General features: G+C 38.9%; 3 protein-coding genes and 1 long non-coding RNA gene across 8 annotated transcripts; 1 reads left to right on the forward strand and 3 right to left on the reverse strand.

Annotated features, from left to right (window-relative positions):
* Positions 1–220: 220 nt before the first annotated feature.
* On the reverse strand, positions 221–21552 carry LOC306999664 (complement C3-like). Its single transcript, XM_079614539.1, has 41 exons — positions 21389–21552; positions 21110–21308; positions 20808–20976; positions 20206–20279; positions 19995–20083; positions 18776–18858; positions 18590–18677; positions 17852–17954; positions 17597–17717; positions 17399–17514; positions 17136–17282; positions 16843–17046; positions 16543–16734; positions 16316–16468; positions 16104–16233; positions 15800–15871; positions 15423–15620; positions 14212–14314; positions 13626–13714; positions 13385–13524; positions 12924–13136; positions 12743–12803; positions 11845–11928; positions 9964–10167; positions 9778–9853; positions 9490–9649; positions 8383–8478; positions 8115–8271; positions 7528–7691; positions 7292–7450; positions 6826–6885; positions 6652–6742; positions 6515–6563; positions 5270–5360; positions 4978–5067; positions 4028–4133; positions 3642–3731; positions 3254–3334; positions 2450–2533; positions 2168–2303; positions 221–504 (listed from the first exon to the last, which is right to left on the reverse strand). The coding sequence occupies exons 1-41, from the start codon at positions 21460–21462 to the stop codon at positions 363–365; spliced, it is 4938 nt and encodes a 1645-aa protein (XP_079470665.1). The 5' UTR covers positions 21463–21552; the 3' UTR covers positions 221–362.
* A 2568-nt stretch (positions 21553–24120) lies between these two features.
* On the forward strand, positions 24121–26444 carry LOC307000650. The gene is made up of 3 exons (XR_013798056.1): positions 24121–24406; positions 25426–25473; positions 25596–26444. It is a non-coding gene; the product is annotated as an uncharacterized lncRNA (long non-coding RNA).
* On the reverse strand, positions 26168–44652 carry dennd1c (DENN domain containing 1C). Of its 4 annotated transcripts, none has more exons than XM_079616402.1 (23): positions 44444–44652; positions 43426–43490; positions 42622–42665; positions 41506–41555; positions 41299–41418; positions 40970–41039; positions 40256–40336; positions 40099–40173; positions 39734–39787; positions 39507–39617; positions 36661–36761; positions 36222–36267; positions 36027–36128; positions 35824–35949; positions 35642–35743; positions 32424–32514; positions 32302–32342; positions 32026–32076; positions 31288–31335; positions 31060–31179; positions 30736–30821; positions 28363–28570; positions 26168–27835 (listed from the first exon to the last, which is right to left on the reverse strand). In XM_079616402.1, exons 1-23 carry the CDS (start codon positions 44458–44460, stop codon positions 27044–27046), a joined length of 2601 nt encoding a protein of 866 aa, XP_079472528.1. In that variant the 5' UTR covers positions 44461–44652; the 3' UTR covers positions 26168–27043. The 4 variants fall into 4 exon arrangements, with proteins under 4 accessions (XP_079472528.1, XP_079472529.1, XP_079472531.1 ...); XM_079616403.1 differs by having other exon boundaries at positions 26168–27832; positions 44444–44639; XM_079616405.1 differs by lacking the exon at positions 40099–40173 and having other exon boundaries at positions 26168–27832; positions 44444–44639.
* A 2234-nt stretch (positions 44653–46886) lies between these two features.
* On the reverse strand, positions 46887–54038 carry LOC307000827 (tubulin beta-4B chain). 2 transcript variants are annotated; one of them, XR_013798094.1, is made up of 5 exons: positions 53823–54038; positions 52610–52718; positions 52271–52381; positions 48494–49695; positions 46887–47557 (listed from the first exon to the last, which is right to left on the reverse strand). XR_013798094.1 is itself a non-coding variant. In XM_079616725.1 (4 exons), the coding sequence occupies exons 1-4, from the start codon at positions 53877–53879 to the stop codon at positions 48638–48640; spliced, it is 1335 nt and encodes a 444-aa protein (XP_079472851.1). In that variant the 5' UTR covers positions 53880–54027; the 3' UTR covers positions 48151–48637. The 2 variants fall into 2 exon arrangements, 1 of the variants encoding a protein (XP_079472851.1); XM_079616725.1 differs by lacking the exon at positions 46887–47557 and having other exon boundaries at positions 48151–49695; positions 53823–54027.
* Positions 54039–61882: the final 7844 nt, after the last annotated feature.

Consider the following 61882-nt stretch of genomic DNA (forward strand, 5'->3'; position numbering starts at 1 on the left):
ACATCACAAGAAAATACATGTGGAAACTTATTTGAGTGTTAGTCCACCTTTATAAAAGTTACCAACAAATTCATACTGTGGGGGGACTGTGTTCATGCTGTTGAAAGAGTTTCGCCTGGTTATTTAGATTCCTGGGGATAGTTCATACTGGAATGAAGCCACACCACTTTCCTGGCAGTATATCAGTAAATATAATGAATAACTGGAGTCCAATACAAACTTCTTTTTTTTCCAGTTTTTATTCAGTCAGTGTTTTCTATATAAAATTATAACAAGTATTTTGGACGAAACAATATTATGAAGATTTATTGAAAGTTTGCAAGATATTTTACATTTTCTGTAATCAACAAATGTTTATATAATTATGTAGCACATCCTTCTTTGAGGAGGCTATTCTCGACTTCAGAGATGCCGATGTACTGATCCTTGTATTTTTTAGTTTGACTTTCCTCTCTTGTCGGCCAGTATTCAATCCAGGTGTGCTCTCCCAAGATGTACTGCAGACTAAAACAACAGAAAAGTTAGGACATGAACTACTAAGTGACACATTTCCAGTAAGGGTCAGTGACAAAGAAGGATGTACAAGGTGATAAAAACCATTGTATTAAACTGTGTTATGTAGCTTGATGCTAATTGTAGCTCTAATGCACCTGTTGCGCCAGAAGCTATATCCAGGGCTGCCAACTTTTGAGTTTAGCTTGGAGGGAGATTGTGAGATGTGGAAAAAAAAACTTGTATCACAATAAGTTGTGATTGTCAAAACATTTGGTAACTTATTTTTATTAAGTTTACTGACAACATGTAAAAAAATAAATCACTAATGCTGTAAACATAGAGAGCCCTAGGCTATTTTTATTAAAGGTTAAAAATATAATAACTTAAATTAAATATAATGCATTCTTTATTATAATAACAACTTTATAATATTTTAATGATATAAGTAAAAATATAATATGTAGCCTAATATAGTGGACATATTTAACAAAACTCTATAGCTAATTTATCCAGCCTATAAATGGTCATTAAATTGCTTTAATGATGTAAAAGTAGCTTATGTGACATTGTTCTAGCCTGTTTTATTGACTTCTTACTGCGGTCGAGGAACAGTGATTGATCCGAGGCATATACATTTCGGTAAGTTCGGGTTTAATTACTAACAGTAAAGAAGAGCAGAGCCGAGAAGAGTTAGAGATGATTGGTTCACGTGCCGCTTGAACTGAGGCGCCACAGAGATCTGTCACGTCACATTTACAAGCGCCAAAACGGTATTGGCAGCCCTGCATATCTATTTCACAATCTATTTTGTTAAAAGAATTCACATAAAGTCCCAAGAATGCTTTTTTTGTTTCTTTTCTATAAAGACTTCAGCTAATATGTGGATTAATGTATAGTGGGATGAAAGTGGTATTGATGGGCAAGCATTGCAATGCACAATATAGGCTAATAATGGCTGAATGCAAACAAAAGAATAATGAAGATCAAGTCTCATTCACGGCACAAGTGTGAAAGGTTCGTTGTGTGAAAACAATAGAACATGAATTGCGCAGGTTCTCCTCATCAGACATTACTTAATAGACTGCATGGGTGATTAAAGGTCAAAGTAGCAACTTATCAGCTTTCTCCGAAAACTCAGGACATGGTCTTACAAAATGCTTCATAAAACGCTGAATTTTAGAGATACCATCCTCAGATTTAAACTGAAGCATGACCACACTTGTGGCTTCACTTTAATTGTGGTTATAAGTTGTTATACTACATTCAAATCATATTTTTATACATTTAAACATTATATTCTTAAAAAAAAAATTATGTTTGAGCTTATATATCTCCATATTAATAACTAATTAGAGTCTTTAATTCTAAATCTTGAACTGTAAATTCCCAAGTGTTGGATTTCTAAATATATGTCGATGACTTATGAGCAGCAACCTTTTTATTTTGGGTATGGGGGGCACTTAAGGGGTTAATTCAGAAAATGTGTTTATTATAGATGTATATACATTTTTTTCTAAACTATATTTCTTAATGCATCTCTTAAATAACAGAACAGAACTTTGAATAAATGTGGTCAAAATTGGAGCTTCACGTCACTATTTCACAAGACTTTAAATACATAAATAAAGCCCAGGCAAATCCTGTTATTTACAGACACACAGTGGACACTTACGTTCCTCCGAGCCTTGGCAGGTCAGTGGATTTGCCCATGATGAGGTACGACTTGCCTTCTACCAATCCCAAATGATCTCTGCAATTGGGACGACCCAAAAATGGTCTGACTCTCCCCTCAACATCCTCATCAGTGCCTACAGGAAAGAACTGTGTTTAGTGTTCACTTCAGTTAAAATTAGCCTCATGCTGAATATGTATTTGAGAGAAAAAACTGCATTTAACAAGAATCAGACAAATTTCATATGCATGTCATGAGCATGGAGAGAATAGTGAACTGTACCTTCTTTCAGCACTTTCTCCACCTTCAAGTGATAGATGTCAGAGTCCTGTGCCAGATCCATCCCCACCACTGAGACTTTATAAACTGTCAAACATACATGTTATATCGTTATCTACTTGTAGAGCTGTAAGGGTCAAACTTTTTAAAATTGCATTTACACAAGGGTTAAAGGAAGTCCACACAAAAGCATTTTTTATATATATAATTGACTCCCATCATGTTGTTCCAGACTTTTTTCTGTAGAGTAAAAAAACTAATAGTTTTAAGTATAATTGAAAGTATAAATGCCAATTAAACTTTTCTGAAGACAGTTAGTTCCCTTTGGAGTTACATTCATATAAACCCCCATCCCCAATTCAGTATATTTTTCGTCCAATATTTCAGGTATCGTGAACATTGAGTTTGATGTGTCTGATACCGTATTTTCTCTGTTAGCACACCTCTTTGCATCCGTCTTCAGTGTTTTCCGGCTCTGGCCTGCATGTGTTAAGTTTGACCTGTGACCGGTTTACAGACTTCGTAATATTTCCACACAAATTACATATTGGGAAATGATTGCAATGCAGCTTTTGCGCAAGTCTGGAATGGAGATCGGCCAAAATAAATCGAAAAGCGGTTTCCTATGATTTACATTTTTTTTGTCCGTGCACCTGATTTTTGTTATTTTTTGATTGTGAAAGCTTTAGATATTCAATAACTTTGAAAAAAGCAGTGTCAATAACTTACTTTTTGCATTCCAATGAAAAAAGGAGCATTAAGGATTAGAACAACATGAGGGCGTGTAAATAATAAAAAAACATTTACCATAATCCATGCCAGCTTCACAGGCTTTAATCAAACGGTCCGCATCGTCAACATCGTTTTTCTTCTGGTAACTGCAGTTTTCTGTGTTAAGAGAAGTTAACGGTTCATACAGTTATCTTTCCTCATTCACATTCAAGAGTAGGCTAAATCATAACTGAATGTTTAACTCTTTTTCCAATGGTTAAATCTAGATGTAGAGGAGATGATTTCAGTCATAACCTCAACCGTCTGTTCAGCAAATTAAAAGCCAGACTGTTTTAAGTTCTACATTTAGTATAGTTTTTTCTGACACTTTGACTGGTATTATAAGTGGACAGTATGAAAAAATAAAATAATACAACGCTACAGGATATGGTCCTATTGTGTTCTTATGTGTGTGTGATAATACCTTCTGCACACTGGCACATGTCTCCCTTACACAGTCTGTATATAGCGCCATCTTCCCTCTCAGGGTGGAAGTACTTTGTACAGCGTGCACCTGGAAAAGAAACACATTCATGAGTTTAATTAATTTCATTGTAAATGCAATTTTGACCAGGTGTGATATAGTCAGGTGTGACTTATTTCCTGGAAAATGTTAATATTGTTACAATATTTGCTGAGAAAAACGTCCAAATGAAGATTATTAAAAGGCATTATTGAGGCACATGACTAAATCATTGAATGGACTTTGTGCAGGATATGGAACTGAGAAATAAAAGACCAAGTTTATTTGAGAGCTCCAGTTTAATTAAACAAGAGTTGTGTGTTTATGCACGTGCACAAAAAACTTACTGGGTGAGTAATATTCATATATTGTGACTGCGGCAGGTTGAAGCAGACCCACATCAAGCATCTTGTGCATTCTGAAGGTGATTCTTTGCGATTCTGCACGCAAAACCTAATAATACAAAAAACAAAGCAAATTTATGATTACATATATTGTGCACTGAAAGCAACAAATAGTTAAATTGTTTAAAATAAAACAAATAGTTTTTATCCAATAAAAAAACAAATCTATAGCCAGAGGTGTGAAGTCCAGGTTCAGATATTAAAAGTCCTCCTCAGTATTTTGTTCCAATCACCTGGATTTGCTAATTAGCAGTTTTTCAGCAGGAGATAGAAATCAGCTGACTGAGGTCATGGGTGGAATAGACATATGGTCAAAGTGTATGCACGTTGTGCACACGCTACATAATGGCCAAGCTTGCGCCCTTAAAATAGCATATGACTATCGCGCCACTGTCTTTAGACTGGGTTTTTCCTGGTCAGTGGCAGAATTGTTTTTGAAACACCAAAATATCATCAGGGAACGTTTGCGCCGGAACACACCTCCTCTTTTCGCTGAACCACCCCCGGGAGCGCAAGCTCATTCCCTAATTTACCAATGTGCGTCTGTGGAGGGAGAAGTTCGCTGTGCACGGGTGCAAAATAGGAATGATACATCGTCGGCAAAGTCAATTGCGCCGGGTGCAAGATAGGGCCCCTGGACTTTACAGCTCTGTCTATAGCTACATTTACACCGCAAAGACAGAGTCACTTGACGTATAGTTGTACATTCTCTTGTGCTGTAAAATATTATTTTATACTCATAAGTGAAATAATAAGCAGTTTGGAACATCTGTAAGCCAATCAGAATCAAGAATTCAACAATTGCTTATGGAAATATAATGCAAAGCGCATGGTTTTCAGGTCCAAAAAAAAAAATAGATGAAATGATCGGGCAACACAGTCTTCTCTAATACCGTATCTAAGTAGAGGATGAGGGATCCTCGCTCTGACAGCACTTTGTCCATCTCAAATTTCTGAATGTATCTCTCCTTCCCTGTGGACAACTGAGGGCAAGAAAATGAGAAAAAATAGCAATTCATTATATGATCAAATGTCCTGTCTGTAGATGTTTATTAGAATCTTTATCTATTTACATATAAGCTACTAGAACTGAGACACTCCACAGGGCTCACGAGTTTTAGTTTCTAGAATGTAATTATTTAAACAAATATGAGGCTTCACTGCATCAGTTTATCAGCACAATACCTCTTCAAGATCTTTGCTTTCCACTCTAAATCCCGTCGGTATGCCAATGTCCAGAATTGTCATGGTGGCATCGGTTTTATCACTTTTGTAGCTGTGAAGGACAGATCCAGAACGAATGTTATTAACAGGTTTTGTAGGTCTTCATTTTTCCGCCATAAACTGATTCTACATGTAAGGCTGCTTTCACACTAGAGCTTTTTAGTCTGCTTGATGTCAGAATTATTATATTGTAGTATAAAACAGAGCTGCTTGTCTCTGAATTATCTTTCTTTGAAGAGCAAGTTGCATCTGTGTCAGAACGGAGTGAAGTTTGAGTCTCAGGCCATGTTTACACGGAAACGATCTGAAGAGAAAACGCAAAAGTGGCGTTGTGTTATCACTTTTTATTCTGCGTTTAGACGAGCGTTATGGGGGGGATCTGCGTGCATATGGTGACGCAAAAGTGTGTGAAATTCAATGTAGTATGCACTCCAGGCGGCTAGGTGGCAATGTGAAGCACTGCCACACAACAACACCAAGTCTGTGCGCCTGCGTACAACCTTCCTTCTACTTCTCTCCCTAGTAGCACAAAATCAAAACACAACATGAATTGGTGCATCAACAATTTGATGGAGGTAATTAATACGCCTTCTCTGATCAGTAATACTATCAGAGAATATTTCCTACAACTGCTGAAAAGACTCTTGTATGTTTATCAGAGCTGCAAGGGCAACTTGAAGGTCCGACGTATGGAAATAATTTGAAATGTTTGTTGTTATTTTCCTGTACTGGCGCATGCCTGTGACGTAAACGCGTACGCGACGAGAGCAGATCGGTGCCTTCTCTGTCTATCAGACTTTTGCGTTTTTACCCTTTAGACAGGAACGCGACGATAGAGCGTTTTTAAGATTTCCACTCTGGAGGGTGGTTTCACTTTTTTGCATTTTTAAGCCCCAAAAACGCTGTCGCCATCTAAACGAAAGGCACATCTGATTAAATATCTTTACGTTTTCACCCGCGAGTGTTCTCATGTAAACAGGGCTTCAGCTGGAGTAATGGTGGTTACCAGCTGTTGCTAGTAATCGGGTTCATTACGCAAATGTACCGTAGTTGTGGGAAAAAGTAGTGCAGGATCGAACCTCCAACCAAGCAAACCATGTGTGAAAACAGCCTAAATGAGCACATGCTGATTATTTACAAATAAAAATGGTTTCTTGACATAGAAATAAACATATTAGGAACATATTAGGAAATGTTTTAACATACTAGAAATCCATAGTGAGCTTGTAAGTTTCAATGGCTCCGTCTTGTTTTGCTAAAGGCAAAAAAATTATAATAATTAACATAAAAATCCAACACACATTTTTCACTTTCTAAGTGAATGAACTCTTTGTCAATCTTACTTTCAAAGTCTTGCACCATTTTAACAGTCAGATCAAAGAGTGTACAGTCGGACTTCTTCTCAACAGGTCTGGCGTAGTACAGCGTCAGAACCTGAAAAGAGCAGCACGTCTCAGATTAGATGTTCAAACGCTTTAATCTTGCTGTTGACCATTTAAACACTCATGAACACTCACTGAGAGCGTGGCTGTTCCAGTTCCTTTAGCCGTCACATTGAAGTCCTTGTTGATCTCCACCTGTTGAGTGAACGCAGATGCACTCGAGTCAGCAGAATAATCAAATCCATGATGTAATGGAGATATCTGAAGACCTTATTATAGAGGCTGCTTACTGCCTTGACATCCAGCTCCCCCTTTCTGGACATAATGGGTGGAACTTAAATGTCCAGCCACACCTAACTCCATCCTTACCCTATCCCTAAACCTAATAAGGTTAGGACAAGGGGAAGCTCCACCCATTATGTTTATAGAGGGCAAGCTGGACATTATTTGGCTCTGCCGTGAGCACCTCTTGGTTTATTGACTAAACACAATATTATTGACATAGACAACTAAATATGATGAATGACGAATAACATTACTATGATACAACAAATACATCCAATTGACACATTTTGAAGCAGGTTGATGAGTTTCTCTTCACCTTGTCTGACCGCGTAAGATGCGCAGTGTCTCTTTTAATAGTAAATCTGACAGGTCTACTTCTTCCTGCCACTGACAGCTCCACGTCCAGATTGAAGTTTTGTCTGTCCTTCACCTGCGTGCGATACTCTGCCACGGCCTGGAACACCATGATAGTCGCCTGGAAAGTGCAGAAAAGCATTCAAAGACAAGTTCTGCATTTGTTTATCACAGTCCGATGATGAGATGTTAGTGTACCTGTGTGGTGCCAGATCCACCATAATAAGACTGTTGTGAACGCAGCCAGTAAACTCCCTCTCCTGCTTTATCAAAGTCTTTGTCCTTCACAAGTGCCAGCACAGCATAGGCCGTCGCCTCTAGAGAGTGATGACGGTGTCCAGCGACAGTCCAAAGCCTACCGGCTGATTCAATCACAAAACAGGAATAATAATATATCGGTTCATACCAAATACCCGGTGTTTATTTTTGTTATAATATACATTTTTATAATACCGGTGTATGCCGGTCTTGCAAACCTTTATTAATACAAGTGTGTTTTTGTTTTGTATTCTGCAATATTCACTCATGACAGTTAAATAGGGCATTCTAAGTTAATCTACTGCAGTATTTCTTCTCTCAATGAGTAGAAAATGTGGTTAACATCCAGTCATGCTTGGATAAAAAAATACCGGCATACACCGTGAAACCGGTATAATTTTGCAAAATGATATGGATTTTTGGTCATACCGCCCAGCACAAATTTTTCCAATATTTACACTTGGGTTTGGGTTAAAATTGTTCCATGTTGTATAAAGCAAAACACTTTTTGATGACTTGTTACTGACCGTCTCCTTTGGTGGAATGTTGCATTAAGATATCTTTATTGAGTTTATCAGCATTGGCCATGGCGTAGGACGTCATCGCAACAGCGTAAGGATTGGTCAGTTGTGGAAGACGACCTTCCAAGAATTCAACAGCTTTCCTGATACTTTCATGCAGACTCTATAAAAGTGTGTGTAAGAGGTTAAACCCAAGAGAGGAAAAAAAATCAACTGTTAGTAATTTATAATTTAGTGATTTTGATGAACAAAACTGCTGAAGAGCTAAACTTACACCAACTGATTCAGCACAGATCTTTCTGCCCTCTTGCATGGCAATCACAACAAAGGCTGTCAGAGAGGCATCAGCATCTATGCCTCTTACATCACCCTGTAATAAAGCACAAATAAGCAGTATCAACATCATTTTGCGGGCCTGTAAAAGCAAAAATTTTGAAAACGGGTTTCAAAGTGCAAGTTTTTGAAAACAACACCATCTCCGTGTAAACTACACAGATTTGAATTTGTGAAAGTTTTTTTTTTGTGTGTGTGTGTGTGTGTGAAAAAGGTGACGTCTTGCGCATTTGTATTGTAGTCATTTTCGTGGATTCGTGTGAAGAGGGATAATTTAATATGTACGCGAAAAATGCAAAGGAAAAACCTTTTTGTTGTCATGTAAACATGCCCTGAATCAGCAAATGTAGTCTGCTTTAAAATATTTTTTTACTAAGCCTATCAACCAATCAGTGGACAACAATTGAAACCATGCAGAACTTTAATAAACTGTGAGATAGTGACAGTATTACGCATATCTTGCTTTGGTTCATAATTCATTCAAGTGTATTACACAACCACATATTAAATCATTATCCGTAATATGCCTCCAGGGGCTCAGATTGTGGAAGCAGTATGGAAACTTATTAATTGCATTTTACACATAAATTGTAGTTAAGTTAATCAGTAGTTAAGATTGGGTATCAATGTAAATTTCAGCAATTCCAATTCTGCTTATCGACAGTTTAGATTCCAATATGGTTAAAAAAATGAAGTCAAACATTTAGATATCAAACATAACAGCAGCAGAGTTATTATTGCTGTCACTTTAAGACCTAATGTGTTTTCTTTCTCAACTGTTTTTGTTCACTTAAGACATAACCAATTGTATATACTTTAAATAAAAGATATTTTGACGTAATTTTGTGTATTTGTCCGTTCAAGCGCAAGAAGACACAAAAGAGAGCTCAATTCAGTATTCGTGCCCTATATGAGAAGCAGCTTTTTGTGTGCGCGCTCTGGAAAGTGCGAGTTCGAGTGCGCACACAGAAATCGATAAGCTGAATCGATTCCAGAATTTAAATCGATTTTTGATTCCCAAACCTAGTCATAGTGACATTCAACTTACCACCATCTCTCCATGAATTACAGGTGAATCCTCTTTAAAGGAGCCGTCTGGGAGTTGTTTGTGGAGAACCAGCCACTTGAGGGCGCTGCAGAGCACATCTTCTCTTATAGTAGCAAAGTCATTTGCCATTGCGAAGACTTTGGCCACATACGCTGTCAGCCTTTAATAGACAGAAACAAATGCAAATTATTAACAAATAAATGTTACTAATAATTATAATAAAATATGACGAGAGAAACTGGGCATGAAGATACATAAAACAAATAAAATTGATTGAAAGGAAAATACCATGTGCTGCTCGGCCTGTCTACCCAGGCAGCGTAGGATCCATCTGTTTTACGGTAACCCAGCTGCCGTTGGTAACCTTAATGCAAAATAAGTTAAAGAAAAAATATTTTGTTTATTATTTATTCAATTTTTTTCTTTTATTTAAAATCATAGTAAAATTCTTTACATCTATTGTATCCTGCTGACCTGTTTTGATATGGATAATGGCTTCATCACGGCGGTGCATGCCAACAGTCTCCCACTGCTTAGTGCTGTCCAGATAATGAGTGGCAATGACAGGAAGAGTCATACCGATCATGATCTGCTCTCCACATCCACCGGGCTGGATAATAAGGCGACCCATGATGTCTCCACCGATGGCCTGCTCAACTGTCTGAGAGATCTGTTCACCTGGAAGGTGGAAAGAAGAAATGTAAGCTGAGAATTCAGTTTTTGTTATCTTTGATGAGCTGAATTGATTGGATCATTGTGGTTTGCTATTGGTTGATCTCATGTGATTGACAGGTTGTCCTGCCCTCTTGCTAGTTAATTTGGTTAAAGATTACAAGGGCATATTCATCAATGATCAGCACAGATAAATAATTTTTTATAAATACTGCAATATTCCATAAAAAATTGAATTGGCAATAGTCAAGAATTGTCTATTTTTGATTTAATGCTAACTTTAACATAAACCACATACACACAACCAGACATTTGACTGCACATCACATTTTTGACATTATTGATACTGCTTTCAATCGTAATGTAACAGACCGGCCAATGGGACATAAATTAAGCCTTTAAATAAAAGGAGATTAATCTACAATCAATTGGTTACTGTGGCGAGCAGGACAAGGTCGAGGGCCGTGAGAGAACGGCGCAAGACCAGTGGTGTGATTGCTGATGAGCGACACCTGCGCGGCGCAACGGTCTCGTGTCTCTCACGGCCCTCGACCTCGTCCTGCTCGCCACAGTAACCAATTGATTGTAGATAAAGGCTTCATCTATCTTTAAACAAAACATGCATTAAACATTTAGAAATAATCACTAATTATAACTAGGGCTGTCCGTTAAACGCGTTATTAATGGCGTTAACGCAAACCCATTTTAACGGCGTAAATTTTTTTATCGCGAGATTAACGCCTAGCAAACTTTGTAGTTTTTTTCACATGCTTTTGCAACAACTAGTAACGTTATTAAAACTACAACACCACACCGGATCTAGCTAGACCAGAAACAAAACAACAGGCACGCCGCACACACTTGTTTGAGCTTGCGAACCGGCCAAAGAGTGGACGAGAAGCGCAGCGCCGAGCCGCGTCTAGGACAACTGAGCGCGTCTAGCATATCGGACGCGCACTTTCTCAGTTTATGGCCGGCAAAAAAAAACGCTGAATGGCGCCGCCGGTGTGTGTACTCTCAGAGAGAATAATGTGTTCCAATTTGAAATACGAGGCGCTGCGCGACGCGGCGCTTCTCGTCTGAACGTTACGTTTTGAGTGGATGAATGATGAGCGCGAGACGCCGAAATGCCAATAAGATTCTGAATGGAAAGTTTACTTTTAAAAAGTTGCCAAATGGTTCAATTGACAAGACCAAAGTGATCTGTGTGTTTTGTCGTTGTGAACTGAGCTATCATCGCAGCACGTCCAGTCTGAACTTGATGGCCAAGCACACACACACACAGCTAATGCTTTTCTATAACGTTACCTCGTCAGTATTTCTTTCACCCTTTTATTGATGGACAGTGTTACATTGTGTGAGAGATTATTTGCTCCAAGTGAGAATGTTAGTGTGGAATTGAACACAGTATATGCCAATGTTGTTTTCAATAAAAAAAAAAACATTTGCACAAAGCAAGCCGATCCACTTTTCCATGTTGATAAGAGCATTAAAATGAGAAAAAATAATGGGACAAAAAGAAATCAAGAGACATTTAGAATAGATAAAAATGTGCGATTAATCGCGAGTTAACTATGACATTAATGCGATTAATCGCGGTTAAATATTTTAATCGTTTGACAGCCCTAATTATAACTAATAATCACTAATAATCAACATTCATGAAAACATATTTTTCCTTACCAGCAATTGAGATGAAGGTGTTAGCAGGAGTGTCTGGAACCCGATCCTCTGGTATTTCAGCTCTAATAACTATAGGTGCCTCCCCTGTTCCATTTGGGATGAGAAACAGAGAAGAACAGGAAGATGAAAGAATTAAGAGTGAGTTATCAGAGTAGTCAGATTTTGAATTGTTTTGGTGAGTATTGAGCAAGAAGAGCAGTTGATTGTGATCTCGATTGGCAGGAACTACACACTTTTTTTTCATAGTTTGGCTGGTCCTGCGACTTATAGTCAGGTGCGACTTATGTAAAAATTAATTCAGACTGAGATGAACCAAAAGAAAACATTACCATCTACAGCCGTGAGAGGGCGCTCTAGTTGGCGGAGATGTTCAGAAGCGACACCGAGGATGAAGCAAATTCAATGGATTCAGTGTTGAGGAATGAGATCGGGAGCTTGGTGAATTTGCTTACCGGTAACTTGTTGGACTCGCTGGCTTATGTTAATTTAGCCTATTCAGCCTCCCAGGTATATGTTCTTTATGCTATTGTGCAGCTGAATAACTGTTCATGTGTTACGTTAACATACCAGGCACCTATTCAGCATGTTGTTCTGTGTGCTATTGTGGAGCTGAATAACTTGCCTTTCCAGATTAAATGTCTGTTCTTGATCTTGGATTTTGTGAAATACATTTCTAAAAATGCAACTTATAGTCAAGTGCGACTTGTATATGTTTTTTTCTTCTCCGTGACGCATTTTTTGACTGATGCGACTTATACTCGGGGCGATTTATAGTCCGGAAAATACGGTATATGATATTTGTGGATGTTTTTGTCTTGACTGGATAGAAGTAAACTGACATTAAATCAATGATTTTATGATGAAGTCTAAAGTTTCATTGGTTCACAGTAAATCTTACCATCCTTAACAGGATTGAGCTCCACGTTTGGTCTCTGTAATGGAATCAGCACACCCTCAGACTGAAAGAGAGAAAGAGAGTTAACTACCCGTGGTGCCCTAGAATAGATAATCTATTTAAAATATGAAAAGCATCTATTGATTATTGTGTAACAAATGAACAGAATTCCCATCAGACGTACCACCACCTTCAGGGTCTTTCTCACTCCATCAGTGTGGACAGAATCATATGCTGCAGCTTTCACCTCAATCATGTGATTTCCCAGAGTCATGGGAATAATCACATATGAAACCGCTCTGCTGGAGTCTTTGTCAACGGTTACTGTTGTTCTGTGTTTGCCTTTCTTACTGGCAAAGCTGCAAACATGTTCTGTCTCCATAAACTCCACACGCACCTGTGAAAACAGGAGAGCGAGACGCAAATCGCTTCAGTATCTAGAGGATAGAAACTTCCTCTAAAGCAAATCAAATAAGAAAAGTGTGATAGACATTTCTGTTTTAGCAATGCTCAATATCCTACACCTTTTTTCAGGTTGAGAGCTTAAAATCCATGTATCCTGTCATTAGTAAATTATTTGACTTAAGCAGAAAGGTTTTAATGTATACCATAAATCTAAATGTATTTTTTTTATTTCAAATCTACCTTCTGCTTCTTTGGTGTATAGTTGTGAATAATGGCCTTGATTTCCAGTTGTTCACCGCGCACAGCTGAATAAGGGATCTTGAGGTCAATGAATAAGCTCTTAAACACAATCATCTCCTCAGGTTCTGCCACACAGATGCCTTTGAGGAGGAACACAGACACACAGAAGGGTTTAAAGCAGCAGCTCCTGGATTATGATGTTTTTCAGACCATGTATCGTATGTTTGCAGCTTCACCTTACCAAGTGTTGGTGACAGACTGACAGCCAAGACCTGCCAGGTAGTGATAGAGTCTTTCAGGTAGATCACTTTATCTTTGACTGCTGCTGGACTGGGATATGAGAAAAATGCATTAAAAAGATTATACATTTTTAAGTAGTACTCTTCTAATGGTTGTTTTACCATTTAAATCTGTATCAGGCTAAAAAGCTTCATAAGCCATGCAGCCTAAAAGCATTATGTCTTACCAGGACAAGATTCAGGTGTTTTCTAAATGTAAGCATATTAAGTACTGTTGTCTCACATTTTTTATTCTGTACTCGTTTCCATTATTTTGAAACTGTGTCTCCAGCTCTAATACTTCTCACTGGTCTAAAACCTACACCATAGTTGGTTCGTTATTAGACATTCCCATTACTCATTTCCTATCAAAATTCATGAACGACACTAGTGGATATAATTTAATGTTGTTGATGTCTAATCCGTTTTCTTGCATCTAAAATTAATTAACATTATAGTGGGGATTAGTGCATAATATCCAAGATAATTAATTAACAATACATGCTCTTTGTTCTTTGCTTAGCTTTTGTCTATAAGTCTCATACTCACCAATCCTCACATAGATCAATCTCTTCCCAAAGCCAACTCTCAGGGAACTGAGTACGTGACACGATCTCCTCAGAGTCTGTATAATAGTCATCATCATCATCACCTGTTGTAACAGATAAAAACAATAACACATCAGATAACGATAATCAAATACATTTCATCATTATTCTCTCTGATGAGAATCCACTTTCATTATTATCCACAATTACTACTTTCAAAAGTACCCAATATTCAAAATACCAGTATCAATTACTGCCACCGGATTAATGCAAGCTGCTTTGACACAACCTTTATTGAAGAAGGCACTATAGGCCCCTTTTCAGTTAGTAAACATGGTGACTTTTTTTTGTGGGCGGAGCTTAGTTGGTTGCAGAACGATCCCTCTGGCCGCTTCACTAACGTTAATTTGCACGTTTTATTAGCTTGTTTTTTTAACAATGACTGGAGAAAATCCAATTTTATCTTAATGTGTAAGGTCACTTACTGTCCAGGACCGCGATTGTTATTTGCAAAAGTTAATTTTAACGGACAGGATTAGATTGGCCGACACGTACACGCTCACTCAATGATGGATGATCTGACAGGATACCTCCGGATAAGAAGCTGACTTCTACACCTACCCGATAAAGAAACAGCGTAAAGAGAAACTGAGAGAATATACATCTTCAGATGCCTATAACTATGTGCTGAATGGTCACGTACAAGACTTGTGTGGTTCGATCCGAAGTTCTGCCGAGCCAGCACCAAGAAGACGACAATGTAAAGAGCGACATTAAAAAGGGATAGTTCACTTCAAAGTGAACTATCCCTTTAAGGTGCAATTTTAATGATGTGAATATTTTCTAGAAATAAAAAATTCCAGATACAGCATATTCAACAACGCAACAAGATGACATTTAATATTAATAATTTAAACTCCTTATTATGTAGCTGAATCTGTGCTGGTTTGTATGGACCGCCTCTAGTTTTCCCTTTGTTTTGCCACCAGCTAACGCCGTGTTGAACTGTGACGTCAGCTCGAAATTGGTCTATTGACTTGACTTAAATGTGGAAAAATGGACATGACAGTTGTGAGAGTGCCACCTACAGTTTGAGGGAACATCATGAAAACACTGTAAAACCTTTACATTTTGAGACACAGTACTGCACGAGATGGTAGAGCCATCTAGAAGCTTAAGGTATTGCAACAACCTTAATCAATTACTACTTACTGCGAGCCAGAATCATCTCCTCCTCTTCTGTCTTCATGCTTTTACGGGTTTTTATCTCTATGCAGCATTGCAGGAAGGCCTTTTTGCACTCTGGCCCATCTACGATGTAGGTGGCTCTTCGTTCACAGGTGTAGCCGAGTTTATTATCTCTCATCCCATCAAAGCAGCACTGCTTCAGTTCACCAGAGTATTGACCAGCTGAGAAGATAATGAACAATGAGGGAAGTAGGAGATCATGGTGGGAACTACTGGAGGGAAAGACGAAATTCCCTAAGGGCTCTGGATCTTTAACACTGTAAAAAAAAATTAATAAGCCCAGAAGATCCTTTCTGATTTGAATGGCAAGAGTAAAATCTGAGTAAATTCCAGTTCCTCACCCAGTGTACTAGTGATCTGCAGGAGACTCTCAGCTCTTCGTTTTCTCTTTTCAGGAACGGGACACTTAGGCACTAGAGGACGAAACATTTGAATCAATTTGCATATTGTAAAAAATTATGTAAAAGAACCCAAGAGCAGCGAGAGCTATTCATTAAACCTAATTATAGATATAGATATTCCAAAAAAACAGGTAACCAAGATGCAAGGAACCAGACAACTCAGGTGAAATTTACAGTACAACATTCAAGACCAGACCAAAGGATGCAACCCTTGGGAATTTTTTTCAGTAAAAAATGTTTTTACTTATTCTGGTGTCGGTTCCTCCTGCAGTGCTGGACTCAAACATCAGACCTGAATCAGTGAAAACCCCCATACTGTCCCTTCCACCTCCTGCCGTACAGCCGGTGTCATGCTTCTCTATGACGTCCCAGATCTAGAGGTCCAAAAAAGACACTAGTTACATGCGTTTTAAATCAGAGCGGATTGTGCAATGGCGTCTGAAGAAGGTCCTTCACCTTCATCTGAGTGAGTCTGTTCTTGTTAAGGACATGCACAGCCTTATCAACCACCACCAGCCCAACTCTAGCTCCAGGATCTCCAGTTATCTGCAGCGTGACCTTATCTCCTGTGTCGTAGGTATTCATCTTCTCCTTCACCTGAAGCTTGAGCTGTTATAACGAGAGACACTGAATCAGATCTAGTTGATTAGCACGTCAAATATTTCTTGTGATGGTTAACCCACCGTTCCCATGCACGTGTCCTTCACGTCGACCCAGACTGAATCAGACACCACCTCAGACGAGCCCACATGATAATAAGCCACAAAGCGGAAGGACGGCACCATGTCTTTGGTCACAGGTAGAGACAGAGTCACTAGAGATTGTCCACTCCTCTTAAACCTGTCTGCTTGAACTATCTGACCTTTACTTAAGATCTGTAAATGAGACAGAAAAGACTTAGGCACTTTGTATGGTTTAAAAAAAACCACAATCTTGATATTGATGCATGGTACAGATAAATAACAAATAACCACAATCTTTACCATGTATGTGTAATCTTGATCTTTGACATCTGGACTTTGTCCAGTGTTGAGATTGACTTTCATTTGATCACCGATCTGAAGCTCTGCAGTATCAATGCCGATGTGCATGTAGTTCTTGGAGTTTCCTTTGGGAACGTAAGCGAGAGCCGTCATCGTCTTCAGTGCCTGCTGTTCGTCTCTTATTTGTGGATCTTTGGTTTTTGCCTAAAATAAATATATTCTTGCTGATTCATAGCAACTACAAATAACTGTAAACAAACAGCTTGTTCCACATCATTTATTCTATGTCTTACAGTGATGTCCAGCCTGGGAGATCCTCCAGGAGTGTTGACGGTTACTTTTGCAATGCCGTTGGCTGTTGTTTGACCTCTGACCCCTCCAGGATTGACCTCCACATCCACTCTATCAGCTGGAGTCTGGTCAGGATTTGTTACATATACCTTTTGTAAAACCAAGATAAAAAAAACATCAGCCATCATCATGTCTATTAATATTTAGTTAAAATTGTTCCTCTGTTCCTACAACCCTCCAGGTTTGTAAAGTAAATGTTTTATACCGAGATATCGAAGGGCATTCCAGGTTTGAAGAATTGTGGTGTTTTTTTGAAGTGGATGGTGTACGGTGACGTCACAATCTGAATGCCTCTCCTTTCTGCTTCCACCATTTCACTGCCTGAAACACACACACACACGATTAGCCTCTCAAATACAATCATACAAGTGCATACAGATGTACAGTCTCTGTTGAGTCTTACCACTTTCTGTTAGAAGACTGACTGAAACATAGATTGATCGTCCAACCAGCTGGTGAATGTCTGGAAAGGTCTTAGTGATCATATCCCTGGTCAGTTCTGCAGCACCTTCTCCTTCCCTTATCTATTCATGTGTGAGAAAGACATTAACATCAGTCTACAAGACAAGGTTAACATGTATTTAATGTTTTTAAGTCGTCCTTTAGGTGAAGAGAAATGAGATTGATTCCAACTTGTAAACAGTTTAATGTCTCTCACCTGAACTTTTTGAAGAGAAGAATCAATACTTGTTTTCTTCTCACCGTCCATCACACCAAACATCACAAATGCATTTCCTTCCACCTTCTGTCCAAACAGATACCTATGAAAGCACATACATTTCTGCTGTAAAAACTGAACGGTGACGTCAACAGTGCTTGAACCACATCCAGTTTCAACACAATGCATTTCAGTCATATTAAACAATACGGTATATCTAAGTTTAATTAAAAAATAATAATGTTACCACATATTAGGCTACCTGATGCATTTTAAAAAGTAAACATAGGTTATGCATTCTGGATAATAAGTTACTATAGTACTATATAAGTGTATTTATAAATTAACATTAAGCAAGATTTGTTTGATGGTTTATAATACCTATTGCAATAATTATCTGAAATGTTACATATTTTATAGTGTAGATCTACCGGGAAGTGCCTGAAACAATACTAATACTACCAGTAAAATAGAGAATAACCACAACTCAAAAAAATACGCCCTTGGACTGAATCCACATGTACTAGATGCGGGCCGGATCTGGGCCGACACTATGTTGCTGTCTGGATTAGTTGATATGGAAGTTATACTATCTCAAACACACTGGAATCACAGGACCAAGTTTTAGTTTCTCATTTTACATTATTTCAGTTAACATTGAAATATATTTTAAATCAGTGTGTTCACACATCATAGATTTATTTTCAATAAAATGAAGCAGAACATATGTTGGTTTACTTGGCATCAATGTCGACTGTCAGGCTCTCGTCACCCACATAGAAGAATAACTTTCCGGGTTTTAATTTCACTTCAAATGTTGGAAGCACTATAAACCAAACCAGAGAAAAACAAACAAATAAATAAATACATTATTTTAGTTATCACATTTTTACACAACATACAGTTTTCTGACACACATCTTACCATATTCTTTGACCTCAAAGTCAGCAGTAAATGCCTCCTGAGGGGTGTTGGTGAACCGTGTGACCACCTTCCAAATCCCAAGACTAAAAAATACAGAACACATCCAGAAACATACACACATCTGATTTCATGACATCAAAACAGACATTAACCGACCATGAACAGGATTTTGCTGCTGTTTATTGATAAATCATTATCTAGTATTGTCCTGAAGTACACACCAGGGTTCCTCAATTAGTTTTTTACCAAGAGCCAAATTATTTCAACAATACTTAGCCAAGGGCCACTGACCTCAATGTTATGAAATGCGTTTGATGTTATCAGTTTTACAGACCGACGCGGTATGCATGCACAAACCACGCATCGGCTTTACGTTGTGGTCCGTCTATTTTGTCACTACTTCTCTTTTCCTCACAATTGTGATGCGTTCTCTGTCTGACTAAAGGCCCATTCACATCAACAACAAAAGTATAAAGAGATAAGATAACAATATTACATATTATTGTCCATACCAACGGACAATAAAGTTATTGTAAGCTTGCACTGCAGTTATGTCTGCTGCTTTAAATGCTTGCGGTGGATTCTGTTTGGCTGTCAACCAATCAGAATCAAGCACGTAAACTATGTTTTTATAATCGCTCTTTTAGTCTTTGCAGTTTTCAGTTGATGAATGAACAGAACTTTATAGAGCGCCTCCCATCAATTAAATCACATTAAGCTTTGAGCTTTTTTTGAAATTCAAACAATAAATACTGTTTCTGCGCTTTTTAATGTGGTTTAATGTGTAGATCACTATTGCCTCCTCAGATCAAGTGAAGCTGCAGCGCGGAGCACGTTCTTCCGCTTTACTGTTAGTAACGGCACAAAATGAACGAATGAACATCAGAAGGTATGTTAAAAGATATGGTACAACTTACCAAAATCTGTCTCATGTAATCGCTCGATCAGTGTTTCAACCACGGAAAGACGTCAATAAACCACTTTGAGAACATTAAACACCGTGCAATTTAACAATGGATTTAGAATTATTAGAAATATCAGCGATTTCACGCCAGCAACATGATTGCAGTGATGTTACACATGACAGAAACATTTGACTTCAGCGCAGACCCTCGGACCTAACATTTGTCTCTCGTGGGCCGCCTATTGAGGAACCCAAGCATAGACAGATAAAATGTGTGGTCCATTCACTCTTCAGTCCTGTCAGCGTTTCACACACCTGGCAACCTCAGGAATGGCGTATTTTCCAGACTTCATCCCTTTCACTGGATATATCTTATCTGATGAAATGGTGATGCCTTGTGGATTCTTCAGGAACACAGAAATCAGTATCAACACTGTTTGCTGAGATCGTCAGTCACATGCTCATTACAGCTGAAATGCCACGAATTAGTGAATGTATGTGTATGTGTGGTGTGTGAAGTGTGTACCATGATCTCCACCGTGACTGCAGACTGACTCAGGGGGTTCAGGTTGGGTGTCAGAGAGAAAATCCTGTATTGAACTGAAAGAGATGTCAAAACAAAAAAATTTAATACTTTGTTTAAAATTTTTTCTTTTAATAATGCTTGTTATTCATTTTTTACATATTTGAGACACTTGTCAAATGCCATTCAGCATGTAAAAAAAAATAATATATATAATACCATAAACAACTTTTTTTATTGTGCATTATTATAGCCATTATATCAACAAAAATCCAATAGGCTTGTAACGGTTGAATAAACTGTAAAATTACCTTTTTAACGGCATAGCTTATATTCCAACATATATTACACATGCTTTTTTTAGTTTAGCTTGAGGCAAAATTGTATTTATTATCACTTCTCTGTGACCTTTCCAAAAAGCAATGCAGCCATTTCGTGTAACAATCCAGAGGCCATTCACACTCCATCTGTCCTATATTTAATCCCTAGTATATGTGAAAAACTAGCTACACAATCTTTATGATGTCATGCAGATGTAACAAATTTAAAGTTCACATTGTGTGTTAATTCGCTATATTGTCCATGTTGTCAGCACTGAATCGTACCTGTGCTAGCAGGCGTGTAGATGGGCTTGTCAGTCTGTACAAATATATATCCAGACTGGAATGAGACCATGACCACTTTCTCCAGGGTTTTGGTTGGAAAATGAGCTTGTAGATACACATACTGCTTCTCCAGAGGATCATCAGAGAAATAGTTCTGATCATCAGGGATCTAAATAACAGGAAATAATTTAGTCCTTTGCAAATTTAGAAAAAGAAAAAAAAGTAACAATTTACAAACTGAATTGTACAAGTGTAGATGATGAATCACACACTTACACAAGCAAAACAAAAAGTGATATCACCTTTATATCTGTAAGGATCTGGTAATTGTTTTCTGCAGTCAGTGTCACTGTTTTGGTCAGTATCTCCTCGTCTTTCTTTGGGTGGTTCTTCACTGAGATCTTTACATCAACAGTTCCTCCTGCAGAGTAATCCTGCGCCTCCACAAACACGTTCTCTGAGGAACCCACTCTCAGCAAATTAGGAGCTGACAGAACATATCTGAGGAGATCAAATCACAGCGTTTGAAATCTTCAAACCAGATTATTAGTAACTCAGCAAACGGTGTGTTTAATACTCACAGCGGCTCACACAGTGTGAGGAGGGGTGAGGAGAGAAGAACAACAGTCAGACACAGCAGCTTCACCTCCATCATGTCTGTGTGTGTGTGTTACTGTGAACCTGCAACAGCTCAGATTTATACCCGCCTCCGTGACCCTCACAGTCCAAACTGCTCTCTCTCACTGACACCCCTCTTCCCATCATGGCTATTAGGCAACACGTTTGGGAAGGGGAGGATCTTGGAAATATTTTTTTGCAGGATTTCCAAAATTGCGAAAGAAGCGCCAATTATTGCACTTCAAATATTGTGTTTTAGTATTTGTGTGTGAGGGAAAAACTTTATTATGACGAATCTGTGTCAATATCATGTGCATTTGTCAGCTACCATTATTTATTGTTTCAACATGTTTACATGCATCCCCTGCAAACTCAAACCAGCTCAAACAATGGTTGCAATACATGAACCCTCTGAACTATAGGCATTATTTCCTTCCTTAAAGAAGATACTTGGTAGATTGCATTCCAAAAGTCCCAAATAAAAATATTAATTAGATAACAGTGTCAGCCGTACTGTATGTCATTATGTGTTCATGAGTCTGAAATGCACTTTACTCATGTAACATAGATGCAACTACTGTGAAAGAAAATCATGTTTCATTGTGTGTGGTCTTTCCTTTCTTCATAGAAAGCAGTAGAAACAGAGATGTGATCAAACTCAAAGAGTTTGAGAGTCCTCAGCAGTGCATTTCGGATTTCCCATAAATCATTATGCTTCATGTGTAAATACAACCTTTGGTAAATTGGCAGCTGCTCTATTGATCTTTCAGGGGTCGGGAGAACTATTGAACTGTATATCTTCATGAAAATGTGCTCAAGCTGCTCTGGAATGAGGTTTGTTGACGAATGTGTTTTGCTCAACATTTAACTTTTGTAACACTGGCAGGAACAAAAGAGCTGGTGAGTGTAAGGGTTTATTATTGCAAACAAACAAAACATAAAGTGCTAAGTGCAAGGAACACAAAGCTCCAGTGAACATGAGGATTAAGGCCACATTTACACATAGCTGGGTATTTAGAGAAACGAATATTTCCCCCCCTCCGTTTTCAATAATAACATCGTGCACACAACCCGCATAAATACGCCGTCGAGCGCCATCATAACTATGCTAAACCTATGGGCGGCAGTGTAGGGAGAAGGATAAAGCCATGCAAGCCAATCAGAATCCTCAGAATCGACAAGAGAGAACCTAAAACCCCGTTTCTCCCAGTTGACACGACAACATATAACCGGCGTTTTCAGAAATCTCCACTTTGGCCGGAGTTTTTAGAAATAATCGTTTTCTGGGATAAAAACGGCGTTTTCGTGTAAATGACAGGCCAAAACGCAGAGAAATATCTGCGTTTTCCCATCGTGTAAACGGGGCCTAAAAGAACATCAGCATGTACAACAATGGACAATGAAACACAAGGGCTATACACAAGATAACAAGGGACAGGTGAAGGCGATTAGTTGCTATGGGAACAAACAAGGCTAACTATAGAAACTAATAAGGCAGGCAATGAAACAAAGGAAACAGGAAGTCAGAACACAGGAACGATGCAAACAAATGTGTCCACAAGACAAGGAAACGCAAGACTGTATGACAACTGTATGAATACATTAACCAGAAACATTATCTTTCCCTCAAAATTCATTCACCTATATTCTTTACAACTACATGAAAATGAATGTTAATGATATTTTAGAATGTGCCTTGTTGCTCCAGGGAGTAACATAAAAAGTGAGGTGGTGTAACTCTAGACCCCAGTAGCTTATTTCTATGATCACCAATTAAAAATGAGCAACAGCACATGACCACCACAAACCTCCAAAAGTCAAACATGTACATACACACAGACACTCTGTTAAAGGACTTCTAAAGTCAGTCATTATCACAAAATAAACAAAAAGGTAAGTAAAAATAAAAGGTGATCATGTTACGCCCTGAAGAAATGTATTTTGTAATGATAAAAATATGCTCTGATTTTAATTTAAAAGAAATAACCTACTTAGCCTAGATTAGTTTAAGATCAGTTTTAAGAACAAAATAGTCCAGTACTGCATAAAAATAATAGATATAACAAATAGAGGAACACTGCAAGTGCAAGAACTTTAATCTCCAATATAAGTAGGTAGCCTATGTCTTGCTCAATTTTTGAGTTCTCTCTCGAGCTTCCTACCAGTGCGTTGTTTCCCCCAGGCAATGTTTTACTTCTTGGTATAACTGAACATTTTTTTTATCAAAGGTTTTATGTTTACCATAAAAGCAAAAGCAAATTTCTCTAAAACCTGTAACACAAGATGGCACAAACAAACAAAAAATATATAGCGGGACACTGCGGAGGAAAACAAAGACATGGAAGTAGTAGGCTAGTATTGTAAATTCCAGTAACGCGTGGTGGTCACATTTAGGCTATCATTCCCTCTTCACAATCTTCAACCGGCTTATTGAAGTAGCCTAGGCCTATTATGAATCCTAAAAAACGTAGGAAAATGTATGACAGACATATCATTTTACAGCTGGATCTTGCGAACGCCACGACTAAGCTCGACAAGGAATTTTTAATGAAATTATACATTTTTGGTAAACAGTTTTGAAATGGAATGTGGCGATGGCATTATAATTATTTTGATTTACCGACGTAATGACAAAAAAAAAGTCTGTTTATAATCTGTCTGATATTGGAATTGTATGAGTTCAGGCTACGTGACATACATTTTTAGGCAGTGTAAGGATGTGTGAGCACGAGCTTTGGAAATAAAAAGTGGGCGGTGAGATTCTAGAGTGAGTTTCACCTGAGTTTCGTGAGTGGAACAGAACAGGTAGAGCGAGTTCACGCGCTTCCGGACGCAGGTGAGAGAAACGCCGTCATGCGCGCGCGGATCAAACGAGGCAGCGTCGCGCTCTTCGCTTTAACGCTGAGGTCGTGAACGTTTTTGGATTAACATTAATAATATTGACAACAATTCCTCCGCTGGATGTCATACGATTTTCTCAGGTGAGTTTTTCTCTTTCAATCGGATGGTTATTCCTCTTCGGCTACTCAGTGTGTTTTGAGAACAGCTCGTCAAACCGGCTGCGCCTCCGACATTCCGTGACTGACTGACTGACAGGCATCACGAGGAGATAAAGCTCATTTATCCTCAGACCTGTCTGCTTAAAAAATACTTTTATCTCCAGGAAATAGTAATCCTTACACTTGAAATCTCTTTTTAATAAATATAGTACCGTAATTTGTAAATAATATCATTATACCAGGTATCAAATGACAATAATTTGATATCCAGGGAAATGTTTTGACGTGTGTAAATTATGTAGTAATGTGATAGTGAGGTAAACTATGTGTATACTTTAACTTTTAATGTTTAGCTGCCGTGCTTGACATTAGTTTTGTTGGTGCCTAAGTATAAATCTGACAGGATCACTTCATAAAGTCAGTTGAGTTTTTTTTTTTTTTTTTGTTCATTGTTTTTGATGACATTCTAAGATAAGAGTAAAAAAAAAATATATATTTATATATATATATAGCCTAGGCTAACACCTGAACATTGGTACACTGGTAAATATTACAATCATGGTAGTGATCAAAAGGTGTTATGATGGTGGTATATAACCTATGGTACTTTTCAAGGTGTGTTCACCCAAAATGTAAATTCTGTCATTTTACTCATCTTCGTGTCATTTCCAAACACAATTAAAGGAAGAATCGTTGCGTACTGGTAAAAATTAATGAGAACTGAGGCTTTCAAGTTCAATGAGGAACGATTCCAAGTTAAGTCATAGATGGTTTTGTTCGAGGAACAGACAAAAGTTTGAGTCATTTACTAAAAGTCACATGGCTTTGGAACGCTGGGTTTTTGTGGATGTCCTTGTAATTGTAGGTCAGTGTTGTTCTCCCAAACTAATAATTAACCTCATCAGTCCACCGCCGAACAGTGGACCCTTTTTACACTGTCTTCTCATCTGTTAATGTTTGTGTATTGAAGTCACATCTCACCTCTTGCTCTTCCTCTATAGGTTAGAGTCTCCTTCCAAAATGACCACGGTGTAGACACTATTAACCAGGTACTTTGCCTCTCGCACGCACACGGATGCTCACATCTTGTGTCTTCTTGAACAGACACACCCTTGGAACACATATCTATAGATCTTCTCAGTCTGTGTTTGTTTTTACATGTGCGAGTTAGGAGCATCATGAGTTCGGCGAGCGTGTCGGGCCTGTTCATGCCGGTGTTGTTCCTGCTGGCTCTGGCCGTGGTTCTGTTCTCATGTGTGCTTCGTAAAAGGAGGCAGGTGGAGGGATCATACCAGCCCAGTGCAGAAGAGCAGAAACAACAAGCCAAGAACAACGGAGTCGAGAAACCCGGTCTCGCTCTCCCACTGCCCAAAGAGGAGAGACTGATCTGAACACAACCCTCAAAAGATGCTCAGGTGAAACCATACACCACTGGTAAACCTAAACAGAGCTTTCATCATAATGGACCATTGCGGTTTATACAGAGTCCAATCGCCATGCCAGACGTGCACGTGTGCAGTCCTAACAGACGAGGATCGTCTGAAATGGCTGGTGGGTATTTATTCAGCATTTTGGACAGATACGAGAATGCTTTCACTCCCTAATGCACTGTTTATAGTTGATAAATGAATTAAAGTATGCCTTAAAAGAGGCCGGGGTATCTGAAGACATTTACCTAAAGTAAAGAAGTCAGATGATTTACATGGACGGCCAAACCAGTTTTTGTTTACTTTATTTGTACTCCTTTTAAGTTTACCCACCTGCGAATCCATGTGAAGAAGACACACACCAGCTTTACCTCTAAAATAGATTAGCATTACCGTATTTAAATGTCCACAAAGGAACTTTGTTGCAGCTCTTTCAAAGGTAGAGAGAAGAAAAAAAAATGTATATTGCACTTTGCCAAATATTGTTTTGTGTTATGTTTGCATTTTTGTAACGTATCAGTACTAGGATGTTGTTGATCATAACAATGTGATGAAGTAAATGTGGTTGATTCATTAAAATGCATCTTTGGGTTAAAAACCTCGTCCGCATTTCCTTGATTCAGAGCAAGTAATTTGAGATGTCATGTGGACCGTTTCTGTCAATGTTTGCTCTCTGATAAGCCTTTTATAAATGATTAAAGATATTTGGATGAAAGGGGTTAGACTTGCTTTATTTGTCAGAACTGGCATTGATGACATTAGTTACTTTTTTTAAGTTAATATTTAAAAATCAAAATTGACCTTAAATGCCTTTTTTCTGGTCTGAACGATTCATCAGTGTACATTTATTCCAAAGGGGGTGAAATGTCTTACACCAAAATGTAATAACTTGCACTGCCTTTGAATCGACTTTCTTTATTGACTGACGTCAGCGCTAAAGTTTTAACCAACCGGTACATGAGGCGTTTCATGAGGTGAGTGTCTTTTCCACAACCTTAACTATAGTATAGAATGCCAACTTTTCACAAAATCAAATCAAAACCCAGTGCATAAAATCAATTTGGTCTTGTTTGACTCAGAAATGTTGCTTTACAAAAATCTAAATGTGTTGCAAGTGTCTTTTCATGTTGACTCGAAATCTGAAAGTCATTTTTAGTATCGTTTTACTCCGACACACTTGATCTCTGATGCACTAATGTTCGAATCTCTTCTTCAGCTCCGAGACCTTAACGGGAGCCTGGTCTTGCTCTTGTGGAGTTGATGTAACGGGTGATTTTGCACTTTGTTCTTCGGTCTGCACTCCTGTTTTTGACCCCACATTGATTTTGAAGGTTCTGATGGGAGTTTTCATGGAGATTTCCCTTCCTTGGGAAGCAGAAGAGTCAGGCAAGGACCTAGACCGTAACAGAGCTACGGTAGACGAGACTTTCGGCGACGAAGGTTCAACCCTTTTCTCCTCTGGCTCTTCTTCTTTGTCTATCTCTACGTTGAGGGCGACGGCGGAGGCGATTCCTCCATTTGCAGGTCCGCTTGACCCCAAGTCATTGGTCGTCTTGTGCTCTTTCTGATGATCCTCTTCTTTGTCAGGTTGTGTCTCTATTTTCGCTTCAACTATTGTCTGGGTATGCAAGCTTTCCTCCATTGTCTCTGTTTTCTCTTCAACTATTGTCTCGGTATCCAAGCTTTCCTCCATTGTTCCATTCATTTGTCCATCTTTTTTCGAACATTGATCCTCTTGCACCTCTTGAGAAACCACTTCAGGAACCAGAGAAGCATCTTCTAAACTGTGCAGATCTGAACACAGACTTTGCCCTAACTTGTTCAAGTCCTTCTCTAATTTGTTAAGCTCATTTTCTGGCCTCTCAATCATTGGATCAGACTCCTCCCTCTCCCCGCCAGGCTCCTCCTCCTCCCAGCTCATAAGACTTCCGCTGTTTCCAAAAGACTGGCTCAGACTCTCCTGACTTGGTGTGGTGTAACTCTTCTGAAAGAGAAATGATATGGTGAGTGTGTGTGGACAAGTGTATGTTGCAATTTTATTTTTAACATGTGAATTGTATTATTTTTAGACAAAAACGAACAAGAGGAAAAGTGATCTATTACACTTAACAACAGTGAGGAGTTTTATATATATATATATATGAGGAACAGATGATAGTGGTTCACTCAATTTTAGTTTGTTGGAGATCAAAGTGTAAAACTGCATCAATTAAAATGAAAGAAATGTTAAGTCAAGCAGAAATTAATAATTTTAAAGAAAAAACATTTTTCATTGTGGTACAGGCATATGACAACAATTCCCTAATTCATTTACATATTTTGTTATTAGAGCTATTTTATTCCATAAAAATATTCCACTCTTAGAACATATGCTGCATAACATACAGAGTTAAATACCTTCTGACTGTGTGGTTATGGGATAAAGACTGTAATGTGGCGTGTTTGTTGCAGGTTGACAGATGCCCCGTTTAGAAGGATTGTGTGAGACGAGTGAGAGGATCCAGGCCTTACATGTCTGATGAAGTCGCTGCTGTCGGAGCTGAAGAGGTCGAGGCTGCGTGTGCCGTACAGTAAACCCGGCTCTCGGGAGCTCTGAGCGCTCAGGGTGTCGAAGATCTCCCCGAGCAGGTCCATCTCCTCCGGGTCAGCCAAGAGGGAAAGCTCATCCTCATCCTGTAAGTCGCTGGTGCCAGAACACTGCTCAGCACTTTCTGTTACACTGCAAAGGGGGATGCATTTAAAGAGACACATTAAAGGGATAGTTCACTTTAAAATGAAAATTAGCCCATGGTTTAATCACCCTCAAGACATCCTAGGTGTATATGACATCATTCTTTCAGACGAATACAATCAGAGTTATATTAAAAATGTCCTGGCTCTTCCATGCTTTATAATGGCAGTGAATGACCGTTTCTGTTTTGAAAGTGTAACTTACTGTGTAGTTGCTGATGCAGTGATGGTTACATTAGACTTTTACAGAGAGTTTCACAAAATTAGTCCAGAAAAATCTTGTAAAGTAACTGTTTTTTGTAAAACATTGTTTAAAAAAGTATGATGTAAATTATATTTTACCTTAATTTTTGTTTGGCAGACGCTTCTGCCAGTCATTGACCGTTTCTGCTTAAAATTTATTTAAAGCTGCAGTCGGCAGGTCTGGCAGATTGAGTGGACTTAGCCAAAGTTTTGAATGTTTACAACTCTCATGCCCCTCCCCCACTATTACCGAGCACCCTCCCATCGAGTTTGTCCTCGTCAGTGCGTGTGCACCAGATTTTCTGTGACACGCTCCTGTCTCTTCATCATCGATCAACACCATGGAGTACTTACCATGTTTTATTTTCCTTGGTTGTTTTGGACCTCCTAGCTCTGGTTGTTAATCGAGGAATTGGAAGCTTGTTAGTAGATTCTCTCTCCGCCATCTCGCTTCGCACAATCCAACACACCTGCGAACTTCAGGCGTGTGCATGTGATATTGTAACGTGGGGGAGGGGGGATCTGTGGCGTGTGCACGAACTGTGATTGACAGTCATATCTCACACCCCCCTGTGCTGACTGGACCAGAAGAACCAGGAGCGGTGGATTTTTGCAAAACAAATAACAGGCTTATTTCAGTTTTTTTCAAAAACTGGCTGATTTATGTTGTTCTGTCAGAGCATAGCTTCAGTTTCAGTGAATATGATCAAAAAAATCTTGCCTATGGCAGCTTTAACTGTTATTTCATTAATGGTAATTGTTGGGAACCATGTGCTGCCATGCATTTCACAGTTGTTATTTTTTCAATTAAAGTGTAAATTTCCCCAACTGCACTAAGAGACTAATAAAGAGTTAGAGAACCTTTATACAGGGGCTTAACGTGTTCTTTGTATGGCAGTGGTACTATATACATGTAGCACGTCAACCACTGAAGAACCATACTGGGCTTAACAGGTTCTTTATATAGCATCATGGGTTTGTGTAAGAAAAAATATCCATATTTAAAACTTTATAAAGTCAAATAACTAGCTTCCAGCCAAACGAACATACGGATTCGACTTAAGTCTAAGTGCAACTTATGTGAGTAATGCGCCGCACTGCTGATATTTACGCTATGCCATGATGCACTATACGCTACTTCTGATGTCACAAGTTGCGTAAGTTGTGCTTTAGGCATAAGTTGAATTCGTATGTCCGTTTGGCCGAAAGCTATTTAAATGCTTGGCTTTGCTTTGCTTCAGAAGGTCTTTATTAACCCCCCGGAGCCGTGTGGAGCACTTTTATCATGGATGGATGCACTTTTATCATGGATAGATGCACTTTTATCATGGATAGATGCACTTTTATCATGGATAGATGCACTTTTATCATGGATGGATGCACTTTTATCATGGATAGATGCACTTTTATCATGGATAGATGCACTTTTATCATGGATAGATGCACTTTTATCATGGATAGATGCACTTTTATCATGGATAGATGCACTTTTATCATGGATAGATGCACTTTTATCATGGATGGATGCACTTTTATCATGGATGGATGCACTTTTATCATGGATAGATGCACTTTTATCATGGATAGATGCACTTTTATCATGGATGGATGCACTTTTATCATGGATAGATGCACTTTTATCATGGATAGATGCACTTTTATCATGGATAGATGCACTTTTATGGCCTTTCACAGAAACGGAAAACACAAACGGCCATTCACTGCCATTAAAATGCTTGGAAGAGCCAGGACATTTTTTTAATATAACTCTGATTGTATTCGTCTGAAAGAAGAATGTCATATACACCTAGGATGGCTTGAGGATGAGTAAATCATAGGCTGATTTTCATTTTTGGGTGGCTATCTCTTTAAATGGCAAAGTTTCGATGCATGTGTTTCCTCTCCTCTCACCTGTCCTCATAGGTGTCGTCGTCCTGAGTCTGTTCATCTGTGTCCTGGTTGCTGGGGTGTTTGCGTGCTGGCCGTCGTGGTCGAGACTGAAAAACGGCATAGAAAGTGTAGGGGGGGAAAAACAGCATATTTAGAAAGTGAAGTGCATGTGCTGTACTGTGAATGAACACAAGGTGGAGCCAAACTGCTACAGTTTTCACACGGGTGAATTAGAAGATATTTGAAATGGATATTTCCCAAGTTGCTGCCTTAGATGCAATAAAATATTAAAACTGTGCATTGATATTAATGTATGTAGGGCATGTGCTTTCAGGTGTCACTCACCCTGCCAAAGTGCTGTGTGATTGGTAGACGGTTCTGAAGGCAATCTGATTGGATGAGGCGATACGTGTGCGTTCCACACACAGACCCGCCTCTCTGTAGCATGGTGGATTCTGTCTGATCCTGAGAGGGAAAATCCAAAGGTCCAAACATAAACACACACACGTGAATTAACTCGCTTGTTTTTTGCTCAAAGAGGAACCACATGCAATTTACAGAATATAAACTCACCTTTGATGACAGGAGGTTTTTCAGCCCAAATTTACTTTGATATTTGCTCTGAGTGAGATATTAACAGATTTACGTCATGTACATGTACAACAAATATGGAAACTTTATTGATGGAGATTATGCAATATTTAATCATGCACAACAGCACATTATAAATGAGTATAATAGAAATATAAATTACAATATCTTTCAAAAGTTTGGGGTCAGTAAATTGTATTTTTTTTTTAAAGAAATTCATTATTTAATTCAGCAAGGATGCATTAAATTGTTTGAAAGTGACAGGACAGACATTTATAATGTTACAGAAAAATTCTATATTAATTAAATTTGAACTTTCTATTCATCAAAGAATCCAGAAAAACAAAATGTATCAGTTTCCACAACAATATAAAGCACAACTGCTTTCAACATTGATAATAATCAGAAATGTTTCTTGAGCATCAAATCCTCATAGTATTAGTAGATTTCTGAAGGATCATGTGACACAGAAGACTGGAGTAATGATGCTGAAAATTTAGCTTTGACCACAGGAATAAATTACACTTTACTATATATATATATTCACATAGTGATATTCTGAAATATTATTACAATTTAAAATAGTTTTTTTTTTCTGTTTTAACGGCATTTTTCATCAAATAAATGAAGCCTTGCTGAGAAAGAGACTTCTTTAAAAAACATAACAATTTTACCAACCCCAAACTTTTGAATAGTAGTGTGCATACAGTATGGACTCACTGCTTTGTTAGCTGTAGACTTCCATGTCACGATCAGGGCTCCTCCCCCTTTCTGTAAAGAGTTTTTTTTTTTTTTTTATCCAATTTTGTGTAAAAGCAGCTTTTGACTTTTGATCTACTGTACTTGATCTTGATCTTTTTTTTTTTTTCAATTAATCATGTAGATATTCTGTGCATACTGAAAACTCCCATAGTGTGCCTTGTATACACACTGCAGATATAGTAAGAGTAGTGTGGTAGTCTGCCAGAGTCACATCGTGTCTGTAGTAAAACGTACCTTTAAATTTCCCACCCATTGCCGACGCAGTTTAGAGGCACCTGAGGAATCACGAGCAGAAGAGTGTTAAAATGAGCACCCAAATAACCGAACCTGACTTTCTGATTAGCATAAATACACACCCGATGAAGCTCCGCACTGAAGCACCTCTTCCTCAAACGCGTCCTCCGGCTCTTTGCCCTGGTTCAGCATTTCCAGCCGGCCGTCAATGAACTGAGAACAACATGAGATTATGGTGGAAGATGATATCGTGCCATTTGGTTACACATTTAAGCAGGTTTAAATATCTTATTTAAACATCTTAAATATCGTAAAGTTCACATTTAATTTCACATCAAGTTAGAATATGATGATGCACAAGTTGCCAAACTATTGTATGACTTCAGAAAACTTTAAATATAACATTTGGCTACATTTTTAAAGGTTTTATTGTGCTCTTTTTGCAGCTCAATGTAAAAGACCAGCTTGAACATTCTTCAACACTTGAAAGAAAGAAAAAGCAAGTGTGTTTGGATCGGTGTAAGGGTGAGTAAATTATTCTTGGTTGAATTATTCCTTTTACTGGATTTTAACTAATTGATATCACCATATTTCCCCCAGTTGATTAACAAGTTTTGTTTTCTTACCTTTTTTTTTTTTTTTTTTTTTAAGTGCCCCAGTTATGCTATTTTAAATGTTCCTAACTTTTTTTTTGAAAAAAGTTCCTAAAAAGTTTTGGACATTTGTTTTAAATTATTTTTTGGATTGGTCTACTCTGCTCTGATTGGTCAGATGGCCCAGTCTGTTGTGATTGGTCTACTCTGCTCTGATTGGTCAGATGGCCCAGTCTTTTGTGATTGGTCTACTCTGCTCTAATTGGTCAGATGGCCCAGTCTGTTGTGATTGGTCTACTCTGCTCTGATTGGTCTGATGGCTCAGTCTGTTGTGATTGGTCTACTCTGGTCAGATGGCTCAGTCTGCTATAATTGGTCTACTCTGCTCTGATTGGTCTGATGGCTCAGTCTGTTGTGATTGGTCTACTCTGGTCAGATGGCTCAGTCTGCTATAATTGGTCTACTCTGCTCTGATTGGTCTGATGGCTCAGTCTGTTGTGATTGGTCTACTTTGGTCAGATGGCTCAGTCTGCTATAATTGGTCTACTCTGCTTTGATTGGTCAGATGGCCCAGTCTGTTGTAATTGGTCTACTCTGCTCTGATTGGTCTGATGGCTCAGTCTGTTGTGATTGGTCTACTCTGCTCTGATTGGTCAGATGGCCCAGTCTGTTGTGATTGGTCTACTCTGCTCTGATTGGTCAGATGGCCCAGTCTGTTGTGATTGGCAACCAAACGGCCATTACTATTTCTAAATTTCAGCTCCAGATCTTCCTGGAAGTGAATCAAATTGGATTTGCTTTGGCAGTTAAAAACGGTGTCTTCTCAACATGTCAACAAGATGAATCAAACTCTTTCAGTCTCAGCTACAACTACATTGTTGTTTGAGGGTAGACAAGTAGACATTGTTCGTGGGCAGCCAATCAAGACAAACTTACGTTGGCTTGAGCAGCAAGTAAGACTTGAATTACTTGAAGGTATACTTCACCGCTGGAAAGATGAATGTGTATTTAAATTGGGTAATTTATGTAGTAGAAATGTGAAATTATTTTAGAAGTTGGTGCCTTCTAAACTTAGAAAAGCCAGAAAATTTATTTTTGGCTTATGTGGATGAAAGACAACAAGTCCCAGAATGCACTTGCTTTGCTGCCCTACAAGGCCACTCCTAAGCCACGCCTACCGGTTACAGAGGGCAGTATCGGAATAAATGATACAACTAGGCTACTAGTTGACTTGAAACTGAAATAACACCGTTTTACTGTGAGTCTCCGTGGCGAGTTAGTCCGCCCCAGCTCGAGTCAGCCCGGGCTCTTCCTCCTGACCGCCAAGCAGGTCTTGCTCCTCTGCTCCGGCCGCCTCTTGTTCCTCCATCATCCGCAACTGTTCCTCGCTGTATTGCGGCTCGTACAGGTAGCCACGAGCATCGAATTCGCGCACCAGATTTCGAGATTGCCCAAAATGTCCAGGATTCGGCTTTTGCTTTCTATAGTCGCCATTCATTATGTTTACATTATTACATTTAACACTGACACGTACGTGCCAGCTTAGCAGGTCATGCATTCTGCTTCACATGGATCCCAACCGAGATGAAAACACTGGAATTTTCTTAGCAATGCTAAAACGCACATCCACCGATCACTTGTTTAGCGTTCATGTAAACACTACATTCAGATTCACCAATCGGAATGAATTCAGTCCGATTGAAACAAAAGGTGGGCATGTAAACATAAGCCCCTTTCACACGGCGCATTGATCCCGGGAAATTGCCAGAGTGCCTTCTGTGTGAACGCAAAAAAAGTCCCGGGATTGATTTTGGGCGATCTCGAAATCCCGGCCGGACATGTCCGGGAAAAAGAGGACGTAAGGTCACCCCTACTACTCAGCTTTCTTCACAGAGCAAGAGTCTGTTAGCTTAGCTTAAAAAAAAAAAGATGGCTGACACTGTTTGTACATTCTGTGAGTGAGATCCCACCCCCTATGGGCGGGTTGAAAACATGCGGCACTAGCTCCTACTACTGGCTGTAGTCTCTAGCCTCTGGCCTAAAAATCCTCAGATGATGACGCTAAATGACGATTTTTGCGTCATCTGAGGTTTTTTTCCAGACAAAAAGCTTAATGCTAATCGGTGAAGTATCCGTTTCAGGCTGTTCAGAATCACTTCTTTCTTTCAGAAATCAAACGCACTTTGATCTTTGAAACTTTGAGTCCTTTTACATCCACAATCTGCTGAATTACACACTGCATGAAAGGGAATATCTGAAAAAGTATTATGGGGCACTTTAATTCTAACTTTAGTTTTTAGCCTTTAACGATACGTATTGCAATTTAAATATATAGATGTAAATAAAGTGCAACAAAATAAACACTTAAATGTGTATTTTTGGATGCTTTCGTTCCACTAGTCTGAAAGAAGACATATTATGAAAGGAAAATAGCCCTCAAATTTGACCAGGGCACGAAAAAACAATGGTTTTGCCTGTAGTGTCTTGCCCTAAGATAATTCCTGACATTGCGCATATAGACATTGTGTAAGCGGCCTCTATGTTAATAACTAATGATCTTTGCAACAGGAAGTGAATCAATCAGCTGGACAATAACTTTATTCTAGATCAGCTGTAAAGCCAAAACAATCAGTTACTTTAATTTCCTATTATCACTGTAAAGCGGCTTTTAAACAATCTATATTGTTAAAAGCGCTATATAAATGGTGACTTGACTTGACATTGTGGATGAGTGAGTTTGCAGTTACCTCTTTAAAACACTGCAGGTGAACCGCGCTCTCCAAAAACTCCCGCATGCTTTGAGACTTATGACTCAGAAACGACTCGTTGCAGAACACAACCGGCCCTTCCTTCAAAGTAAGAGAGGGGAACATTGAAGAGGGCATTTATAAACCTGATGCTAATGTGTCTGTAATCGAGCGTCACTCACCGCAGGCGACTGCAAGGCATCTCTGTATCCGCCGAACAGCAGAGCCTGCGCGCGGAGGAACGCGTGCGCGACCCCTGACCCCGCCGCTGCCGCCTGTCTCTTCAGCCTGACCTTCAGTCCCGCCACCTGCAGAAACAGTGTTTGCTGTAAACCTTCAGCCGCTGCGTGTCTGAGGCCTGCGAGGACAGGCAAACGGGTCTCACCACGTCGGCCGGGATCTTCTTCAGGTCCTCGTGGGGCGACTCCAGTGTGTTGGTGTCAACGTTTAGTATGACCACGTCCTCCAGAGCTCGACTCTTGACTCTCTGTCGCACCGAAACACACAGAAGGAACCGCAATGTGAGCGTGTATGCGACACAAACTGTGAGAGAAGACGATAAATGAGGGAATCGTCGTACCTCCGCCAGGCTGGAGTGGATTCCAATGAGGTACGGCATCGGTGCGCTGAAAAACGAAGGTGTGTTAGAATTAGAATTAATGTTAATGGAGGATGTGTTAATATTATTATATTGCCAATATATTATACTGAGGCCTATTATTATACACATTTTTTTTTTCATGTGCAGCATATTGGGTCAAATTCAGTTTATTTTAAATGTGCTATATAAATACATTTTGATTTGATGGTTGTGTGTGTGTGTGTATGTTTCTCTATCCCGGTGGGGACTTAAACCTGGATGCACACAGACTCATGGGGACTCGTGTCACTGTGGCCTATATTGAGGGCCAACAAGCTTATAAATCATACAGAATTATTTTTTTTTATTTTTTTTGAAAATGTAAAACTGCAAAAAGTTGTGTGTGATGTTAGGTTTAGGGGTCGTGTGTGTGTCATACCAGCAGTAGTCCAGCAGATGAGGTGGCAGCACTGGAATGTAGATGTGCTGCCAGTACATGGGGAAGAGCATCCCGTTACACGCGTGTACGCAGGCCGTGAGCTGAACACACAAGACAGTGAAGTTTTAATGTTGGATGAAGCCGTGTCCTGACTAGATCCAACACATTTTTGGCGCTTTTCCACTGCGTGGTACGGTACGGCTCGCTTTAAATGGTACCACCTCTGTTGATGTTCCAAGCGTACCGTACCGATACTAAAATGTGACGTGAAAACACTGCAGATCACTGATTGGTCAGACAGAATCGTCACTACCAGCGTCATTGTATTTGCGACACGAGACAACAAACCCGCTAGATTTAAATAGCCAGTAACAGCCACCGCTGTAGCACCTGTTTTTAAAGTCCGTGTGAACCGGAAGTTGCAAACGACTTTTCTCCAGTGTTGTGACGTATTTCCAAGTGAAAGGGAATATTGAACAGAGGGCAGGGTTTTACTTCAGCGCTCCTCCTCTCCATCTCTGCCCATAGCAGACTAGCGGTTTGAGGGGAGTGGTTTAGCGTCAAACTGACGTCATCCAGTCTGGAATGGCGTAACTTTTCAGACTTTGATTAAAGATTACCACGGCAAAAAAAAAATTCTGTGTATTAACTTGTTCACTACAAGACTAGTAATATGCGCTAACAAAGTAAATGGGGTCAATTTTGATTTCATGTCGACTTAAGGGTGCATTCACATCCGTAGTTTGGTTCATTTGGTCCGGACCAAGGGCAAAAAATAATACTTTGTAGCATTTTTCAGGCGTTTTGGTTCCTTTTCACACCACACTGATTGCTCTGGTCCGAATCAGTTGAGGAAACGAACCAAAATGCAGTCATGTGACAACATCCACATCTCTCGTTAACCAGAATGTAATTCCCCAACTGCACTTCGATTGGTCAGAATTAACGTGCGGGGAAATTCCAACATCTCCTATCTCCTGGAAGTAAACAAAAAGGAGGAAAATCCAGCAGACAACACGCCACTTTGTACTATGGAGAGACGAGTGCGTGGGCTGATTGTATCCCTGGTCATAGTTTATTATATAGTTCTACACCACTTTAGGCAAACGATAACATTTGAGAATGAGGCGAGGATGCGGCTTGAAAATAACGTTTTAATGCATTGCACGTGGCGAAGGCGCATCACAAGTCACTTCAGGAGGAGGTGTGCATTAATGTTGCTAAACCGTGACATAATGCACAGCGCCGCTGACTACGGCAGCTGGTTTAGTCCAAAAATGTGTAGTACTTTGGCAGTTGGGTCTGTTCGAGGTCGGATCATGTTCTCACCACAAACGAACCGCTCCAGAGTTCGTTTGAAAGCGTAGCGAGACCACCTTACGCTTGTTTGGTCCACTTTTGATTGCTGCATTCACACCGGCCCAAACCAACCGCACCAATGAGGACAACGAACTCTAGTGCGATTCAACCCAACTAAATGAGGCAGGTGTGAAAGCACCTTAAACTACTTGCTTGACTTGAAAACAATCATATAACGAGAATCTAGAGCACCATCCCCTCGATAGGCTCCATTGTTCCTGTGTTGTGCGTTTGAAATGCGGCGCGTTTACGATGATGTCATGGCAGTAGAGGCGGCGCAACTATAACAATCAGTCTATAATCCCACCCACTTTGAAGCGGCACTAACTACAGTGGAAAGGCAAACCGGGCTAAAGCGAACCAAGCCGTGCCGAGCCGTACCATGCAGTGGAAAAGCGCCATAAGTGTCTAGCATCAAGTGATTTTTCTGCCTTAAATGAAATAAATAACATTCTCAGGCAATCTGAAGATGTTTAATTGCCAAATATGCTGCAACTGGTTGGGACAAAAACTGAGATTTTGTCTGTGTGTAGATTCTTTGTGTCGCGCCTGGTTGGGTGTTAAGGCGTTTTTGCACTGGGGTTTCTGGTGAGGAACCAAGTCTATTTGACCATTTTACAGTTTGTAGTGATGTAGAAAGCTGCACCAAAGTGAAAATCAGGCACACGGTTCGCATGCGATTCCCAAATGGTAATCAAGAAATTACTTTTATAGCATAACTCACTTATAAAGTAGTGGACAGGATGCATGGACTACTTTTTTATTATTATTGTTAGTTGTTGTCATTTAAATCAGTTTTAATTAGTCACTTTGAGAAAAGAGTTGCATACAAATTTTTAAAAATTCATATTTTGTGTTCCGTGGAAATGACAGCATTCCAGCAAACAAAAATGAGTTCTATGAATGTTTTTCTAACATTCTTAAGTAATGGACATTTTATTTTAAATGTTCTCTCAACGTTTGAAGAATATAGTTTTAGAAGAAAAAAAAATATTTCTTGGTTATTCAAACGTTGAGAGAAAATTGCATTATAGAAACGCTCTGAAACAAATTTTAACATTTAAAACAAGTTCTATGAATATCCATGATAAATAATGTTTTTGAGAACATTATTAAAGACCAGATACCTTTGAATATACTATATTGAATATATTTAACACATCTATTACTAAAAAATGTTTGTTCATAAGCCTTCCCAGAACATTAGCCAAAGTTATGAGAACATTTACTGTTAGCTGGGGATACGGGTTGGAGCAACATGAGGTTGAAGGACGTTTTGAGTGAACTATTCCTTTGTTTCACATTAATATTTATGCATTTTGGTATTTAAAGTGAATTATATTGCAGTCAATTATGCATTTCTGTACATACATTCCCTGGGAATTGAACCCATGTGTTGGTGTTGCCAGCGCCATGCTCTACTGTTTTTATGTGAGTTTTAGCAGCCGAAGCGAATCAAGGCACTAAAGCGCCTCGGCTGAACTCACCGTGCTGAGTTTACTGCAGTAAATGAGGATCCGTCTCTCGAACAACATGCTGGCGAAGAGCTGGAGGAGATTCCCCACGTCCACCGCCACCACCAGCTCCGTCAGGTTCCTCTGATACACACACACACACACACACACACATGCTTATAAGAACCGAGAAATGACCAGGCAGATAAAATCCACACATTATTGAAATCATAGAATAGAAACGATGGGGAAAAACTCACACTCTCTGGAATTGAGGGCAAGGCTTTGGGATCCGGCGCGATAAAGTACGGGATCTGATGCAGAGGAACAATATTTCACAAAAGTGCATGAATTGCATGTTTGGTTAGCAGCTAACACATGAAAGTGAAAGGCCTTCGAGTTAGTCAGCCACCGGGGTTTTAGGATAGATGATTAAAGGTTTTGTGATTAATTTTGTGATAAATTTGAGTTCTAGTTAGTTTTAGTTAAGCATTGGTCTTGTTTGTGGTTAGTTTCAGATGCTGGATTAGGTCAATCCCGTATTATGGCATGCATTAGGGAGTATTAGACGCTGGAGGGAAGGTTTAGTCCGGTCGGCTCGTTGCACAGCGGATCGGGGACTCACCCCCTCTGACTCCTCCCCTTTAGGGGCGTGTCCACAGATGCCAGGCATCTCCCTTCCGATCATTAGCTTCCCTCCCTCAGTGAAGAACAAACGACCCTGATTGTGATGTCACACGTGATGTCATAAACGGAACTTCCAGCAGCCAATCGGCACTTACCATCTGCAGCGTGATGGAGCCGTTCGCCGGCGGGACGGGGTGCTTGTGGAGAGCCGAGAGCAGCTCTTTCATCTCATTGGTCTGCCAGGGTGTGCAAATCAACAAAACGGCATTAGATGCATGAACGATCAAAAGTTTGGAATCATTTGGAAAATGTTTGGAAAAAAGTTAGGTTGGCTGCATTTATTTGATTTGAAAATACAGTAAAACGGTAATATTGTGAAATATTATTACCATTTAAAGTAACCGTTTTTTTCCTTCGTTTTTTTTTCTCATTTTAAAATGACAAGAAAAAAGTATCAGATGAAAAAAAAAAAGTAGCGTTTTCCACAAAAATATTAAGCAGCAAAAACTTTTAACCTTTGATACCATTATTAAACATTTAAAACCAATTGAGCTTCAAATTAGGATATTATTACAGAAGGATCTCGTGACACTGAAGACTGGAGTAATGATGCTGAAAATTCAGCTTTGATCACAGGAATAAATTACACTACTATATATTCACATAGAAAACAGCGGTTTTAAATTGTCATAATATTACTGTTTATTTATTACATAAATTTACTGTAGTTCTGAACAAAAAATGCAGCTTTGGTGAGCAGAAGAGACTTTATCAAGATCTACTTTACCTAGATCTTAATTATTGCAAACTTTTTAGTGCATAAACCGCTTTTTTAAATGTAGATCATCAGGAGGCCGTTTAAACCTCACCTGTCCTTTCGTCGAGTAGTCCGCTAGGTTATTCAGGAGTTTGTAGAAGACCTCAAACCATGGCAAATAACTGAGAGAGAGAGAGAAATCGCACTGCTAAGTCTGTTTTGTACTTATTATGAGTTAAAACTAAGAACTTAAAGCAGATCATAACTAACATTCACCATTTATTGCAAATAAATGAATCCAACGAGACATTAAACTGGCCTAGGTGAATGTGTTTAGCCAACGGCCATGAGAATCAGACTGTCAATCACTAAAAGAGGCTTCATCGATGAGAACCAGTCCTGAAACGGTGTGTTTTTCTGTGTGTTTTGCGTGTCTGAGACCTGAGGATGCAGAAGCAGGTCTGAGAGCTGGACGTGAGTCTGCAGAAACCGAAGCGCTGGCATCCCTCCAGATCCGTCAAGACGAAGGTGAAGTGCTGCACGGCAACAGTGTCCTTCGCCCTGGCAGTCCAGCGGTTAAGCAGTCATTAAAGGTAAAGGACGCGTGTGTGCATTATATATTCAAAAGTAATAATGAATGATTTTCACCTCTCTATGTCATAAGGGAAGCAGAAGCGAGGCAAGGACTGCAGAGACTCCTGTGTGAGAATAGCAGACGTATTATCACTCAATATTCGCAACCCATTTTTACATGCAGAATGTGAGATATTTCTGAGTTCAACTGGAAGTCTCCGCAGTGGATCCTGAAAAGTGGGTGTTTGATAGCAGAGTGTGAGTTTGCAGTGGATCTGAGGAGACTTTTGGACCCAGACGTAGAGGCTAAAGGTAAAATCTTTTAGTTTAAAATCTATCTGAAAATACGGTATTGTTTATATTATGTATACTATATACATATATTCTTTTATCTTTCCTCAAGATATAACAAACTTGTTTCACCTCTGCAACTATTATATATATATATAGTTGCAGAGGTGAAACAAGTTTGTTATTTGAGGAAAGATAAAAGAAAGAAAGGAAATCTTTAGCTAAATCATGAAAAATAAGACTTGGAACATGTTTTAAGAAGTAAATAGTATATTCTGAAATTGTATCAATTATAAAATGTATTATATAGCTGCAAAATATATTATTACATTTTATTTATGCATCCATGCTTTTATTTTTGCATTTTTTTACTTATTTATGCAGTATTGTTTATTTATTAATATTCCCCCAATTCTTAAAGCTTAGCTATTATATCATAGTGAGAGGTGCATTATTATTTATGAATTTATTTATTTTATGCAGTGTTTTTTTAATGTAATATAATTTTCTCTTATTTTAAAACTTTTCTATTACATAAATGGTAAGTAAATAAAATAAAATACTAGTTAAACAGTTATATTATTGTAAATAAAATAAATACAAATAAATGGTAACAAGTTTAGTGTCCAATTCTCCTTATTAACTAGTTGCTCATTAGCATACATATTAATATGACATTGGTTGTTTATTAGTACTTATAAATCACATATTAATGCCTTATTCTGCATGACCATATTCTACATCCCTTAATCCACCCGATACCTAAACTTAACAACTACCTTACACACTATTAATAAGCAGCAAGAATCATAGTTAATAGTGAGAATTGGACCCTAATCTAAAGTGTGACCGGATAAATAAAGCCAGAAGGAAAGAACCACAGCGATCGCGAGGACTAACCTCATCATTAAAGTCTTCAGGGAACTGAAACAGCACACCAGGATCTACTCAAACAGAAAGAACACACACACACACACGCGCGGGTCAGGCACATCAGTTCATTTCAACTAGAGGATGTGGTTAAAGTCAGGTCAAAGTTATCCACAAAGAGTAACCAGACCAGTTCATCTCTCTTTAACAGTTAGCAGAGGACAGCATATGTGACCCTGGACCACAAAACCAGTCACATGAGTCATTTTTTTGCAATTGAGATGTATACATCACACGAATATTTGAATAAAGAAGCTTTCCATTGATGTATGGTTTGTTAGGATAGGACAATATTTGGTCGAGACACAACTATTGAAAATCTGGAATCTGAGGAGCAAAAAAATCGAAACATTGAGAAAATCTCCTTTAAAGTTGTGCATTTATGTTCACGATTGTGCTGCACTCACGCACAGAAATACATGTTTTATATATTTACTGTAGGAAATTTACTAAATATCTTCATGGAACATGATCTTTACTTAATATCCTATTGATTTTCGGCATAAAAGAAAAATCAATAATTTTGACCCATATAATGTGTAGTTGGCTATTGCCACAGATATACCCGTGCGACTCCAGACTGGTTTTGTGATCCAGGGTCGCATATACTAACTAGTTCCCCTGCTTTTCTCTTTCTGATGAGTGTGTGTCGGCCCGGGTGTGTGGTTTTTCTGGTTCAGTCATGTGACAGGAAGAGCCATTCTCAGAAAAGACAGGCTTGTGTGTGCATGTGTGTGTTTATTGCATCAGGTAGTGTGTGTGTGTGGTACCCACCTTTATCTCTGGCGATTGGACATGAGGCTTGAAAGCACCAGTAGAACGTTTTATCAGGGTTTTCTCTGAGAACAACAAAACCATGAAAAAAAAAAAAAAAAAAAGTCATCATAACAAAACAAGCATTGAAATCCCAGCAGAGAAACGTTAGTTCTGACGTGACACGCAAACGCTGTCAGAATGACCATCGTCTCCGCATCGAATCATCATCTTCTGTTAATCCTTCACTCTTATTATAAAGCTTCGTGCGAGGAGCAGGATGTGGTCGACTGCTAAATTAGTAGAAGCACATCATCAGAAAACACTTCTGACTGAACATTTCAGGTCTTAACTACAGTCATGCCAATGCACTGATCCTAACAGCGGGTTTGTGGCAGGAAATGTTGCATTAATTACAAAATTATCAGTCAATTTCTCCCGAGAGAGTTGAGAAATGTTCAGATTTGTATGTTTAACTTTTAATGTCAGATCAGAGGAAACTGAGATAAATCTGAGAATGAAAAGTGTCCATTTGCGATTGAGATATATTCATGATAGATGTAGAGTTGCTGTAGAGTTGAGTGTGAGTTAATGTGAATTTTAACACCTTTTTTCGAAACTAAATACGTCGTCCACTGAAAAGTGCAAAAACACCTACGGATCTCCGACACAATGAGACTTCAGCAACGATGAAGAAAAGTGACGTACATCATACTCATACTTCTATGATGTTGTCAAATGCAATGACATTCAGACATATTTGATTGTGACTTAAAGCAGTTTTGAGGCCACTGCATTTTCTTTTCTTTTCTTAAGGCAGCTTGAAATGAAGGATGGAGAGGTGATGGACATCTGCATCTCAGAGGAAACCTGTCCAAACCCTCCATCTCGACACTCGCTCTGCTGTTCGAGTTTATTCACCGAGTCGTGCCAGAAAGCCTCGCGTCCGAGAACGACAGAGCGAGGAAGAGGAAGTAAGCAGGAGACCGCAGTGTGAGCAAACAGAGAGAAATCGAGAGGCGAACGGAGAGAATCTTACTTTATCCTGGAGCCCATGATGCTCGTGTGTGTCGGGGCCCATCCGGGGGTCCAGGGCCGTCAGCAGACCAGAGTCATCAGATCCTTAATTAACATGCATCGACACACACACTTCTGCACACACACACATCCTCACATCAAACAGCCAATTCCGCCGACTAGCACACAACTCAAGACAGCACTTCCTGATCTCTCTCTCTCACTCTGTGTGTGTGTGTGTGTGTGTGTGTGTGTGTGTGTGTGTGTGTGTGTGTGTGTGTGTGTAATATTCACTTTATAATCCCATATTCTCAATAAGAACTAGAATATTTTGCCAATTATATTCAATTGGTCACTTATATGTAACATTTTATGCCCTTTTATTAAGTTAAATGTTTTTATGTGGTTTTATTTTATAGTGTTGTTGTTATATCTTTGTTATATATATATATAACATTTTTTTTTTTATCTGGCCTCTAGCGAATGTGAATGTGTGTTCATTGATATAGGATAAACTCAGACTTTCACCTACTGATGGTTGAAAACATAAACACATGGAAGAGGAAATACAAGAATGGACTTCCTCTATTGTATCACTGCTGTTTTGCTCTCATCATCTCTCATGTTCTCTCTCTCTCTCTCTCTCTCTCTCTCTCACACACACACACACACACACACACGGAAGTGTGATCGATATGGATGGGCTGAGCAAACAGGGAACTTTGTGTGTGTTTGTGTGCGAGAAAGTGTGTCTGTGTAAATAGGACACACTTCTGACAGTTCATTTGATTAATATTGTCATTGCATTGAAGTACATCGGAGTTATTGGTACCATTTTATTTGTGCAAACTGGTTCCCTCTACTGTTCAGTGGAGGAACAGCATGACAATTCAGTTTTGGAAACGGTAAAGAACTGAAGGGGAGCAAAAAAAAAAATGTTGGAGCAATATTGGTAGCACTTTATTTTACAGTCCTGTTCCCCCATGTGTAGGCTACAGTACTTATAGTGATTGCAATAATGTACTAGTCCTGAACCTAACCTTAACCCATGTCACCTGTTAACCAGTAGGCCTACTTTTTTAGGCTGTAAGTACACATACTTAAAGTGCAACCGTTTCATAAACAAAAAAATAAGGTATTGTGACCATTTATTTTTAATTGAGTCTCAATTTCGCGACTATTCTTATTTTAAACCTGTATGATTTCTGGTTAGGTTATTGTGAAAAAACAATCTAATATACTGACGCCATCTTGTCTCGTCATTACAAATTAATCAGGTAAATAATAGGCTATGTTTTCCAATGCAAAACGGATAAATTTGACCCAAAAAAGTACTTTTAATTTTGGATGAACTTTCAATCATTTCTGTCGCAAACCGTTGTCACATATTAAATGTTTAGCTACTACTTACCTCGGCTCGCACTCTTTGGCCGTTAACTGATCGCGCTTCAAATTCGCACATTTCAAACCTCCAACAAATCATATTTTCCCATCTCTGGCATTTTTTTTTTTTTACCCATTTTATTCTCAACCCCGTAACGGAAATGGAAATGGTTTAAAAGGGATTTTAGAATAATTTTGAAAAGGATTTTGCACAAAACTTTTTTTAAAACAAACATCTGGCTACTGCTCGTGTGTTTGTCGCTCATAACAATTGAAGAAAACATTTATGATCATTTTCACATAAAAATAGACAAATTGTGTGTTTGTGGTCTTTCTTTTTTGTAAAAGTTATCAATTTAGATGTTTAACTAAAACCACAATTGTATTGTGTAGTCTTTAACATGTCAGGTGGTAATCAGCCAGAAATGCTTTATTTTTAATCTTCTTATTTTTTTGACAAAATAATAGGCTAGTTGAGAATAGTGTGACTGAGGTAGAAGACTGTAACTGGTTTAAATGGAGACATTGCCTTCAATTTTAGTTTGTCTCTCATATTGCGCCCTTCTTTGTCAACATGTGCAAACACAACACAGCTGCCATTTCTGACAAAGGATTATTGTCAGTGTTAGGTGGACATATTACATCAAATATTCTATTTACAACAAAATTATTAGTTGTCATGTCAGTATATCTTTACTGGAACATGACCTTTTATTTTATTATTATTTAAATTATTAATAAATGAAGTGGAGAAACTCAACCGTAAAACAGAGAAATATACAGATGTGACAGGGTTGAATTTTTTGCTCAAAATGGCCGCCCACTGCTCATGTATTTAGGAGACTAGACCATATATGGCAGCACTGAAATAAGAACAATGTATATACTTATGGATTAAAATAATATTTTGAAAAATGGGGTTGAATTGTAGTACCCTCCCTATAATACACCTCAAAAATATGAAATTACTTACCATCTGCACCAAAGAGACCTGAATGATGTCATTTCTGGTAAATATGTCACATATGGATGGAGGCTAAATTTCTTGGCATGACAGGATTGAGTTTAGACTGAGAGACATTACCTTCATAGTCTGTTATTTATCATGTTTTTTTTACAAGAAAATAACAAATAAATACAATATTGGCAAAAGTTAAATATAAATATTAAAAATATTTTCTAAGTACAAATTCAGTGAAGTGCCTCAGGGACATGTAGAATAGAAATGACATTTTATGATAAAATTATTTAAATGCCATAATTATTTTTATTCTTCATAATGGACCAAATTGTAAAAAGCTTTAACATTTCGGTGAACCGCCACGTTAAAAAGTCTGGGGGACTGAGATATTACTGAATCCCAGGAATGACCTACTAACAAAATCATTGTTACATTTATTTCAAGAACATTTCTTCTGTTAAGTCACACAGCACAACTTTTTTTCAGTTTTGTCATGTCTTTATTCAGTGAATCCATGGTCATTTTAACAAAATGAGGAAAGGGCTAGAATCACAGAAGAATTAGTCACAAAAATTTGAATGGATTTCCTTTGCTTAACAAAACTGGACTGGGATATTTCATATTCAACACTAGTATTGACCCGACTGCACTAACGCAGAGCTGGACGATGATTTTTATTTTAGCATAACTGCTTAATAGATGAAATGAACGAATTTAATAATTGATGATCTTTACAACAGAACTGAATCAACACTGAAACTGACTCGAGCTGAACAACAGCCGGAATTAGGGCTGTCACTTTTGAGAAAAATCAAATTCGAACGGATATCAAATACCAGCCTATGTATTCGAATATATTCGAATATCTATTCCCCCCCCCCCCCCCGCGCGTGCAAAAAAAAAAAAAAAAAAAACGTCAATCGAAACTTTACTAACAGTTTGACAGTCATAAACAGGACTCCCAAAATTACACTTATAGGACTCATATCTGCAAATAAACCTTGCCTTTACATGTGCATCTGCACGGTGCCGACCGGTTGTGCAGGAAAGTATGCAGTCATACGATGTTAGACGCCTGGCGATGCTCTGGCCGTCTGCTGCGTTTCTGGGGCTGTTTAAACCTGGCCACTTCATGCGTTTTCTCAGATCGGATAGCTATCAAAACGATTCCATTTACACCTGGTCACATAGGCCTAAATGTGGTTTAAACCGGATATAAATCCGATCTTCAATTCCCGCGCTATATGCAGATTTAATGGATTTAATGTCACCGAAAGCAACATATGAGCTGCATTTTATTGATCATCAGCTAACATCAAAGACTGCAATAAGAGAGAGCGGCAGCCCTGGTAAGATCATTTCGTTTCTTTACTTTTAATGAAGATTATTATTATTGTGTGTTAAAGCGTCTGCGTCTTTCACTTTGATTTGCGATAGTTTGCACATTGGCTTGGCGCTTGATGAATAGATCATCTGCGGTGATGCGTGTTGCAGCGCGCCGTCATATCTGACTATAACATAGCCTATATAGCCTGTAACACGCTTTCAAAATAACACGCTTTTTTAAAATAAAAAGCAAACGGTCTTATCATAGACTGTAAAAAATGCGCTAGACATGGCACTTTAAAAACCGAATAGTTTATTTGAAGTTCGATTACGGTTATTTCACGTCATGTTCGAATGCATATTCGAATATCGAATAAAAAGTGACAGCCCTAGCCGGAATGCATCATTTTTCCCATTATTACTATAAAGCTGCTTTGAAACATTCTGTATTGTCTAAAGCGCTATATAAATTATATAAATAAAGGTGATGAGACTTGACTTGACTTGACAGGAGATGAAGCAGAAGATTGGCGGACGAGATGGCGATCAGGCGGCCTCTTCTTCAGCCTCCTCCTCGAACTCTCCCTCCTCGGCAGTGGCTTCTTGGTACTGCTGATACTCGGACACCAGGTCGTTCATGTTGCTCTCGGCCTCTGTGAACTCCATCTCGTCCATTCCCTCGCCGGTGTACCAGTGCAGGAAAGCCTTACGGCGAAACATGGCAGTGAACTGCTCGGAAATGCGCTTAAACAGCTCCTGGATGGCAGTGCTGTTACCGATGAAGGTTCCCGACATCTTGAGCCCGCGAGGCGGGATGTCGCAAACCGCTGTCTTCACATTGTTTGGGATCCACTCCACAAAGTAGCTGCTGTTCTTGTTCTGGATGTTCAGCATCTGCTCATCCACCTCCTTCATGGACATGCGTCCGCGGAAAACGACGGCCACGGTTAGGTAGCGTCCGTGGCGCGGGTCGCACGCGGCCATCATGTTCTTGGCATCGAACATCTGCTGGGTGAGCTCGGGAACGGAGAGTGCGCGATACTGCTGGCTCCCCCTGCTGGTGAGAGGAGCGAAGCCGGGCATGAAGAAGTGGAGGCGAGGGAAGGGCACCATGTTGACCGCCAGTTTGCGGAGATCAGCGTTCAACTGTCCAGGGAACCTCAGACAGGTGGTGACGCCGCTCATGGTGGCCGAGACGAGGTGGTTAAGATCGCCGTACGTTGGCGTGGTGAGTTTAAGCGTGCGGAAGCAGATGTCGTACAACGCTTCGTTGTCGATACAATAGGTCTCGTCTGTGTTCTCAACCAGCTGGTGAACGGACAGTGTGGCGTTGTAGGGCTCAACGACCGTGTCCGATACTTTGGGAGACGGCACCACGCTGAAGGTGTTCATGATGCGGTCGGGATACTCCTCGCGGATCTTGCTGATGAGAAGCGTTCCCATGCCGGAGCCGGTTCCTCCTCCGAGCGAGTGCGTGAGCTGGAAGCCCTGCAGGCAGTCGCAGCTCTCAGCTTCCTTGCGAACCACGTCCATCACAGAGTCCACCAGTTCAGCGCCCTCCGTGTAATGACCCTTAGCCCAGTTATTACCCGCTCCGCTCTGACCTACAGTACGAGCAGGACACAAAATCCATTAGCGCTTTAAGGTGCAAAGTTATTAAGGGGTTAGTTCACCTAAAAATAAAAAACGGTCACCCTTTACCCACACTTATGCTGTTCCAAACCCATTAGACTTCTATTATATTTTATATGATGCACAGATTGAATTTAGGCTTTTATTCACATGTAAATATTAATCAGTAAACATAAACAGAAGCTCAAACAAACCTGCTTGACGTGTGAAAAAAAAAAAAACTTTCTGAAGCTCAAACGTGATGCGGAACATTAATGAACCTCATTGGTTCTTTCTGAAGCTCAAACGTGATGCGTAACACGAGAATGAACCTCATTGGCTCTTTCTGAAGCTCAAACGTGATGCGCAACACAAGAATGAACCTCATTGGCTCTTGCTGAAGCTCAAACGTGATGCGTAACACGAGAATGAACCTCATTGGCTCTTGCTGAAGCTCGAACGTGCTGCGTAACACGAGAATGAACCTCATTGGCTCTTGCTGAAGCTCAAACGTGCTGCGTAACACGAGAATGAACCTCATTGGCTCTTGCTGAAGCTCAAACGTGATGCGTAACACGAGAATGACCCTCATTGGCTCTTGCTGAAGCTCAAACATGATGCGTAACACGAGAATGAACCTCATTGGCTCTTGCTGAAGCTCGAACGTGCTGCGTAACACGAGAATGAACCTCATTGGCTCTTGCTGAAGCTCAAACGTGATGCGTAACACGAGAATGACCCTCATTGGCTCTTGCTGAAGCTCAAACGTGATGCGTAACACGAGAATGAACCTCATTGGCTCTTGCTGAAGCTCACACGTGCTGCGTAACACCAGAATGAACCTCATTGACTCTTGCTGAAGCTCAAACGTGATGCGTAACACGAGATTGAACCTCATTAGTTCTTTCTGAAGCTTAAGCGTGATGCGCAACACAAGAATGAACCTCATTGGTTCTTGCTGTAGCGAGAATGAACCTCATTGGCTCGTGCTGAAGGTCAAACGTGATGCGTAACACGAGAATGAACCTCATTGGCTCTTGCTGAAGCTCGAACGTGCTGCGTAACACGAGAATGAACCTCATTGGCTCTTGCTGAAGCTCAAACGTGATGCGTAACACGAGAATGACCCTCATTGGCTCTTGCTGAAGCTCAAACGGGATACGTAACAAGAATGAACCTCATTGGTTCTTGCTGTAGCGAGAATTAACCTCATTGGCTCTTGCTGAAGGTCAAACGTGATGCGTAACACGAGAATGAACCTCATTGGCTCTTGCTGAAGCTCACACGTGCTGCGTAACACGAGAATGAACCTCATTGACTCTTGCTGAAGCTCAAACGTGATGCGTAACACGAGATTGAACCTCATTGGTTCTTTCTGAAGCTCAAGCCGCAACACAAGAATGAACCTCATTGGTTTTTGCTGTAGCGAGAATGAACCTCATTGGCTCTTTCTGAAGCTCAAACGTGCTGCGTAACACGAGAATGAAACTCATTGGCTCTTGCTGAAGCTCAAACGTGATGCGTAACGCGAGAATGAACCTCATTGGTCCTTTCTGAAGCTCAAACGTGATGCGTAACACGAGAATGAACCTCATTGGTTCTTTCTGAAGCTCAAACGTGATGCGTAACACGAGAATGAACCTCATTGGTTCTTTCTGAAGATCAAACGGGATGCGTAACATGAGAATGAAACTCATTGGTTCTTTCTGAAGCTCAAACGTGATGTGTAACACGAGAATGAACCTCATTGGTTCTTTCTGAAGATCAAACGTGATGCGTAACACGAGAATGAACCTCATTGGTTCTTTCTGAAGATCAAACGTGATGCGTAACATGAGAATGAACCTCATTGGTTCTTTCTGAAGATCAAACGTGTTATATAAGAGAATGAACCTCATTGGTTCATGTGAAGCTCTAATGTGCTGTGTAACACACGAGAATGAAACTCATTGGTTCTTGCACGTGAAGCAAACATGCTTGAGCTTCCGTTTACCACAACTGCCGTGAGAGTTGATCAATGTTAAAATATGTGAATAAAAGCCTAAATTCAATCATGCTAGCGGTAGGAGCGGTGGAATCATTAATAAAAGTCAGAGAACAGAAAATGCTAAAAACAGATTATTTGTTTGTACCTTCAATCTAAATGATTTTAATACAATATAAATGAACTATTTGATTATAAACTATAATATAAATGACAAGAAAAACTCAAATGAATCAAATACAAATTTAAGTTTACAAGGCCATTAGGAGTCTGTGATTTGTGATTTTATCTTTCATTTAAAAATGTTTTAAAGGGATACTCATGTTGTTCCAAATCTGTATGATATTATTTCTTGTGCAGAACAAAATAACACTGGACCCCACTGACTTTCATTGTATTTTTCTAAATCTTCACTAGTGTTTCACTGAATAGTAAAGTAATATAAAGTAATGTAAAGGCAATAATATAATTTAAAATGTATGGCTATCACTTTAATTTCACTATAAAAATGTCTGCACGTGTTTCATTGAAAAAATAAATCAGATATTTTTATGCAATGATATAAGAGTGGAGGGTGTTTATACCAAAAACAAAGTTGTCAGGTCTGAATATCTGTCCAAAAGGCCCGGATCGGACAGAGTCCATGGTTCCCGGCTCGAGATCCACAAGGATGGCACGAGGGACATACTTTCCCCCTGAAAAAACAGACAATCAAAGAATGCACCTCAAACATTAGGACTTTAGTTGTTTGTACGGAGATTGTGTGTCTAAGGAGATTGTGTGTCGACAAGTTAGGGTTAATTGTAATAAAATAAAACATTTAGTAGGCTATAAAGTGGGTGTGTGTCTGTGATATGCAAGGGCCCTTAAATTGGTCAATCCAGGAATCAGACATCTATGGTAAATGGTGGTTATGTGCTTACCAGAGGCTTCGTTGTAGTAAACACTGATGCGGTCCAGCTGCAGGTCACTGTCTCCATGATAGCTGCCGGTGGGGTCAATGCCGTGCTCGTCACTGATCACCTCCCAGAACTGAGCGAAAAAAAAAAAAAAAAATGGAAGCCATGATGAAGAATCACTGATGCTGTGTGATACGCCCAGGGCTAGTGGTCACACTGAGAAGTTGTCTCAAAAATTATATCACATAAGGTATCGAGTCAAAATTTAAACAAATGCATGCTTTCTGTATACAGCATGATGGTTACATATACACCTTGTTCAAAATCCTCTTGAATATGCAATATAATTTGTCCAATATCATATTTTAACAATATCTGTTGTGAACAGTATACCACACTACATTTGGATAAGAGACACTATATTAGAAAGGTACATTGCAATATGTTTTAAACCGTTATAAATGCATATAGTTTTTTAATTATGCTATTTGCTGGCCAAATCAATGGGTAACTAAGATTGAACATTATCTTTTACATTTTGGTTCATTCATTGTTTCGTTACATAATTGCTGTACTGTATAGTTCCTCTGTTGATTTAACTGCATCTTTTTATTGTTGAGCAATAAGAGAGAAAACGCCCATTTTCGTTTTGAAATATGCATGCAAATACTGACAAAAATAAACACATCCTAATAAATATCCACAATATAAGCTTACACTCTTTTAATATTGCATTTAGAGCTAGTTTGATGGAAATGTATAGGCGAATTTCAGAGGAAAACAAGAACAGAGAGCATCCCCCATCCCCCCATGAACATTGGCAAACGTCTGGCATCGCCTACTACGCCATTGGAATGTAACGTTACTTGAAAGAAAACACGACGAAATAAGACAATGAAGTTCTCTTTTTAAACGTGTCGTTATAATTTAAATGCTTATTTATAATAATCTTGCAGTATTTTGGATGTTTTAAGGCGAATTTAAGCGCGAGCCAGCCGCCACACCCCTCTCGCGCACCCGGCGAGGCATACGCATCAAACAAATACGACGAAACGAAAAACGCATCGCGTTACAGACTATTTAAAAAGCCATCGAATTCGATAACGCCGCGAAACCTGCAACAAAACCTGTACATGAAATCATTGATTAGTAACAGTCGAAAATCATTATATTTTTAAGATATGAAATGGCCTATAAAACATAGAAGCGAATGGATGCGTTTATTTTCGTGTTGTACCTTCGCTCCGATCTGATTTCCGCACTGGCCCGCCTGAAGATGCACTATCTCACGCATGTTGACTTCAAAGATGTGAAAATAAGGTGTAAATCTGGAGAATCTCGATGGCCTGTTCTTACACCCTCTTCGGATTATGTCTCGCCCAGACTAGTGCGTAGTGCGCGCTCCCGTCAGCCTGATTCCAACAGTCGAGTCCGTGTTGCCAGATTGGGTCGGAGATTGCCACCCATAAATCTCACCAAAACCCGCCCACTACAAGAAAACCCGCCAAATCATTAACTGCCAAAAACAATGCGATAGAATTTTATTGCCACGTCATTCAAGGTTGATAAGGACGATTTGTATCTCCTTAAAGCAAAATAATGATGAAAAAAATAGAATGAAACCAGGAAAACAGATAAACAGGGCAAATGCATTAAAGAGATTTATCAAATACGACTTAAATATCTTTGTAGAAAGGCCTACTAAACGGTAATGAATCAAGGAATTAACAGATTACTTTAATCATTGGAAAAACATAATTTTCAATGTTAATAATAGTAAGAATAAGTCATTTTTAAATTTAAATGCAAAAAGTGCACAATATAAGTGAAAAAGCAACATAAGTAGCAGGCATCTAACACATTTTCATGCACAAAAATGCAACATTTTTTTTCTCTAAAAAATCCAATAATAATAATAATTAATGCACTTAATTTTGTGTTGTACTTAAAGGAGAACCCAATTTGGAGTGCTGTCAATACAGAGAACAACGACAAAAATCGGTGTTGCCTACACTGTGTTATCCTCTTTTTAAAAGTTGCACCCTGTTGACTTCAATAGGGCACATTTTAAACCTGCTTTTATTTCTCTTATCATCCTTGATGTGTCATACAAGTGCCCAGCCATGTTGAGTGATTCCTTCAGAGTGAACACGAGTGAATCTGACTGCAGTAGATGTGAAAGATATGAATAAAAATCATGTTATATCAGCCAGCGCAAATACCTGTATTTAGTTCCTGTTTTCGGTGGAAGTCCAAAGTAGTCGATTGTTGAGTTCACGCGCATAGGTTTAGTTACCTATGATCACGCACGTGAACTCGACAATCGACTACTTTGGACTTCCACTAGAGATGGGATTTATGGCTCTTTGAGGGGATCCGGATCTTGGCGATCCGTTCCTTTCAAAGAGCCGTTCAAAAGAATGGCTCTTTTGGCTCTTTTTAAATATTTAGTCAGTTTTAAGAAGCCAGCTTGGGGGCATCTCAGTTTATCCTGGAAATAATCACTGGGAGGAATGATGAGGTGAGATTTGTAGTCAAATAATTAAAACACCAATATCTGAGTTTGAATTATTCTGAATATTGATTATTACCTCATTTGTCATGTGGACTATATTCCATAGGGTTCCACAACATCCCTCTGCTTAGAAAGTAACATCACTATTTTGGATTTACCTTTAGTACAAAGTGTGTGTATGTGTAAAGCTATGTTGACTAATGTTATTCATATAATACCTAGGCTACTCACAAATAAACATAAAAAACAAAGCCGGCTGCAATGAATTTCTGTGCAAAACAGCTTTTACTACAAACACTTCCACACAAGAACATTTAGATAAAAAACAAAAAATATTTAAAGTTTTAAATATATACTGTAGATAAAATTAGAATAAATAAAATGGAAATGTCTACATACAGTCCACTATTACTACTATTACTTATAATATTATTAATAATACTATTAATTATAAACTTTGCAAATAGGACATCACCCGATGATCGATGATGTGACTTATATGGTTATTTTTGTATGATCAACTCCTTAATATTCCTAAATATTCCTTCATTCAAAAAAACGTAATTTGATTTAAGGATGGAGATTGCACAGGAAAGTTAAGTGAGTGAAAGCAATTGGGACATTGCTTAATTTGTATAATCTTTACTCTTATTGGTGTCGTGCTACAGACCTAATTTAAATATTATGCAGGAAACAGAAATCCGATCGGTTAACCAGATACAGAGGCTACTTAATATGAACAAATGTAAACGCACTGTGTCCTGATTGGCTAATGATCCGATCTGCTTGATCCATCATGGTGATTGCATGTTAATGGCAAGTGTAAACGCAGCCTTTGTGTGCATCTGTGTGAAACACGCATAGGAAAAAAAGAACGACAGAAAGAACGGCTCCCCTCCCGCCGCGACTCGGCTCCCATCGTTCATGTTTATGAGCCGTTCAAAAGAATCGGTTCGTTCGCGAACGTCACAACTCTAACTTCCACCGAAAACAGGAACTAAATACAGGTATGTGCGCTGGCTGATATAACATGATTTTTATTCATATCTTTCACATCTACTGCAGTCAGATTCACTCGTGTTCACTCTGAAGGAATCACTCAACATGGCTGGGCACTTGTATGACACATCAAGGATGATAAGATAAATAAAAGCAGGTTTAAAATGTGCCCCATTGAAGTCAACAGGGTGCAAATTTTAAAAAGAGGATAACAGTGTAGGCAACACCGATTTTTGTCGTTGTTCTCTGTATTGACAGCACTCCAAATTTACTAAAAATTGAGCTCAATGTTAAAATTGACCGGAGTTCTCCTTTAAACATCGGACAGGACTAATTTTGTGAAGTAGAACAAACTGCAGAACTTTGCACAGTCAAAACTGATTATGGGATTATAGCGTACTATGCTACTCCTGACACGCATCAGTTTAGATTCTGATTGAATCATTCAATTGTACTCTGATTTCAGAGTTACACATATAATTTACAAAGAGCCTTTGAGTCATCATCTCCCACAGATTTATTAGGCCTATACGTTTTGAGTTTCCCTTACAGTGCAATTTAGGCCTATGCCACTTTGGTTTTTAGATTTCTTGAATATACTAAGTTAAAAATCTGGTCCTTTATCTCACTAAATCCCTATCACTCATGAGACACAAGTTTCACCAACATCAAAGACGGCAAATTTATTGGCATGTCTCTCTTACAGTTGTTAAAAGAAAAATGTGTACACTACACATTTTTCTGTGATACTTTCTTTATTGTACACATGTTCGAAATTGGAACGTATTAAAATAACATGACTAAACAGAAAAGTGAAGAAGAAGGAAAACCCCTGCCAGTTATAAAAAAAAAAAAAAAAAAAAAAACAGCCCAAATTATGTCTGCACAATGCCTTTTTTCGGTCCAATCCGAACAAAAGAAGCCCAATTGGGCGGAAACCAGTCCCAATCTGGCAACACTGGCAACAGTGCTGCATTATGACGCGATCATCTCCATGACAACAGAGCGGATAAGATGGTCCAGCATTCCCTCATCTTTCTCTCGAGAGCCGCATGTCGAGTCTTAGCTGAGTCATTCTCTGGGCCTTGTGTGTCCCCAATAAAGATAATCATCTTACTGCCTTCAAATATTGAACAATCAATTTTGATGCTGTCTTAGTCACAAATAACACCACTTGAACTCTAATCATATTGTTGATTAAAGAAGATAATTTGAGCCATTTTACAGCATTTTGAACCACCATATAGCACCATTTTACCTGTCCCGCCTGTGTATCCCAATTTCATGATACATACTGTATAACTAATATAGGCCTACATGATTTTTTCCCTAAAAGTATTATCCCTCAAGTTATTGTCCTCTCTGTTATTTACGTTACCTTCAAATGAAAGTTTGAAAATATAAATTATAACATAGTCATCCTTTATTTGGAGGGAAAACAACTTGGGAACGTGAGTGAGATCCTCTGTTATTTTTAATTCTATATTTTTAGGTTTGTTTTTTTACAATGATTTCATTAAATCACAAAAGAAAATAACAATAATTCAGTGACAATGAAAATGTATTGGAATGTCAAAAGTGTAGTAGGCCTACTTTAAAAAGTGAAGAGAAAACGCCTTTCAGGCATTATTTGTATCTGAAAACTAAAAATGTAAAATGATGTGTTTGTGAGAAAGTAAGTACAATACTGTATATTCTGATAGTTTATGAACTGATATGCTTTTAAAGGGGGAAAAAATAAGAAGAATCAGAAGTATTTTAAACTGATTTATTTGCCCCTGTAGGGAGGACATTTTTTATCTTCCATTTCATTTGTTTTGTTTTATAAACGGTTAAATTTATTAACACAGGCTTGACCAAAATCACCCATGATCATACAAACATTTTTGACTTTGTAAACTTTATGATGATCAAAAGGCACAAATATTAGGAGTGACCCAGCTGTGAAGAAATGGACATTCGTGGTCCATTCATGCATTATTATGAACAGTAAAGTGAATTATAAGCAATAGGGAAATAGAAGAATTTATCTTTTTTTTCTCTCTCCATATACAGTGGGGAGAACAAGTATTTGATACACTGCTGATTTTGCAGGTTTTCCCACTTTACAAATCATGTAGAGGTCTGTAATTTTTAGGTACTCTTCAACCGTGAGAGACGGAATCTAAAACAAAAATCCAGAAAATCACATTGTATGATTTTTATATAATTAATTTGCATTTTATTGCATGACATAAGTATTTGATCACCAACCAACCAGTAAGAATTCGGGCTCTCACAGACCTGTTAGTTTTTCTTTAAGATGCCCTCCTGTTCTCCACTCATTACCTGTATTAACTGCCCCTGTTCTCCACTCATTACCTGTAGTAACTGCCCCTGTTCTCCACTCATTACCTGTATTAACTGCACCTGTTCTCCACTCATTACCTGTAGTAACTGCCCCTGTTCTCCACTCATTACCTGTAGTAACTGCCCCTGTTCTCCACTCATTACCTGTATTAACTGCCCCTGTTCTCCACTCATTACCTGTAGTAACTGCCCCTGTTCTCCACTCATTACCTGTATTAACTGCACCTGTTCTCCACTCATTACCTGTAGTAACTGCCCCTGTTCTCCACTCATTACCTGTAGTAACTGCCCCTGTTCTCCACTCATTACCTGTATTAACTGCACCTGTTCTCCACTCATTACCTGTATAAACTGCCCCTGTTCTCCACTCATTACCTGTATTAACTGCCCCTGTTCTCCACTCATTACCTGTATTAACTGCACCTGTTTGAACTTGTTACCTGTATAAAAGACACCTGTCCACAGACTCCAACCTCTCCACAATGGCCAAGACCAGAGAGCTGTGTAAGGACATCAGGGATAAAACTGTAGACCTGCACAAGGCTGGGATGGGCTACAGGACAATAGGCATCAGCTTGGTGAGAAGGCAACAACTGTTGGCGCAATTATTAGAAAATGGAAGAAGTTCAAGATGGCGGTCAATCTTCCTCGGTCTGGGGCACCATGCAAGATCTCACCTCGTGGGGCATCAATGATCATGAGGAAGGTGAGGGATCAGCCCAGAACTACTCGGCAGGACCTGGTCAATGACCTGAAGAGAGCTGGGACCACAGTCTCAAAGAAAACCATTAGTAACACACTACGCCGTCATGGATTAAAATCCTGCAGCGCACGCAAGGTCCCCGTGCCCAAGCCACGCATGTCCAGGGCCGTCTGAAGTTTGCCAATGTCCATCTGGATGATCCAGAGGAGGAATGGGAGAAGGTCATGCGGTCTGATGAGACAAAAATAGAGCTTTTTGGTCTAAACTCCACTCGCCGTGTTTAGAGGAAGAAGAAGATGGATGAGTACAACCCCAAGAACACCATCCCAAGCGTGAAGCATGGAGGTGGAAACATCATTCTTTGGGGATGCTTTTCTGCAAAGGGGACAGGATGACTGCACCGTATCGAGGGGAGGATGGATGGGGCCATGTATAGCGAGATCTTGGCCAACAACCTCCTTCCCTCAGTAAGAGTGTCAGCATTTGGTACTGCTGTTTCCTTAGTTCTGCCACTAGATGTCATGTCACTCACCTGTGGTGAGATCCGATCACAATGCGTCCTCGACTATCTCCGAAACTGGACACGCTGATTGGATAACATTCCGATCAGAAGCGCGTTTACATTTGTCTTTTTTTAATGTGTATGTGGACAACATCCAGATACAGGTCGCATGTTAATGCCAAGTGTAAACGCAGCCTTTGTTTTCCTTTGTTACTTGGTCTTTGTATGAGATGTTTGCCTGGCGCCCTGAGTTTATTAGGATTTTTTGAGACCCTGTGAAATAGTAAGGCTTTTTTGTTAAAGTTATTTAAAGAAATTCTCTTGCATCTGTTTATTTTTCTCCCCTCGTGGAGTTTTTGTTTTGTTTTTGTTTTCTTCCTTTCGTTTTATACCTCCATTTTGAGGAGAACCTTCGTTGGAGTTTTTGTTGGACATAATCTTTTGTTTATTAAACCATCTTACATGAGACCTCGTATCCTGTGTTTCGATTGGATCCTACCCCTGCTTTCTAGTGGCTCAGTGGTATTACCGCCTAGCTCTTACACCAGAGACCCGAGTTCTAAGCGAGGTCATGACAAAGAGCATTGAAGATGGGTCGTGGCTGGGTCTTCCAGCATGACAACCACCCGCCCAGACCTGAACCCAATAGAAAATCTTTGGAGGGTATTGCCCAGCGACAGCCCTGAAACCTGAAGGATCTGGAGAAGGTCTGTATGGAGGAGTGGGACAAAATCCCCAGTGTGTGCAAACCTGGTCAAGAACTACAGGAAACATGATCTCTGTAATTGCAAACAAAGGATGGATGGGGCCATCCTTTATACCTTTGGTACCCTTGGTACCAAATATTAAGTTCTGCTTTTCTGATGTATCAAATACTTATGTCATGCAATAAAATGCAAATTAATTACTTAAAAATCTCACAATGTGATTTTCTGGATTTCTGTTTTAGATTCCGTCCCTCACAGTTAAAGAGTACCTATGATAAAAATTACAGACTTCTACATGCTTTGTAAGTGTTGGGAAAACCTGCAAAATCGGCAGTGTATCAAATACTTGTTCTCCCCACTGTGTATATATGTGTATATATATATATATATATATATATATATATATATATATATATATATATATAATTATTTTATTTATTTATTTTTTATCACCACTGTAGACGTTTATTTCTGGACCGCCTCATTAGCCTATTTATGTTGTTATGAAGATTTTTCACTAACAAAAAAATCTACATGTGAACTCTAATGACAAGTTAACACAACTAATGAATTTGATAACATTTGTATAGAAAACTTGTTAATCAGGTATACTCAAGTAATTAAGTTGTGCCAACTAAAAATGAATACACTACTTTCCTTGGAAATTTTAAGGCAATCGGTTTCCTCACTTTTTCTAAGTAAAGTCCACTTATTACATTTTACGGTGTGGACATTCATGCATTATTATAAACAGTCAAGTTAATTATAAGTATAGGGAAATAGACAATTAAGCAATACCTAACATAACAGCTGAATTTTTAATTTACTGATATTTTGTATAATTTTAAAGAGTTTTGAGTAGCCTACAATTTAAAATGAAAGAAAATGATCGTAAAAAAAATCATAGTTATTTTCTGTAAATGTAGGATTTTTTTTAACATATATATTTATCATATTTATTAGTTTACATATTTATTTAAACTTTTATTTCACGCTATTAAATTCTGGACCGCCTCATTTTTTATGTTGTTATGGAGATTAAAAAAATAAAATAAAATATCTACTTAGTTAAAAATAAACTTTCTTCAATAGTTCAGAAAATAATCAACTTCAGTTTTGCTTTGTAAGGTTTTTGAATTGCAATGTGGTTGGAGATTAAAACGTTCATGGAAGTTGTTTATTATATTAGGTCTATTAAAGCATGCTTTAAGATTCTTTTAACCAACACATTTTTTTAAAAAAATCAAAATGCAATAACTTGCTCTTCCCCTATAAACAACTCTTCTTTTCGGCTCGTATCACTAAGCTAAAGCTATTATTTAAGGCCTACAACCACCTCTTATATAGACCATCTATCAACATTCAATTACTTTCCAATAAATAAACCATGTTCCAGCCTACATTTTCTGATTGAATATCCCATTTCACTCACACTAACAGTGCGTTCTTCTTGGCTCCTTTATTTAAAAATAAAATAAAAACCTTCCCACAGTCCAAACTCTGCCCTGCAACTCTAAAGTCT

This window comes from Phoxinus phoxinus, assembly GCF_949152265.1.
Source record: "Phoxinus phoxinus genome assembly, chromosome: 6".
NCBI classification, from domain to species: domain Eukaryota; kingdom Metazoa; phylum Chordata; class Actinopteri; order Cypriniformes; family Leuciscidae; genus Phoxinus; species Phoxinus phoxinus.

Excerpts from the sequence above, each read along its gene's own strand:
- LOC306999664 (XM_079614539.1), bottom strand. The coding sequence starts at position 21,462 with ATGATGGAGGTGAAGCTGCTGTGTCTGACTGTTGTTCTTCTCTCCTCA. Across the intron at positions 9,854-9,963 it reads CATTATCCATATCAAAACAG|GTTACCAACGGCAGCTGGGT; the intron begins GTCAGCAGGATA and ends TTTTGCATTAAG. Across the intron at positions 5,361-6,514 it reads AAGCTCACTATGGATTTCTA|CTACAAAAGTGATAAAACCG; the intron begins GTATGTTAAAAC and ends TGTCCTTCACAG.
- dennd1c (XM_079616402.1), bottom strand. Across the intron at positions 41,040-41,298 it reads ACCTGCTTCTGCATCCTCAG|TTATTTGCCATGGTTTGAGG; the intron begins GTCTCAGACACG and ends TCTCTCTCTCAG. Across the intron at positions 31,336-32,025 it reads AGTCTACAGCTAACAAAGCA|AGCAAATATCAAAGTAAATT; the intron begins GTGAGTCCATAC and ends TATCTCACTCAG.
- LOC307000827 (XM_079616725.1), bottom strand. The coding sequence starts at position 53,879 with ATGCGTGAGATAGTGCATCTTCAGGCGGGCCAGTGCGGAAATCAGATC. Across the intron at positions 52,382-52,609 it reads TTACTACAACGAAGCCTCTG|GGGGAAAGTATGTCCCTCGT; the intron begins GTAAGCACATAA and ends CTGTTTTTTCAG. Across the intron at positions 49,696-52,270 it reads ACCTGACAACTTTGTTTTTG|GTCAGAGCGGAGCGGGTAAT; the intron begins GTATAAACACCC and ends CTCGTACTGTAG.